This window comes from Antennarius striatus, chromosome 13 (genome assembly GCF_040054535.1).
Source record: "Antennarius striatus isolate MH-2024 chromosome 13, ASM4005453v1, whole genome shotgun sequence".
NCBI lineage: Eukaryota > Metazoa > Chordata > Actinopteri > Lophiiformes > Antennariidae > Antennarius > Antennarius striatus.
Window position 1 is genome coordinate 19653347 of NC_090788.1, and position 60948 is coordinate 19714294.

Sequence of the window (60948 nt, forward strand, 5' to 3'; positions counted from 1 at the left end):
AAGAAACCTGATCACTAATATCACACAAGTTCTTACAGTTGGTTTCATACATGTAAACCTGCAGAATATGTACAGAACAGATTTAATCTAGTGAAATACAATCAATACAAAGATTAGGATGAGGATTATTTGTATTGATTAGAGATGGTGTGAATGACCCATAGGTGTGTAGACTAGCCTAGCCTGGCTGAGCTGCTGCAGACCAACATTCCGCTGGAACAGAGCACAGCAGATTTTTATGGATCTCTTGCCGGTGACGGACTGAAGGGGAAGAAGTGGGTGGACAGTTTTTCCTGATGAGCCGGAGACGGGATTGAAATCGGGGAAGTGAGGGAGGAGAGAGAGCAGGGCAACGCTACCCCAAACACAGCAGAGTGCTCTAAGCCCCCTCCATAAATCTCCCGGCTCGTTCAGCGCTGGTGCTGCTCCAGAGGCCAGGATCCAGATGTTGGAGGGACGGTAAATAAAACAAGCTATCAAAGCCCAGGAACAAAAGGAAAATAATAAAGGAGCTTTTTCAAGACTAATTTTTTTTGCATCTGATATTAGGAATAAATATGATCAGATAAATATAATGCAACCCCAGCCGATTGCACGGTATCTAGCAGAAACTCTGAAATCAGTATTTTAATCCCGTTTGGGACGACACAGATTTTGCAGCACCGTGCCTCCATGTAGCTCAGGGTGTTTCTGAATACAAAGCAGGCCCGTTGCCCCGGATTAGCTCTGATCACATATAGATGCGGGTGGATTGAAGGGATAAACAGATATGGAGCCTTCATTGTGGAATAAATATCCGTGGCTTACTGTTCAGAGCAGAGAGAAGGGTTACCGTTAAAGACCTCCGAACTCCTGAGGGGCTTTCTTTGCTTTCAGTTTACTCGATAAACAGAACGAGACACACTTTTCAAGACACTGTCATTATTAGGAGACAGGACATCTTACTGTATAGAGGATTCAAATCCTTTTTATTTTTAGAACAGAACACTTGTCTTATCTCGATTCGGGATTCCCTCCCTACAGAACCTGACTGGATTAACTTCTGGTGGGTTTTTAAGATGAAAGACATCACAGAAGTGTTCCTCTGCTCAGTCATCACCTCAGTGTTCACTGATCTCACTGTGGATGAAACTTGTCCTACAACTGTTACCTCCTGCTGCCATTAGGAGGCGCCACTGAGCTCAGAGTCTGCTTCAGCTTCAGCTGCAGGTCAGCAGTGAGTGGAGGATTATTCTTAGGGGTCAAACTCTCAGGGAAATCCTCCTCCTGTGTGTTTACTATATTATAAACTGCATATTATTATAGTTTATGTTCAATTACACGCAAAATCTGCACAAAAAAAAGTAAATTTCCAATAACTTTGTTGTCAAAATCAAGGTATTATAACATTAAGTGGAGATAAATGAAATATAACATGATTATGTCATCAACTGGTGAATATCTGTCGTAATGGGGGGGTGTTAAACTCAAACCAGGATGGACTCCAGTTACAAACAACCCATTAACACTGAATCAGTGATCATTTAGGATTAGTTGAGTTAAATTTGTGCATCATTCAAAATAATAGAATCATTTTGGCAAAGCTGAGACCATATTTTTGCAACTTTCTTATTTTTAATTTATTGTGGAAGTGACGTAAAAAAGATATGTTTGTGTGCCCTCGTGCCTCGCGGTTAATGCGTTCCAGGAACCACACGCGATTAATGAATTTCGCGATCGAGCGACAAACCACTTATCTTATTATTTACGGTAATTTAAACGTTTATGAACCCTCAACATTCTGATATTAAACCACCTCTTTACTCTGATAGACTGTTTACAGCAGTTTTGTGTCTCACGGAAGTCCGAGACTGACGGAACGGAGCGTACTTCCGGATGCCGTCAGCCAATAGAATTGCGCGTACGGTATCACGTGACTGCCTACCAAAAATCGCCGATGAATTTAGGTCTTTGGTGTCATTTAAAAGTTCGACCAAAAGAAGCATCGGTGCCACCAGCATCAGCCTGATGCTCAGATGAAAAACTGGAAGCTGGACATCCTCTTCTCATCAGCGCTAAAGCCAAAGAGGCCCGCCGAGTTGGAATCAAGTGGGAAAAAAACAAAAAAAAAGGACGACGGCTCCTCTTGAAACGATGAACTCTGCACCAGATCTGTTTACGCGGGTAATCTCCGAGAACCCGTGCAATCAAAACATCACTAATTTCACTGCCGATTGGAAACTGTGACATCCGTAGTCTTGATGCACTTCAAGGGGGATTGTTGCAAAGCACAAAAAAAATAAAAATTTAAAAAAAAAACAAATTGGGAAGCATCCATCCCTCATAATCGCCCCAGTGATGAGAAGGTGACTTCATCCCATGTCCGTTCACGTGTTTTTGAAGTGGATGCACGTCTATCGTCGTGGAAACGCTTTGCAGTAAATATCACGGATTGCTGGTCGGATGTCTGACGGGCTGCTGGTGGACTTCTCCTGGTGGGGGCGGGGAGCTTGTTTTTCCACCTCAGCCCTTCTGTTATTTAGGAATCACTATTTACGCTGCGGGGGTGACCATTAGACAGGCCCTGACCAGACACACACACACACACACGCACACACACACACACACACACACACACACACACACACACAAACCACCAGCTTAAATAATCCCTCCACCTATTTACACAGGAGAGATGAGGCCATGGCCCCACCTTCAGGGCTCTACTTAACTCCTCCAGTCACTCGTTTAGTAATCACAGCATTCTCCTGCCTGTCTGTCTAATTAGACCAATGTGGGGGGGGGGGTTGAGGTGGGGTGGGGGTGCTCCTTATTTGGCAGGCCTCACAAGGAGAAAGGCTAACATTACCTCATATTCAGGATACAGTTGCATTATAAGGAGCTGGGGGTCAGTGTGGAGCCCAACAGGAGCCACCAGGATGCTGATCCATCAAGACACACACACACACACACACACACACACACACACACACACACACACACACACACACACACACACACACTTTCTTTGGTGACTTTCTGTCCGGTTCACCCTTCAGGTGTTCACCAGGGGCGGTGCTAGACAGACGGCCCTGCTGGGGCCGGTGAAGGCCCCCCATTATTTAAATGACACCTCTATCTCTGGATTGTCTGCTGGGAACCAAAAGTGTTGAAAAATTAACCCCTGCCTAACCAGTCCTGGTGCCACTGAGCTGAATGTTATAAACCTTTATGAAACCACATGTCTCAGCCATCACAAATGATTTGAGGATTAAAGAGACACCTGTACTTCATATAAAGAAAAAAAAACGGACTCAGATTGTTAATCCATGAATTCCACAATGATTATAATTAATATAAAACAATATCCAATAACTGTTTCATGATTTAAATCAAGTCTTTTAAGTAAAGCTTGAGTATGAGATTGTGTCCACGGGGAGTTGGATCATTATATGAGTTAGACTGCTTCCACTTGTATTTTATTACTGATTTGAATTAATTACTTATATTGTATTGGAACTGCTCCAAAGTGGAGCAGCGCGTTGGTTTCAGCTCATTCTTCTGCTCCTGTTTGGTGACTTCAATCTGGATCTTACTATAAAATAATGTTCTTTCATTCCGTTTTTGTTCATTCCATGCTGCTCCTCACTAACCCTCCGTTAGGATAATCAAAGATCAGTCAAACTGCATGTCTGATCTTAGTCGAATCACTGCGTCTCACCTGTATGTGCTGCTCAAATATTGACACGTCCATTTTGTAACCTGGTTTGTACCCGACAGAAAAACGGCTGAGGTGAGGATAGACGCCTTCTGTGTCTCTGACAGGAGCCACGGGATTGGAGGTCTGTCCGGGTCCTGCAGGGAGGCCCGCAGCTCCCCTGTAATCCTTTCCAGGATCCCTCTCTCTGAGCGGGATCCGCTTGGTGCGCAGCTTTTGGCTGGCTTTTAAAAGTAAATTGTAAGGGTGGGACAAATTTTACACTTTCTCCCGTGTCTCCGGCCAAAGGAAGGAGCTTGAAATCCAAGTGAGTGGATCTAGGAATATCCTCCGCCTCTCAGACGTTGCGGTGAATCACCAGTGGGACTAACGGGGATGCACATCATGACTGTTAGAAGTGTTTTTGTCTCGATTCGTCACTGGTCAGGCCAGGAAGGACGTGATAAGTGCGTGCGTAAAACGCGCGCAATGATTTTTATTCTACTGGGTCTACGCGAAATTATGTTTAATAACTTTTTGTGTTGTGAGACCCCCATCAGAGAAGTTAGAATTATGTTAATATTAGGATTTATTTACTTAGGTTGAACGTGTAATTGTATTTTATTTCCGTATTTTTCGTTGTTTTTTTTGTCCGTTATTCTCTCCGCCTCTCCGCCACAGCAGGTTCCAGCTTCTCCTTAAATCCTCAGAGAAAAACATGAATCTACTAATTATTTTAAAATTGAAATATTAAAAAAAAAAACCTCCAATTTTACACATTTCCTTGTCGATCAGGATAGATATCAGCGCAATTATTTGTTTTAAATCTAATAAAACTGAGCTCAGAATAAAAAGATAGCCTCATCCAAATATGAACAAGCGGTTGTTTATAGATAATCGTTTGTCAGTCAAGTTTGTTTAATTCAATTAATTACAGGGAGGACAAACCCAAACACACAAACAGATTGTGAAGGTCTGATGAAAATTAGAGCGTTTATGAAAACGAGCTGCTGCAAAATAACAAGTTTTAAAAAATGAGGTTTTCCTGTGCGAGAGGGGAAAAAACGAAATATTCAACAGGAGGCCTCGGACGCAGTGTTAGAATTAAAGATCTGATCTTTGGTCAATAACTAAAACTGGAGGAGCAACATTAAAATAGCTTCATTTCTTCACGATACGGTGGTGCAGAAGAACTTAATGTTTTATTTTTAAGCTTTTTTATTTTTTTAAAAAAAAGAAGACTTTTTTGGGGCGAATTTCAGTGGAATAACAGATAAATCAAAAGCATCAAAACTTCATCTTTTCTAACTGAAACACTTCTTCTCAGTTGCTGCCACAAAAAGGGAAAAGTGTGACTATAAACTGAAATTACAATGAAATAATTTAATCAAGGTTTATCTGTTGATGTATTTTTGAATGACTATCACTATCAGTGAATATTTAAATCGTTGTTAAACTATCGTCTCCCTCCTTGTTGTTTCCTTATTTAGGTCAGGAAATGAGGATTTCAATCAAATTTAGGGGACAGAGCAGAAATTGAAAACTGCTCTTTATTAAAAGAATGGATAATGAGGATGAAGATGAGGATGAGGATAACAAAGCTGTGTAATGCGATGAGAATTTAGAACTGATGATGATGAGGTTGAAGGTAGAGAAGGATAAGGAGGATGAAACCAGGGGAGGTGGAATATGGTGCTTGTGCGTGTGTGTGTTTGGGGGGGGGGTTGCTGTGTAATGACGTCATCTCGAGGCGTGCTGCAGATCACTGGCAAAAGAAAAGCAAGGCAGCGCCGCAGAGACTCAACCAAAGCGCTGATTACTGCGGACGCAGCGTTTACCCGCAGCCAACGAATAAAGTGGATTTACTGGACACCTGCATGGGGAAACTCTGAGGGCTTTACTCCTTTTTCTGTCGTCTGCCTCTGCTGGGAACTAACTGGTGAGTAAAACACACGACCTGCATGTCTGGGCGATGACTTTTAGATCAGGGAATCGATCAGACGTCATGTCGTCCTGTTTTTGGAATTTTTACGCGCCAGATGCTGTGTGATTTGACTCATATCCGAGCCTTGGGTGAACGAATTAGCCAAATAGAATGTCAAATAGAGTGTGTGTTGGCGTATAGAGTGTGTGTTGTCGACATGTTGGGAGCAGAGAAGCTATCTTGGGAGGATAGAGGTTTACGCACCACCGACAGCCGCCTGCGCAGAGCATCTCTAGCCGAGCGGCTAACAGTCTGCTGTGTGTGTGTGTGTGTGTGTGTGTGTGTGTGCGCGTGTGCGTGTGTGCGTGCGTGCGTGTGTGCGTGTGTGCGTGTGTGCGTGTGTGCGTGTGTGCGTGTGTGCGTGTGTGCGTGTGTGCGTGTGTGCGTGTGTGCGTGTGTGTGTGTGTGTGTGTGTGTGTGTGTGTGTGTGTGTGTGTGTGTGTGTGTGTGTCAATACGTCAAATGTAAATTTTCCCATATTGGGTTGATGATGTCACTCAGGACGCAAAATGCAGAGAAACTTTCTGAAGTTTGCTTTAGTTTCATTTGACTTCTATTAGTTCTGTTTGTTATGTTAGAATTTTTTATCAATTTAAAAAAATAATTAAAATAATTATTCTATTTTTTAGCAAACAAACATGAACTCAATAATAAAGTCCCGTGAATATAAAGTGTGATAGCAAATATCATAAATAATAAATCCAAAATGATTTAGTTAATACAGAGGAACAAACATCATTTGACTTGTTTTTAAATCTTTTTCACTTTTGGATCTTTTTCACTTTTCTTTACAAACATCTTTCTTCTGCTTTTCAGGCAACTGGAATGGAACTCAATCTGTCCAAGAATGGGATTTCTTGTGGGGACCCAGGTAAGACTCGTTCTCTAAAGTGTTAAATAACTAATTCAGATCAAACACACCTTGTCACACACACTGGTAAAGTTTGGTAAAGGACAGAAGAGGATCTGCCGCAGACGCGCGGACTTTCTGTACCTCTCGATTTGGCGCAAAGTCAGAACTTAATTGGTAAAATTCGCAGCACAAAGGCTCTGCGTGTTCCCGGACATCTGCTCCACGTTTTTAGGCGCAATGCGTTTCCTATGTGGAGCATTAATGCATATGGCATTCAGTCTTAATATATGAGATAATGAGACGAAAATGAAGTCGTGCGAAAATTAAATGAAAGCAGACTGGAAGAACAATTTCAACAATGCAGCCGAGCTTTGCTTCCAAATCATTTGTGCGCCTGTTTTCCTGATGCTTTCCCGCTGAGATGTCTCGCATGTGGAAAAAGTAAATGGAAAACTATTAAGCCATATGTACTACAAGAAATAAAAGGCTCTATTCATAAAGGATAAAAGTTTCCAAAAGAAGAAATGCAACTTTAAAATTCCTTATTAAACAAATATTTTCTTTTTTTAATTGGATTTAATCTCAGAAATAGAGTAAAATAGAGACGTGAACATGAAAATATTCTGCACTGCATGGCAAAAACTGCTTTACTTCAGTTTGTTACTTTAAGGAAATAATTTATATTAATAGGTCAGATGCTAAAAAGTAGCACATAGATAAGAGAAGAGATGGAGGGAAGAGTTTTGAACCTTTATTAGATCTGAGTAATTTGTGCGTGATTCATGTTTGTCAAGAAACTCCTGACAAATATATTTGAGGAATAACCCCGCTTCAACTCCAGTGGTCAGCATTTTATATTTTCTTAGAAAGCCTAGTAAATAGCTGCGGGGCTGAGTCAACATGAGGGGACGCGGCCCGCAATAATTTACAGGGACTATAAATTGCTATAATATAGGCAAAAATCCCGCATTTTGAAAAACACTTTTTTCCCCCCCTGTCTGGTGGAGGATGTGGGAGGTTTGTGTTTCCACCTGCGCCCCTCTTGTCAGGCTGCAGACTGGTTGTCAGGCTGCCGGGGGTCAAGCAGGCCTTCAGCCCAAACAGGGGAACCATCACCAAGGAAATAATCAGCTCCGTCTCCTTCAGTTACCCACCGGCTCCGGTTTCCAGCTTCTCAATCTGCTTGAATTTTCTTGTTTTTTAAGCTCTATGGTTTCCTTATACAGTGAAGCAGAGCAGGGAGGTTTTTTTTTGGGGGGGGGGGGGTATGGTTGGTTGTGTGTGTGATTAACGGAGTTCGCCGAGTTTATTTTCACCCCCTTTGGTGGAAAAATATGAGTGTTTGCATTTTCAGTGGCCTTTAACCTGTCCTGCCGGATGGAAAGGCTTTTTAACTCATCCGTCACACGCAAGTGCCCCCCAGAGCAGGGGAAGGGCAGGGCGCAGGCAGAGGAGGCTCGGTATTTAGATTACCCCCATCTATCAGCCTGGAATATCTGAAGGTGAGATCACAGCAACCCCTCTGTGGACGAGCTCCATGTGCTGGAAATCCTTTAAATATTCCACTGGGGGACTCAGGGGGGGTCAGTGGGGTTGTTGGGATTTTAGATACAGTAGCGCTGCTGTAACAGACATATAAAATTAGGAAAGGAATTTTAGGATAGTCTCCGCGTTAACCGAACCTGCAATTGGAACGACCCCCCCACCCCCCACCCCCCGGGAGCAACACAACCAGCCTACAACACCACCTGCTGCTCCAGGTCCTGGTCACCTCTGCACACACACCCCTCTGCAGTTGAATCCCTTCTGCTTCTTGTAATCAGAACCATTGTGCGCTCTGGGATGCAGCCGGTCGGCGGTTCCTGCGTGCGCAGCGCCCGGAACTGGTTCCAGTCCCGCCGGTAAGAGTCCATGACTGGACCCGTTGGACCCACGAACTCCTTCAAACATATAATTCTGTTCAGAAATATAAGATTCGGTCTTTGATTGGTTGATTCTGCTTGAGCCAGTCTTTCCATACACCATGAATGGAAAAGGGGGGGGGGGGGTCAGCGCTCACGACAGTTTGCGTAACTGTCCCTCTGAGGGGCCTCCAGGTGAGCTTTCCGGTCGGACTGGGATCTCACGTCAGAAGCTGCTGACACACAAAGGAAGGAGGCTGGCGCCGCTGACGTCCCGTTTCAAAAGGGGGGGAGGCCTGAGGCCGTACGAGACGTATGGAGGGCTATGTAGGGCTATGTAGGGCTATGTAGGGCTATGTAGGCCGGGTTAAATAAAGGAAATTTCTATGTAAGTGCAAATATGTGTGTGTGTGTGTGTGTGTGTGTGTGTGTGTGTGTGTGCGTGTGTGTGCGCGCGCACACAGACAAACCCTTCATTCCATCACTCCAGGAGCACTGAGTCCATCCTCTGTCCCTTAGATTCACCTCAAGGATTATTTTGCCAAAATTCAACCGTTGCTGCTCCATTAAAACAGTGAATCCCTAAAGAAACACCAGGTCTGACCACCTTGAACAAATAAAATAAAATCGAAAAGGTTTGATCTTTAGTAACTGGTTCTATTTCTTCTCGTTTGAGTTGCGCACAAACCGGCGGAGGTTTAACTGAGTGAAAGCAGGTAAATCACATTCGGCCATTGTAGAAAAAAACGTAATCTGCATATATAATCTGCATATATAATCTATCATTTGAATTTGTAAAATCACTCACATCACTTTTGGGCACCGTGTGACCTGAATTTTATTTTATCCTCCGCGCTGCGCCTGCAGACGGACCTCTGGCTGCCACTTGTGCGCAACAAGGCAAACAGGCGCAATCAGCTGCCACATTTCATGTGATATGAAATCAGATTATATTAAAAGGATGTGAGATTAAAGGTTGGGAACCAGCGGTGTTGTCCCGTCCGCTGAGTGCATTTAGTTGATTCTAAAATTGTACCAATATTTAACAAGCATCAACAGATGATTAATCACACACGGTGGCTGTCCATCACGCACTGACATGAATTCTCATTTAGCCGCTTTTTATTAGACCTGATTGTTTATTTGCGGTTGAAACAATGAGCTGATAGAGTGACGCTCCTCATTCAGACGCACAAAAGCCTCCATATCATCGGGCACTTTTCATGCTGGGGGAAACAGTAACTGGGCAGGCCGGGTTAGATGGCAAATGTTTATTCAGCTCAGTACATATCCGAGGTGTGTATTGTGTGGAGAGTGTGTGTATAAGCGCACCCAGCTGCGCTACGCTGGACACATTTCAAACATGCCTCCGCGAATGAAAGGGAGCATTTTATTCGTGAGGAGCGACGCGCTGCGCTGCGCTGCGCTGCGCGCTCCCGACAAAACGGAACGAGAAGCAAAGGAACGCTGCAAAAAATGCGTCGGTGTGGCGGCGGGTCTCACGGTGACCTCCATCAGGAACACGAACCGAGATGAAAACACACGCGTAAAACTTCTCTTTGCGCGGGATTTTGCTTTTTATGTCATCTAGAACTTTAAATTGACATGATGCGTGCGCCAAAAACGAACATCTCATTAAGTACACTCACCGTTTGCGTCCTGACTGAAAATGTCTTTCGGGGATGGTTGGTTTTTTGTTTTTTTTTGTAGCGGACTGGATCAGTGGGTGGGACTCGTTTGGTTTGGGGAGGTTGAACACAAATGGGTGGGTCTCTGCTGTGGGTTGGAGAACCGGAGCTTCCTTTCAGTCACAGCGGGCTGAAGCTATTCCTTGCAGCGTAAAGACGGAGAGCGCACTGGGGTGTCACTGCGGAAGGGAAAAGGGTGCTGACTGATTTTTTTTTTTTCCTCAACGCATTTTTTTAAAACTTGGAGCTCTGGTTTGGAAATTCTCCCTGCGTGATTCATCCACTCATGTCGTGGTGTGTGTCTGACAGCGACTGGATTCTTATCTGCTGAGGAAAAGCTCTGTGCGCGCCATAGGATTCACCACATTTCCCTCTTTTGTTACGCATCCTTCTCTTCAAGGTGGGATGAATTTGGACAGAATCGCAGAGGCAGCGAGAGCCCCGCCGCCCCGCGACGTGGCCCCCGCGTTTCATTTACCCAGAACTTCAGACAGCAGTCGAGAAACTTTAGAGAACTCAAGCAGCGAGTCTTCAGACACAGAGCTGGCAGGTACACTGTTAGAGTGCTTTTAACAACCCGATCCTTTTACTGAGTGTAATGACATTTATTTTACGTCTTCACAAGCACGTACACACTGGATTGCATCCCGGCACTTTAACGCAACAGTAAAATGGGTCATTTTAGTTGACTGCTTTGTTTGCTCAGCGTCACTGCGGCGACGGTGTGTTCCTGTGCTTTACGGTGCAGCGTGCGCATACAAGACATCCAAAGTATTTACAGTAAATATTAGTTCTCTCTCTTTCTGTTCTCTAGATTAATGCGCATGAACGATAACAAAGAAAAACAGATCCTTTTCGGTGGAGTTACAGCCCCGTTTCTCTTTTTACGCGCCGGACGAGCCAAACATTTGGCAGAACTCAGAGGTCTGTCAAGGAAAAATGTGCAGAACAGCCTGGCCTCTGCTCTGTAGATGCATTAAAACAATCTATAAATACTGGAGCCGTCTGCAGTCAACAAAGACTGAAGGTCTGGAGTCACAAAACGAGGAGAATTTGTTCTAGGGCTTTGCCACAATCGTAGAAAAAATATTCCTTTTTTAAATGTCATTTATTTGTCATCAATGAATTTATTCATCGGGTTTAGGCTTTATATGTGTGCGTAAGTTACTTTTTCTTTTTTAGCAAACATTCAAGAGTCTGTATTTCGTCTTTGTCATTAACCTTTACACGTGTTGACCCTTCAGTTTAATGGGGCAATCTTGTAAGGACACGAATACCAGATAGCACTAAGGAGATAAGAGCGAGCAGACCTCGTCGTAAAGACAGGAATATTGATCTATTAACGCAAAAACGAGGGGCAGCTGAGTGTGTTTCAAATAATCTTGTATAGATCGTGTGTGTAAATGTTTGGTTTTAATACATCACTGGTCTTATGGGGATTATTTCCAGTGACAAATGAATGTGTAATTTATTTGTGGTCTTCCGGGAGGCCTTTTCTGTTTTACTCCAAGTTTTAGTTTGTGTGTGTTTTATTTTCTTACTGCTCATAACTTTAGTTTGAAATGTTCCACTGCAAAGAAAAGTCTTTGGTGTCTGTATTTGATGGTTTTGTGAGTACACAACCGAGCTTTCACATGGATTTATGATCCACAGAGAAGGAAAGGAGCACTGAGCAGAGGAGCGATGACGGCAACGCGGACGACCCCAAGAAGAAGAAGCAGCGGCGGCAGCGGACTCACTTCACCAGCCAGCAGCTGCAGGAGCTGGAGGCCACCTTCCAGAGGAACCGATACCCGGACATGAGCACCAGGGAGGAGATCGCCGTGTGGACCAACCTGACCGAGGCCAGAGTCCGGGTAAGAAGTCTGTGGGCATGGCGATCGCCCGTGCGTAAAGTGTGCGTAATTCTCTCTAAATGATTCCTGTTCAAATGAAAAACAAACACACGTCAAGCGAATGAATAATTATAAAAGGGAAATGAACATATCATATTCATTAAGTCATAGATCATCGTATTCCCACAATCTTTGATTCATTCACTGCAGTCAAAACTCACATGACAAAAATTCCATCTGGCACGGAAGAGTGAAGATTAAGCATTTGAAAGCAAAGTCGCCGCAATTAAGAATAAATATGTGACGTGAAGGAACCGGCACGACGGAGCCGCCAGCCCCGACCGGCAGCTCCTGAACGGAGGGGGAATTTCCGAGTTCGCTTTTCCGGATGAACGGATTATTTTTAATGATCGTTTATTTTTCTTGGTTCAGTTTGCAGAATTGAGATACGTCTTTGTCTATTCAGATCTATTTTAATGTGACAGTGAAGAATTATGTTTGTTTACGTCATCACCGGTGTGGACATCATATAAAAGACGTATTTAATCGCAGCTTATTTTGATTTATTCTACTTTTATGTGGGAGTAATTTTATGGCACGTTTAACACATGAATATGTTAACATTATTATTGTCAAACAAAATCGATTTTTAATATGTGAACCTTTTAAAAGAGATATTAGGTAACGCAGGCCTGCGCATTCATGCTGCTTGATCTTTTCCTTTAAAAAAATTTGCAGATGCATGAACACAAAACAACTGCAGTTGGTTTTCTCTTCCAGCATCAGTGCGCACGACGAGCCACCGTCTCAAAAGGAATTTAAAAAAAAATTGGGGGGAGAAAAGTTCAAGAAAGACCCCCAAACGCGTTTGGGTCGCGGGAGGTTCGTTCCTGTGGTGACAGTTTGTAAAATGAGGAATTTTATTCTAGTGGAATAAAGAAAAGGGGCAACAGTCTGATCATTCTGATCAATCTGATCAGTCAGAGGTTGTAAATATTGTGAGGCTGACGTCACGTTAATTACCATGAATTATGTTTTCGGGCGTTTTAAACGACAGTTTAATTCTCTTGAATGTGTTTTATTTTCTTGTTGGCACGACTTTCGGCCCTGAAGTCTTCTACGCGCGGTGACCAGGGGTCCAGGCGGAGCCGCGGAGCTCCTCCAGCGCGTTTCCTGCGCTTCTTTCTGTCACATCATTCACGTCTTTGTGGACAATTTGTCCGCAGCGCCCTGTCCCCCGAGCGGCTATGAATAGCCTCGGCCCGGCCCGTCTGAAGGCTCCACTTGTAAACTGTTTCTACTATGAATTAAAAATGACGCGCAGAGCGGACGTTTTGTCAGCTTTCGATAAGGCGTGAGGATTTCCAGAGGCGCGTCTTCTGATGCATTTACAGTCGTGTGTTTGATTCATGCTGTAAACTGGTTTGATTTTTGCCATTCTGGCACCCCCCCATCGCCCCCCCCTCACCACCCCCCTTCCCCTTACATTCTCCCTCTTCAACATATAAACACACGACGAGTTAAATTTAACTGTATGCAGGGCGGGAAGACGGTGAACGTATATTTAGAAATGAAATTTAAAAAAGTTGACTCCGTGCCCGAAGTTTAAAATAAGTTTTTACTGTTTTATTTTTGTTTTAATTTAAATCAACAGCATTTCAAATATACGTTAACCCCTGCACATTGATTTTAATTTACTTAATTATTTGAATGGTTTTTACTATATCATAAATAAATTTCACCATTTGGTGATCCTGACGCTCTTTTTTAATCTGCAGGATTACAATTAATTAAAACGTCGTATCAAAAAACAAGAAGAAACTAATCCAAAGTGGGCAGATGCACACACAAAATAAAACACAACAACAACAACAACAACAACAAAAAAAACCCCAAACGATGTCGAATCAGACAGATCTGATGCTGAGTAAAGCAAAAAATAAGATAAATAAATTTCATTTTGATTTAATTTTAATCATTCTTGAAAAAAATAGTTTCATTCCAAACTAAGGTTTTTTTAACGTTGAATTTGCCTCTGACTATTTAGTTTAAAATAATTAACGTGTCAGTCCTGTTCAAAAGTTTGTCGTTTATGTTCTCACCTTTTTTATTAAACACGACTCAGAACCTGAATTATCTGACAGCTTTAAAGCGTCCATGAGTTGTTTCTAAGGATTCTAACCAAGGAGCAGCATCAAACCTGGTTGATGGAGGATTCTAAAACAGTTAGACTTTTAAAAAAAAGACACAACACAAACTCCTGTTTGAGGTGACGTGCACATAAAAATGATTATATTACACGCATTTTGAGAATTGCGTTTTTCTTTTGATACACTTTACAGGATTTTCCTTCTGCTACATCAAAAGGTTTATTTCTTCTTTTACTATCAAACACTTTTCCATTTTTGCGCGCACAAAAATTCCGAATGTGGCAAAAATTATACAAATACATAAAATACATATTAAATTTCGTTTTTACACATTTTTGTCTTAAGGTTAAAAAAATCAATTTTTTAAAAAAGTAAATTTTTTTGACAATAATTTCATGCTCCAGGTTTTACGGGATTAAATTGAGGCAGACGAGAATTTGCCTTAAAAGAATCGAACAAAGCCTCTGTGGGTCTTTTTGCCCCGTTTTCTGACTGCGAGGACATTAAACCGACGTCTCCTGCTAAGGAAAAGTAAAGATGTGGTTGCAGCATTCAGTTTTAATGTTTTTTTTAAATATCGTATTCCATTATATTCTATTACCTGATGGCACTTTAATCCATAAAAATATTTTTACACCTTAACCCTTAATCGGATGTGTGACATTAGTGAAAGATAAATAGTGTATCTGCGTTTATTTGTGAAGTAAATATATTTTATGAATTTTAATGAAACAAAACAATCTTTTAGTGTCGTGTGTGTCTAGTCTAGACGTTTTTCGCCGTGCTTACCTGTGCGCCTCCTCCAGGTGTGGTTCAAGAACCGTCGGGCCAAGTGGAGGAAGCGGGAGCGGAACCAGCAGATGGACCTGTGTAAGAACAGCTACCTGCCCCAGTTCAGCGGCCTCATGCAGCCCTACGACGACATGTACCCGGCCTACACCTACAACAACTGGACGAACAAGGGCCTCACCCCTGCGCCTCTATCCACCAAGAACTTCACCTTCTTCAACTCCATGAGTCCCCTCACCTCGCAGTCCATGTTCTCTGCGCCCAACTCCATCTCCTCCATGTCCATGGCCTCCGGGATGGGCCACTCCGGGGTGCCGGGCATGCCCGCCCCGGGTCTCAACAACATCAGCAACCTGAACGGGATCGGCACGTCCGGCATCAACTCGGCCATGTCGTCGCCGGCGTGTCCGTACGCGCCCCCGGGGTCCCCGTACAGCGTTTACCGGGACACTTGCAACTCCAGCCTGGCCACCCTCAGACTCAAATCCAAACAGCACCCCACTTTTGGATACAGCGGCCTGCAGAGCCCCGGATCCAGCCTGAACGCCTGTCAGTACAACAGCTGACGGGTCGGTATAGATCAACGTGAGACAAACGGACCCCCGCGTCAGGACGCACCGACCACCGGGAAAAATAAAATAAAATAAAATAACAAACACAGACTAAACTAAACTGGATGAGCTGCAGTCATTTTTTTTTTCAAAAAAAGAAAAAGAAAAATATGGATTATGCGGGTTTTATGTGTTTACCAGTGAACTTGCACAGCAAATGAAAAATGTCTGGTTTTTAGATTTTTTTTTTCTTTTTAAATGATGAAGACGTGTTACATTACTGCATTGTACATATATAAATGTAAATATATACAGGTTTAACATGTAAAACAGATGGTGGGATTGGTTTTTTTTTTGTGCTTGTTTGATTTTGAAGATTGGAAAATTGCGAATATTGGAAGGGATTTCGACCAAAAAAAAAAAATTAATGTGCAAGAAAATAAACCTAAAGAGTGGACTGATCAGGCAGCAGAGAGGTCACCACCTCCTGTAGATATTTTTTGTGCTTTTTATTTTACCACCCATGCATCCGTCTGGCTCCTTCAGTGACTCCCAAATGTTGTTTTTTTATTCTGTTTGTTTGAAACCCAAATCCGCATGTTTAATGAGTGCAACGTGTTTTTGTACCATAATGTAAGAGTTTGCAGAAGTTCATTAGCCTAATCTGTATACAAAAAGGTGATTTAAAGTCACTCATGTCTTTATGGTTACATGTTTGTTTGAATAAACTCCACGAAAAGCGAGGCTTTACTTCAAGTTATGTTTCAGGAGGTAACAGTTAAATTAAAGTGGTGATATAACCCACTGGCTCAGATCAGAGGGATGATGGAGGCGGGATTAATGTGACCACACAGATGTTATCTGGATCGACACGTTTAGTTTGAAACGTTTTATTGTAGTTTTATTTTAGTTTTTTGTTTTTTTTGCTTTCTTGCACATCAGATTTCCCTTTCTCTATGTGGCGAAATGATTCCAGAATTCAAGAACTTAATTCCTGAAATTGTAGCATCATTTTCTCAAACCCTATAGTTAACATGACGGAATACTTTCATTTTGTGTGGGTAGAAAAAAGAAAGCATTTTCCAAATCGAGCTGTATGCGGATTTTTTTTTTTTAAAGCCACAGAAAATTAAATTTGGAGCCACTCTCTCTGAGGATCGTCGTTATGTAATTCCAACCTTTGTTTTCTGTGCTCTTACATTTGATTTTAAACGTGTGTGTGTGTGTGTGTGTGTGTGTGTGTGTGTGTGTGTGTGTGTGTGTGTGTGTGTGTGTGTGTGTGTGTGTGTGTGTGTGTGTGTGTGTGTGTGTGTTTGTGCATGCGTAAAGCTTCTCCGGACCTGCAGACTTGATGAAAAATGGACCAAACATTTCTAAACGTTCTTCTTTCTCCTCCTTTCGGACTCGATGCCGAGCGCGTCTGACCGCGTGGAGGAGAATTCAATCAATGCCCAATCTGTTTCCTGACACCTCCAGAACCCCCCCGTATCTCTGTTACTCACCTTTAGACTGATATTAGCGCACAGCGCAAATGGAGCGGAGCAGATTGTGCGCGTTAACTGATAGAGATCAGCGGGGATTAGAAGACTTTAATAAAGCAGCTTCTGATGGCTAATAAACATTTAAAATACCTGAAGAATTGTCCCACGACTTTTTTTAGACCTGATGTGTAAAGCAGAGGAGAGCTTTGTGTTAATACCGCTGTTTATAATCCAGAGTTATTTTCTGCGTTAATATTACTGCCCCATAAAAATTAGATTATTTATCACATCACGAAAAAGTTCTAAAATTTAATTTATGGCTTGATCTTAGTTTTTAAATGTTAGATTATATTTTAATTTAACTTTCAAAGGTGACTTTAATTTATTTTATGATTTAAAAAAAATCCTATAACGGCTGAGCTGTCGTTCAACGATTTTTATAACTGTGGATCTGAGTGACTCTCTAATAAGGGAACTTTTCGATGGGGGCTCGTTGCTCAGTCATAATTCAGATTTGTTGTGTCTTGGAGGGTCCTGGGGCCCTCCTAAAACCTGCGTAGAGCCAACATTCAGGTCAGAGTTTGTCTTGGCCCCTGGGTTATTATGGTGAATTTATAGCTGCTCTATAATAAAAACCACTTTTTCAAAAATTACTTATGAGTTTATAACATAAAATAATTTTGATGAGTTTGCATCATGTTTTCTCTCCATCCTTGTCCTCTGTAATGCTTGACCCTCCGATGTTGTTTTATCCTCTCACGTTTCCTCTGCTTTTAACTCCAGTCAGTTTTTCCACATTCAGATGGTTTTTATTAATTAAATGATCTCCTGTAATGATCCTAAAATATCTACCTCGTTTGATTGGGGTCTAATGAACGCGCTATAACGTTCCTATTTCTCTGTGCGTTCACGTTTCCTGATCCCCACCATTCACTGCAAGTCACAACAGTCTCCGCGTGCGCGCGGCGCCACATTCTTTCCTTAGGCGCGCCCGCGTGCACGAGGAAGGGGGGCAGAGCGTTGCCTCCTGGCGGGCATGCGCACTGCCTGTCTCTCTCAATATTCCTCTTGATTTGCAGATGTTTGACGTGAGAAGGAATCTCATGGTGATTGGTAACCAAAAACAAAGCACGCCCTCTGTGGCAACCCGTAATGTGTGTTTTCCAGTTATTAATGAGAGCACGTGACACCACGTGCACGAGCCTGAACCTGGAGGGCAAAGTTCAACATGGATAAAGGAGGAAATGATTGAAAACATGGCGAAGGAGAAGAAGACAGAGCAGAGAAGGAAGAGGACACATGGGTTCTAGAGGGTAAGGAGAGATTACTTTTCTCATATAGGAAAGTGTGTGTGTGTGCGTGGGTGTGTGTGTGTGTATGTGTGTGTGTGTGTGTGTGTGTGTGTGTGTGTGTGTGTGTGTGTGAGAGAGAGAGCTGAACTTCACAGAAACATAATTAGGCTGATCTGAGTGTAGTATTACCAGGACAGATGAAAACAAGTCGGACAAGAAAAAAAAACCGAAGCAGTTATTTTAATAACCAAATAAACACGAAAGACAAGCTGCAAAAAATCGGTTTCAACGTGTTAATCCTGAGTCCTGCTTTTATTTTCTCAACTCCAGGGCCCAACGTGGAGCAGATAAATCACCCTGATCCAGAATCCACAAGCGCCACCAGGAAATCTAAAGTCAGCTACTGTAAACAGGCAACAAATGAAGTCCATGGATCCACGTCTTAATCCGGTTCCACTCTGTTGTTCCTCGCTACTCTTCTGAGTTTGATTAAAAAAAGTCTCCACCAGTTTATGCCTGGCAGAAAGAAATGTTAAAAAAAACAACAACAACAAAAAACTCCATCTGGCTTTGTTAAAGACAACTAAAAAAGAAATCCTGCAATTGCTCCTTTTACAGGCTCCAGTCCAGAGTCTGAGGGATTCTCTGACGGCCCCTCCCAGAAAGATGGAAATCCATCGTGTACTTTCTGATGTGACCTTAAGGGACAGACAGACAGACAAAGACACACTAGTAATGGAGGTAAAGACAAGTGTTGCCCAAGGGGGGGGGGCAAAGACGGGTTCTTTGAGTTTGGATTCATGGCAAGAAGTTCAAGAGTCTCCATTGAATATCAGGTTGTGTGTGATGATGTCATCGCCCCTCCCTCTGTGAAGCCTTTAAAATTAAGGGTCGGCGCAGCAGTGATGTATGTGAACGTGAAAATACATACAAAAAATACATACAAAACATCTAACTGTATAAATGAGATGACGATTGACAGGAGCTTCCATTGTGTGTCTGGAACACCGCCCGCCTGCTGTGCCCTCATGACGAGAGCGAGCGCTGCTAAACGGAGGCCTTCCCTCGCAGCGTCGGGCTTCTGTTGGTTCCTCTCTGCAGCTGCACCGCAGCTGCTGCATCCCATAAACACACCGGGTCGCGTTCAGAAGCACCACCTCCTGCACGTAATGGATTCACTCTGACCCTGTGATCAATTAATGGCAGCAGGCACTTATTAGGAGGTGGAAACCACGGCCTTCATGTCTCTGGACCCGGCAGTCAGTTTGTGGAGATCTGCTTCTCTTCACGGCAGGAACACGAGACGTCTGACGTGTTCCCAGCAGGTTTTTGTGTCGTGGTCTCTTTGCTGATAAAACAAGACGTACCTCCAGAGCCGTTTTCCAACTGAAATCCGAAGTATCGTCTTCTGGAGGGTAAGTGTGGCATCATGGGATGCTTTTGCACGGATCTCTGCAGACGGCTCTTTTATCGTTTCTAATTTTCACTCTTTCCATGTGTTTGTGTGCCGTTGCCTTCATAACTCAACACTAGAGCTACAGAACACGTTCCTGCGTCATGATCATCATTTTTTTCTTCCATCAATCTCATGTCTATCTTGCATCAGAAGTCATTCACTCATTCAAACATTCATTCATTCACTCATTCATTTTCCATACCTCTTCTTCTGCATTCGTGGGTCACGGGGGTTGCTGGAGCCTCTCCCAGTGAACTTACGTTTCACTCCTGCACCATCATGACCAGGAAGGATGTCGGATGAAATGCAGCCACACACACACACACACACACACACACACACACACACACACACACACACACACACACACACACACACACACACACACACACACACACACACACACACACACACACACACACACACACACACACGCAAAAAATAGATTAACTATTGTGCTGCTGTTCAAGTAGCTGATGGAGGTAATTTCACACCTTTATTAGCCCAAGGCTACCGCAGCAACCGTGGCTACCAACACGTTTCTAGGTTGTGGGACGAGGAGCCGTGAGCCTCAGTTTGACTCAGCACTGACTCTAATCCCAAAATGATGGTTTCAGCGTTGTCAAAATGACTGTGGTGCAGAGACACAGCTTTGGTGGTAGCGACATCATCTTCTCAGGAGCACCTATAATTATAATAATTCACACTGTTGTATTCTGGTTGCTGTAGCATGCAGTTACTGGCCAACAGCTCCTGACTGGGATGCAACACTTAACCCTTCAGCTGCATCAACCAAACAGCAGCTGGTTGGAATCAAAATGTCGCACTCAGCTTTGGCTAATATCATCATCATCATCATCATCATCATCATCTTTATGTAAAACAGGTTTTGTGATGTGAAGTTTGGTCCTTTTCCTTCATTCGACCAATCAGAGAAGAGGCTCGGCCGACCTGGAGTTGTGGTTCTTGCCAGAGGTTTCTGCCTGTTAAAGGCGTTTTTCTCTCGTCTGGTTCTCCTCAACGTTGGGTCTCTGCGGAATAAACTAACAGTCTCGACGGACTTTCCTTTTCAAATCTTGAAATAACGTACGCTATTTAGCTCTGTGTAAATAAACTGAAAATATTTAAGCTAATCCTGAGCTGCCACCCCCTGTTGAACTACCATCAACCACCAGCAAACTGAAGCGTGACTGCAGCTTCACATTGGACGACACCTTGGTGTTGGTCAGAAGGATTCCTGCTTTTTCTGTTTTCTTTGTTTCCATAAGAGATTAAATTCATTGATACTATAAAATCAATAACTAACAAAATATGGATCTTTTTTCCTTAATCAAAACTACCAGAGTGGGTCTGTTCAGGAACACGGGCGCATCATCAGCGTAAAGAGTTCAGTGGAATCTTACTGGTCTTGTTACATCTTACTGCTTGGAGGAGAATCCCCAAGAATCTTGTGACCTGAACCACTTCCCTTCAAATGTTTGGTCACAAAGCTAAAAGCTGGTGCCTGATGCACGTCTGCACCAGGAGCCTCTCTGGTGCTAAATCAACACGACCATTACCGTCATCCTCGCACCACACAGGGAAGATGTTTTTGTTTTCCGTCGGTCTGTTAAATGTAAGACGACAGCATAAAACTACGTTTTTCAGCAAAACAGGCAACAAAGATGTTTCTGCTCACACAGATGAGAGCGGTTAGCGACTGTTAGCAGCGACCGCTGCACCACATGGGAACATACAGCTGGGATCTGATCAAATAAATGCTATACAAATGTCTCTGCAAATGTTAAGCTGCTGGTTTAAGCTCACACTGATTACTGTCAGCTCTGTCTACAGTGGATCCAGAAGACGGGGCCCCCAGACCTTACCGGTTTCCCCCAAACCAGGCCCTAGAAGCAGACCGCCTCTCCACGGCCTTATCTGTATTCAGCAGCTTCAGAGTGAACCTACAGGAGGAATCTGAGCCACTGGGAAGAGGCCCAGAAAGCCTCCCTCATCCGTCCCCTCCTGTCGCTCAGTCTCTCACTGGTTTATTCTGCTGAGAGGAATTATTTTTCCATCTCAAGGTCCACACAAAAACAGGCGAAAAGGTTTCCTCTCTGGTGCCACACATTTATTCTGTTCTCTACTCTGTTTGACTTCAGCTGCCCTTTTCTCCTCCTCATTGCTTCCAGTGTGTGTGTGTGTGTGTGTGTGTGTGTGTGTGTGTGTGTGTGTGTGTGTGTGTGTGTGTGTGTGTGTGTGAGAGAGAGAGAGAGAGGCTGTCCGGCTAGTATTAGAGAATTAGGAGGTGAAGCTGAGATTAAGGAGCCTGAATCCATGGAGTCCAATAATTATCTGACTGATAATTTTCACGCCACTAGAAATAAATTTCTTGGTTCAGTCCTGTATGGTTTGTTTGTTGTCACCATAGCAACATAACTAGGTTAAGATAGGTCTACAGTACGTACACTACTCCCTGACATTTGACTGTTAGCTGTCTTTTCACATGTGCTAGGCTCGCTGCAAATTGCTGAGACATTACTGTATGTAGATATTTTGTTGTACTGTGATGATCTTTTCATAGCTAACTATTAGGAAGTATTCATCTGAGGTTTTTTGGGGGATGTTGAAACTGATACAGAAATGGAAATATGGTCCATGATATTAATAATTTAGAGCACGTGTCAAACTCAAGGCCAAATGTGGCCCGCAAGAGCATAAAAGGTCAGAAGGTATAAAAATAGATTTTAAAAAGTGTGCTCTGACCAAAAACTACATTTCCCACAATGCAGTAATTCAGCCCATTTAAACTTTGACAAAACCGATTTGAACAAAGTTAATGTCTCAACTTGTGTTTGATGTTACTTTTCTTTATTCATTGATAGTTTGACCCTTGATTGATGGAGTTCTGTGGGTTTAAGAACCTGAGAAATTAAAAGGATTTATATTAGAAAAGAGCAACAAGTAAATATTTTTCTGTGTAACTATAATGTTTGTAACCTGAATAAGTAATAAATTCCAAGTTATTAAACATTAAGAAGTAGTTATTTATTTTGCATTACATTGAGTTACATTTAGTTACATTTATTAGTTACATCTGGCCCTTTGAGGTCAGCCATGATGCTGATGTGGCCCTCGGTGAAAATGAGTTTGACACCCTTAATGTAGGAGATGAGTTCACCTTAACATCTCAAGTGGAGACACTTGAGATGTCAAGGTGGATAAAACAAAGAGTTAAAACGTCTCATCTCATCTTCAGCACCAACATCTTTTCTGTTTCTGACGTCTAGTAAGAACAATGATTCTGAAAGGAAATCTCCTCAAAGATTCAAAGTTTTGCTCCACTTCAGCTGATGGTAACTACCAGGAAAGATTTCAAAAAGCTCTCACTCATTTATTAAAGCTGCACAGGATGAGAAATCTATGAATGCAAATGAGTATTTACATGGTTCGTCTGCTCACCTGCAGGCATCAGGAGCAGCAGCTGCTGCCAGAGGTGTCGTTGCTCCACTCAAACAAACTGAGATAACATCTAGAATCAAGACGGTCATGTCAGAAACAACAAACACTTGAACTTCAAATCATCTCCCTGAACTGAAAGCAGCACGAGCTGAAGTTAAATGTGGTTTAACACAAAGCAGATGCAAAGGTTCCTGTTTCTGGTCAGAACTCGACTGTTCGGGGGTTAAGGCCACCAGAATCATGCCAGCAACATGATCTCTCTTGAGCGGAGCTTTAGCCTCACCAACACCTGTGGGTTTGGACGGGCTCCACTGTAAAGAGGCAGAGACCCTGTGAATGTTTCACAAATCTAATGTAAATGGGAGCAGTTTATATCCCATCAGGTACCATGGAGATAAAGGTCTACATGTAACAGGAAAACTCTGGAGCGGTCCTCCACAGGTAACACGGATTTATGGGATTACTTATATCAGCATGATATTAGAAATGAGAATTAAGAAAAGCATGAAATCCTTATGATGGCTGGATTTAGATCCACTCCTGCAGAAAGGAGTGACACCTGGTGACATAATTTGTATATGTATACATACAGTATATATAACTATATGTGATTTGTATATAGATTTAAGCGTGTATATATCTACACATACATATGAATGCAGGTATATGTATATATATGCATATATGTATACAGTACATACATACTATACATATATACATATATCTACTGTATATATAACTATAGTTTGTACATATTTAGTTTTTACTTACAAACTATAGTTTGTATATATACAAACTACATATGTAATATGTATTTGTATGTATATACAAAACATTAATGTACAAATGTATACGTCTCTATATACTATATATGTATATATATAATACTGTATAAACATTATATACACACATATGTATGCTTATGTGTGCAAGTGAATGTTATATTCTTTCCTTGTGATTTTATCAGAACAGACTGAACAGATAATTGTTGAGTCATGAATTTTGGTTTTTCCCCGACATCACATCATCCTCTGATCAATATTGAGGGGAAGGGGCATCATTCAGTAACATCCAATCGCCAGGGTCAAAGTTCAAACCAACAGAGAGGCCTCAGAGGGGCTTTTAGCAGCAGCATCAACTCCGTACTACTGGCTTCATTTTTATTAAAGTTTCTTCTGGTGGCCGATTGCCTCCTGAGGCCATCCAGTGAGGAAAACAGCAGCTCTGCGTGACTCATCCCTCACCGAAACACTAAATCAAATAAATCTGCTTCCTACTGACTTTGACCCTTGCCTCATTGTTCTCCAGCCTCCGGGGGCCACAAGCAGAGCGGTTCAGAGGAGGACTGACCAGGAGAGGTCTTGGACGGAGAGCTGCAGTCATTACATTACAATCTGTTGTAATCCTGAGTGAAAACCAACACGCTGAAAACTAGAAGAAAACAAATGAAACTGAAGCCGTCAGAACCGTTTAGTTGAGGAACCCTGGATCTAAAGCACGGATCACACAGTTTATGTAATCCACCAGTTCAGGTCTTCATCAGGAAAAAAAATCACAGACAGAAGTTCACAAATTTAAGTTTTATTATTACAGAAAAATTGGACAAAATTAACCGCAAAGAAAACATCTAAATAAGTCTTTGTGATCGAAAGCAGAAGCAAAAAGAAAAAGTATTAAAAAAGAAAAAAGAAAAAGGCAAAAACATCACATTGAAAGTAGAACGTTGTCTATAAACTTGGCCAATTGGACGTCCCGCTTGGAGAGCCCCCCACAGTCATGTGTGGTCAGTGTGATCTGGACCTGTGGGCAAACAGAAACAGATCAGAGCAGAGATCCTCAGGGGGACGCCAGCGGTCTGAGTTCATCAGCGATGAAGCAGATCCTCGTCTCTTCTGGTGATTTACAGTCCTGTGTGTTTTACAGGCTTTTGTGGTTTGTTTGGTTGTTTGTTGTGCCTCTGATACTACTTATAAACAGCCGACTCAAGCGTTTCAGCTCCTGCTTTCAGCTCAGAAAATAAAACAGTATTTTCCGCACTATAAGGCGCACCTAAAAGAACTTTAATTTTCTCAAAAAACAAAAAATGCACCTTATAATCCAGTGCGCCTTACAGTGCAGAAAATACTGTAATACGTGTTTCACTAAACACTGAAGCCTCGATCAACAAGACCTGATGCTGTCTGAATGTATCAGGACTACTCTAACGGGAGAGTTGTGGCCACGCCTTCTGATTTGTGACTCCGCCTCCGGCAGAGCAGTCCCGCCCCCCCAGTACAATGTTAGTAAATTTAAGTTCTTATGAGGAGCCAAGAAATAAGAGCAGAACAGGGATGAATATTAATGTGATATCACAGGTAGCTCAGCAGACATTTTGTCCAGCTATCCCTCAGACAGAGGAGATTTATGTGTGAGTGCCTGGTGGAAAGTGCTTGGGGGGGTGGACCTGTGCCCCCCCGCCACCCCCTTCTGCAGCCACTTTAATAAAGAGTGGATTAGGAGCGGCCCGGTCGGCCACACAGTAACTCAGAGCTCCTGCCTGAAGCTGAGGGCTTTCAGGGACCTGGTTTGTCCCATCAGCCCCCACCAGGTATCACAGTGAGAGCGTTCACCAGTGCGGGGATGGTGGGGGCTTCAGGGGTGGGAGGTGGACATATTTGCAGAGCTTCTCACAAGAAAAACGACGGGATTATGCGATGAAGCTACCGTGTTTTCCTGACCAACACCGAGTGTTTCTAAAGAACCAGCAGGGACCGTTTGACAGGAAGTCGTCTGACCCGATCCGGGATGATTGATCTCAGGCTGATATCCATCATGAAGCAAAGAAAATATGGCAGAACTCAGACGTATAGCTGTGACGACCCAAAAATAACCCAGTCACAAACCTGAACGAACAACACGGAGCCCAGCCTCAGTCGGCAATACAAACTGATTGGTGACATCATGCAGGACGAGTCCTCACCTTGTTATAGACGTTGAACCATTCTGGGTGGTGGTTCAACCTCTCTGCCTGCAGAGCCACTCGGGACATGAAGCCAAAGGCCTGGAGACACATACAAAAAAAGACAAAACTTCAAGAAACACAAAGTTTAACAACTAAAATTCAGTTTTTCCTTCAAACACAAACTCCCAGCTGCCAGCAGGAGGAGGAGACATAAAGATCATGAACAGAACTGCAGGATTGGTAGGAAATAGTTTAGTAATAGTTTCAGAATGGTTTTTTTTATCACCTATTGAAATAAAATCTAAATTTTTACCCCGCCGTCATTTTTAAAGTCTGCTGCAGAAAACAAAATCTGTACCGTTCACCTATAATCCAGATGAGTCAGAATCATCAGGAAGGAAAACCATCAGACCACCCACAAAGACTACAGGTGTCGGTAACTGTACTGTAATCCAATGGTCGCCAACCTTTTTTGCTGCACGGAACAGTTTAACATAATATTTTCACAGACCAATTTTTAAAAGGTTGACAGATAAAAACAAAATAAAATGAAAGGACCAGCATAAAAACTGGTATTTCTACTAGTTCTTTTACTCTGCGCAAAGAAAAATCCCAAACATGAATATAATGTGAATCAACATCACGCCAACGTTTTGTTTCTTATTCTTTTTGCAAGCGTTGGGAGTTTCAGTTTAGCGGTAATGAATTCTGTGTTAGCCGTCGGAGCGGCCCCTTTAAAAGGGTAGTCATGTGACCGAGGCAAGCATCTCGACAAACATCATTAAATTTAACAATAAAGAAAGAATTTATTACACCAACACTGTGCAAAAGACAATCAATAAACTAATCGCTGATCATTCACCAAACGGAGTAAATGACAGTCCAGTCCTCACCCAAACTAAACATTTGGTTTTCTGGATTACTGACGCGTTTCTGGCTGTGGACGAATCACTGAAGAAACAAACTGGTGAACGTAAATTCTTCCACGCCGACAGAACGCAGACGCTCACAAACGCGCCGTTCATTTCAGTCCGGCATGTGGCTCCTACCAATCACAGCCATCCACACAGGGATTATGGTTATTCTAATTATCTACAAAGAGGAGAGTGAAATCCTCGCCCTGGCCACTGTGAAGAGAGGAAAAGAATCAGGTAGACCTATTTGAGAGTAATTTCCCACTGCAATCTCAATTAAGCCCCTAAATACTTCCTCCCTGTCTAATTAAATCGACTGAAACGCCTTTGTTTACGGGCCGGGCTGCGCCCCAACCACCACCTGATACCAAACAGAATTACTCTGACGGAACAAATTGCGTTTAGCCCTTTTTTTACTGCATTGTAGCCAATTTCTGAGACGTCTGTGCAGAAAAATGTTCGTAACACGATCGGCAGCTTGATCAAATTGCTTATCAAGGAAACCGCCTCCCGATCAATTTAAGTAATTGGCATATTCCTGCAACTTGACCCCACTGGCACCAATTTGAGAGAGCGAGGTGGCCTGCTTTTCCTCAGCCCTTATTGGCTCTAATAGAGACGGCTGAAGCAGGCCGTCATGTCAGGTGTTGTACAAACATGTCTCTCAGGGCTGAGCTCCGGCTAATGCGCAGCTGAGGAACGCTGAGCGACGGGTCAAAGGACGTCCACTTAAGGGTTCCTGCACACTGTCCCGCTTCAGAAAGCAGGCTCTTTCAAAAAGTCACTTTCCAGTCTGAAGGCATGAAAACGGCAGTCATGTTCTGACTGGAAACAGACCCCCGCTGCTGAGGTGGAGTGGACTTCAGATGTGCTTGTTCAGACAGAGAAATGCTAGAAACGTTTGTCTTGACCACCTGTGGTGTGAACATGTTCTAGACTGGATCTCTGAGCACTGCCAACTGGACCAGTAAACCCACAGGTCCTCAAACCTGAGCAGTTGAGTCCAGAACAGGTGACTGCCTATTTCCATAAAATCTACCTGACTGTGGAGGTGTGGGACGTGGGTCAGGATAAACGCTGCTGCAGTTCTGGATGGTGGACACGTTTCATTTCATTTGTCTTCTAAGATCGAGACAAAGTGTGAAACATCCAAAGCTGTTTAAATCAATCTACTGGACTTTAAGTTTCTTGAAGACTTTTCGCCTCTTATCCAAGAGGCTTCTTCACTTCTGGACTATATTAAGTGTGACACAGTTTTCCTAAATGCAATAAATCAAGAATCACATCTATGAAGATGATATTCAGTTCTTTAGTTGCTTGCGATGAGGTGATTGTTACAGCCTGGGCTGTGAGCGATACTCTACTGTTAGGGGCCTTAGACTAAAGAAAGGGAGAACCAGCTTCAGAGACACTGGTAGTCCAGAACCTGCAGGCTCCTGGTCTCAGTCAGTGTGAATAAGAGGTGAGCTGCTCCCAGCACATCATTCAATGTCCCCCAAACGGGTCTCACCACTTTAGAGCCAAAGAACCACAAGAACAGAGTCAGCGACAGCCCAACAGCGCTAGGAGGGGGGCGCTGTGGATCAGAAGACGGCGATTCGAGCCCGTCTCCAGGATGGACCTCAGGCAAACCAGCAGAAGAACGTAGGACCTGAGAGCATCCAGAGAAGCTGTGGCCCTCATAGGTGGCCCCCCAGGAGCCTGACAGGAGAGAAGCGATGCTATGCTGGTCAGTCACTTGTAGGTCAACCCAATACCAAACACCACCCCCCCGACAAGAGGTCAAGAGGTCAAGGACTCCTCCTCTTAAAGTGCTTTGTTTACCCTGCTCGTATTGTCCTGTGGGCCGTCAGTCCACCCAGCCCCCCCACCCCCCCCGGCCCGGTGGGGTACAGCCGTCAGGCGTGGGATAATTTGACGTGACATTACGCAGACCCCCCCCCACCAATCTCAAATAATCAGAAACACCCGCAGCTGGCCTTACCCCGTCCCCCCCCACGTTCCTGCGTTTGAGGAGCCGATCGGGGCGCTATTACAGCGTTGATTGTCACACAACACTGGACGAGACAATTTGACGTCGGAGCGGAGCGGCGTTCTCGCTCTCGCTGCGGCGGCGGGCTGGAAGACGGGCCTCGCTTTCAAACACATGTGTCTGTTATTTACAGATCGGTTTTCCACCGCCGTGCGGTCCGGGGGCTTAGAAACGCCTGCTCCGTCCTGCCAGGACTAAGTGCATGCAGATTGTGCCTTCTCTTCTCCAGCCTCTGACACACACACACACTCAAACACACACACACACACACATACGACAACGCTCTCCTCCATTACTCGCCGCCGTGAGTACACGATGATTAGACTGCAAGCCCCATCATCACCCGTGTCAGCGTCAGCCCCCTGGAAACCCTCGCTTCTCCGCCGTCAGAGACAGGAATGCTGTAAACTGCACAGCGGCGGCGTTGATGATGATGATGATGATGATGATGACCACACCTCTTATGTCTCATTTTTTCTATCCTAAGCAGCTCCCAGCTGGTCAAAAGAGCCGCTGACATCACAGCCCAACAAGAGGAGCTTCGCTCCGATAGGTGACGAAGGTCAACACTCATTTAGAAACACACACACACACACACACACACACGACTGAACTTTTTACATCATTTTAAACATTTCAGTGCAGTTTACTGCGCCTCCACCACAATTTTTCTTTTCGTCAGATGAAGGGTTCATCCAGAAACATTTTTAAACGCTCCTCCTGGTTGAGTTAAAGCCTAGTCAGCAATTCTGAATCAATAATACAAATGGGTTGTTATAAAAATATCCTTGGAAAAACACTCAGTAGAAAATATTATATGCAAATAAAACCTTCATAGGAGAGGAGAATTGGCTGCATCGGCAACAAACCAACAGCAAATTTCAGTTCAATGTAATATATGTGTGTGTGTGTGTGTGTGTGTGTCTCCCAGGAGGGGATGGCTTTATGAGTTTGTTTTACCCAGAGGCTCCTTTTAGTTGTAGAACAACTAATTCAACAGGAGGTAGGCGAGGCCCGCAGCGGGAGGCCGAGGCTCCGGGAGATTTGCAGAAAGAAGAATCTGACTGAATATTAAAAGATCAGCTTTAAGGAGCTGAGGAAGATGATGATGAGGAATATCAGGAGGAGGCTCCTTCGTCTCCACATCCAATGAATCGCTGTAACATGTTAGAAGACATCGGAGCGATGCCTTTTGCTCCTGGTCTGAGGCTCAAACAGGAGTCAACATGATTTAGAATCGTATTTCCAATTTAAAATTTTATGAAACAACCAAAATCAGCAGGAAAGCAATTTTAGTTGTTTTATTTAAACCGTGCATGTTCAACGTACGTCATCATCCAGGTATATTTTATAGCTCTACTCCACGATTAACCCAGAAATAAAAACCAGTTTCGCAAGGAGAGACTCACGACGGCGATGCGACGTCTTTCTACCCATAATGCATCCGTTTAGAGCTCCGATCACTGAGCAGCAGAATATTGTTAGGGAAAGACAAAGCCATCACGTGTTCATCGTGAGCGGCGCTGCACAAAGAAGCGTGTTAAGGCTTCTGTCGAATGAACGTTTCCTCTTCATCACTGAAATGTAAAGCAGATGGTCATCTGTAAACACGCAAAACAGCAGGTCTGGACGCGTAAACAATATCAGAGGCTACATCTTAGAAAATAAGCACAATTATGACCAAAATTTACAGTATTAAAAAGACACACAGATTTTTTCCACGTATAATTGCAGCGTTTGACCAAAAACGACTCCAGCGAGAGGATTTCAGCTCTCAAACCTGATTAAATATTAGCAGCCTTGATGGGGAGAATGAGCTGCAGTTACTCTTCAGACCTCTGCCACTAATAATGCTCTTTACCCACAAGTGGCGGATAAATTACGGGTGCTGGGCACAACAGCATCGATGCTCTCCATGCACTGTAATTAAATAAAAATAAAGCCAGAGGAGCCAGCACAGCTGTCCATTTCTGGATTCAAAACCACCTCATAGACACGTCTCTACTGACCCCTAGAGGCCACGAGAGGAAGCGCCTCAGCTCACTGGAGAGGAATTTTGTTATTCCCATTATAAACTCTCACAGATCCGATTTCTTGGAGTCCATCCCTGCAGATAAGTGGCGAATGGAAATCAGCCAGCACGTTGCTCCTCATCTCCATTCTCTCTCGGTTAAAAGCTCTTTTTAAAGAACAGTCGTAAAAAAAAAAAGGAGCTGGAGAGTTCGTTAAAAATGCATCTGAGTTATTGGCTTCAGAGTCGAGCAAAAAATCTGGAACAACATGAGCTCACCCCCACCCCCCACCCCTCCCTCTCCCAAGAAAACCGGGCAAGGCAAACGAAAAAATAGACAAAGATGGAGAGAGGGGTGGCAAATGAGCAGGAAAAAAAGAAAGCAAAGCTTCGACCAGAGAGAATGATGAGGCTGTTAGTGGTTTGTGAACCAGATGAAACATTTTAACCAATTTGATTGTTTGTGAAAGAAATCATTCTGATCGAAGCCCCAATTGCTGCCAACTGGCTGCCTGGTGCGTCTCAGGGTAATGCAGGCTGACGTGTCGTGGTAAGAGGAGAGGCTTTAGAGCCCCGAGGAGCAGATGGGGGAGGTCAGCGCCGCCACCTGACTTCAAACACGGGGAAGTGTAAGAACAGACTATTTTAGAGGCTAAAACAACTAACGGCTGGATTAGAGGAAGTCCGTTAAGTGGCCTTGAGATGTTGCAGTTTATTTTGCCCGATGTAGGGTTGAGGGAAAGAAGCAAGCGGCCTACCAGAAGTGAACCGGAGAATACAGCTTCGTGTTTCTTTTACCTCCCAGAAGAAGGACATGAACTGCAACGTGTAACACGAATGTGATGGTGTTGAAAAAGAAAACACTTCTCTTCACAACTCAATTTTCTTATTAATCTTCAGGAAAATTCTGACATAAACTCAAGGAGCTCTGAGGAGGGCGCTTCAGTCACCCCCCAGACTCATCACTGACGGGAACAACCGCACTCAAACCTGAGTGATCTTCATTGCACAGGAAGTCTTCAACCTGCAAACACAATTGGTTCTGAGAAGTTGTTGGTAGGTTGACTTGTTTGTAAGTCGTTATTCTTTAAATTTCCATCTATAATCACCATTTGAGGTCGTTTAAATGTCATTACTACTCTAAATGCTAAAGTACTATTCTCTAAGACTGATATTAAAACGACACACAATAAAATACAGGTCGTTTTGAGTTAAGTCGTTCGATTATATGTTGGTTTTAAAAAAAAAATAAAAAAATTGAAAAATAATTGAGTCATTTCATGTTTGTTCACCACAAATACTGCACCCTTAAAATCACTATAAAACTCTTAAAAGCACATGTTACTGGAGGAGACGAGTGTTGGACCTTCGTGAATGGTGTGGTGCTGCTCGGTGGGGGTTGTGGCAGGAAGGGGAACTGCAGGACAATAGTCGGATTTGGCGGCAAGCTTTTCTTCATATCTCAGAATGTTTGTATGTTGAGGACTACCTGGATTCGGATCTCATTGAATGACAAACACATCGATTCCAATCCCTAAATCCACAAGGTCAAATATTGTTCTCTAGTAAATTTACTCAAATCGTAGAGAGAGACGGAATCCTGCAGCCACCCTAAAATAAAAAGAGGGCTATTCTGACCCCATCGACACAGAAACAAATGGAAAAGTGAGACAGAAGCTCTGATCACATAGAACACTCCAGGTTCACTTTCTGGAACTTTCCATCATATTCCATGTTTTTAATGATGGATATCAAGGAAGTAAGGGTCCAGAATGCTGAAGCAGAGTGAAAGTCCCTCCAGAAAATAATCCAGAAGAAACCATTTGGACCCTTCTGAGGCCTCGTCAACACGTGAGTTTCATACAGTTTGTCCAGTGAGTTCCGAGGGGATGTGAACCGAACGCTCTGGGTCATAGACGCAGATAGGGGTAACTTTATCTGAGGTGGAGGCCGGAGCAGGATGGTTTGGTCAGAACAACTCCGCCGTGGTAGAAGAATAACACACTGAAAGTATCGTTAGAGCTTTTGGTGTTTTTCTTTTTGCAATATAAACCACCAAAAAATAAGACCACAAAGTCTGTTTATTTATTTTCAGATGTCATGGATCCTTGCTTGTTCCAGCATGACAGGAAACAGCAAACCAGATACACCAGACTGTAACCTAACTACACCGGACATCTACCCACCCGCTCCAACTGAAAAAAGGAAGAAAGGAAAACACCCTGACATCTCCAACACAAGAACACACAGTAACACACACCTGATTGAAGGATTTAAAGTGCAGCTCTTTGAAGATGGCGTCACGGCCGTCCACTGTCACCCATCCTGTGATGTTGAGCTCCATCACCGCCTGCTCCCGGTCCGCAGCGGAGAGCCAGTGGGAGTCTGTAGCCTGGAGACACGCAGCAGTCAGGATGCGTACAAAGACATTTAGTCCAAACTAGTTTAAACTTCTGTTTGTTTCAAACACTCAAGGGAAAGTTCATCACTCCTTTTTCAGCTCAATTTGAATCTCTAGTTTAAAACTGACTTATGTTTGGCAGGTTTTGTGATAATAGTCAATCATGTAATTATTGATTGGGTACAATGCTGCTCACTCCGGCTAAGAAATACCTACAACTTTGGTGTTTTCTATTTAAACAGGCAAAGTAAATACAGTACTGTACACTGGGTTTTTGAGGGGTCCTATTCTTGGAGAGTGCTGTCAGTACTGCGTCCACAAGAGGGCGCCCTAGCGCAAATAATGATAAAAGACCATCTAGTTTCTTCATTCACTTGTTCCACCTTGCAGGTCTGTGAAGCCTATCCCAGCTGATTACAGGCGAGAGGCGGGGTACACCCCAGATAGGTTGCCAGCTCATGACAGGGCCACATGAAAGACAACCACTCAGGCACACACACCTTAGAATTAATTTCCCTGATGGAACCTCCTGAAGGGATGAATCAAGTCCTACTCTACTCCGATGGTAATTCACCTCAACTGGAGGAGAGAGGAACCCACGATAAATTACCACCAAGTTGATTTTTATGTCCAACATTTTTAAATCGACAATGCTTAAATGAGAATTGTACACATTTGTATTTCTAAAAATTATAACAATATTTATAACTCAGAATTTCTTGAAGGCCCACAGTAAGAAATACAAAAAATAAGTTGTTGTGACGCTCAATTTTGCATTATTAATATTATTATTATATTAATAATAATAATATGCACACGTCACAGCTTCATGTTGGAATAATTAACGTTCTAAAACGCGCAGTCCTGAATCCTGATGGAGACGCTCAGTCACACACGTCAAATAGTAACAGTTTATATTCATGAAAACATTTACACTGGAAATTTATGACGTAGTTCACCAACGTCACAGGAACGTCTCCACGCAGCGTGGGCTTTGGGCTAAACGTTCAATTCAGTGTTTCTGTTTTACATTTGTGTTGAATAGGAGCCAGAACACACGTCTGTTCTCGTCTCAGCAGGTTCCTCAACAGGTTCCTCAGGTGGATCTACTCACGTGAGAAACCTACAAGTGCTAATGCTAGCAGCGGGTAGCCGGTAGGACTCACCATTTTACACGAGTGGGGTGTAGCGCGTGGGAACAGCCGCAGGCCTCCGTGGAGCCGCCTGCAGCCCGTCCTCAGGGTATATATTAACACCGACATGACCGCGAACTGCCCGCTGGGCCTCCGATGGGTACCTGGATGTCTGCCTGCTCCGGTCCGCTGACGCCTCCAGGTAGCTGTCCAGCTCACTGCCTGATTACAAATACAGCATTCCTCACGGGAGTCCGCCACACAGCGTGAACACAGGGTCGTACACGTGGTTTTCTTTAACTTTAAACTTCTGACTGAAAATAGTTTTATTAAATCTGGGAGGGGGTGGGAAAAAGTAACTGTTCTGGGAATTCTGATTTCAGACAATGTTATAAAATAAATACATTAATTTGCCACAAATCCACTCCCACATAAACTAAATGTGTTTCAAGGGCTTTTGACAAAAATGGCATATTTTTAACTTTTTAATTTGTTGCTCCTGAGCACTGCTGAGGTGCCTTTGAGCAAAACACTTAACCCCACAAGCTGCTCCTAAACTCACATCTACTTTACTTGCATGTTTACAGGCCGTGTGTGTGTGTGTGTGTGTGTGTGTGTGTGTGAATTCAATACAAGTGAACCTCAGCATATCAAGTTACGCCGTTCTCGATTATACTTCGGTTTAAAAAAAATACTGAATAGAAAAATAAAAATTAAATTATGTACAGTACGTCGTTTTACTCTGCTTTATATCTGTCCATCACAGATGTTGGAATCACAAAATCACTAGTCAACTGTTAAAAGCATGTTACTGTAAGATTAATAAGAATTAAAACATATTAGTCTGTAGCAACCCCCGTGACCCGCAATGAGGAAGAAGCAGCTGAAGATGAGGTGATTTTTCTGTACTATATTAAAAAGTAATTCTAAGATTAAAATGGATTCATATTAACCAAATGTTATTGAAAATGCATTCATTAGTAAAGTTCAATACAGCACTGAGAATGGTTATCTTCAGTTTAGCCTGAAGACAATTCAATTTACATTGCTTTTCGACTTGTCGTGTCTCCTGGAACCCACCAAGGACTTAAGCTGAGGTTTGTGTATACTGTATACAGTACTGAGTACTGAGTACCTTAAGATCCTCATCCTTACTCACATCAGTCAAGTTTTTCACTTTATTATGGCTGAGAGGAACAATTGTATGAAAATAGAGGAAAATAGCCCTGCTATAATATTAACTCATTATTTATTATAAAGCTCACATAAATTAATGTCATTCATCAAATATGACAAGTATACACAAATAAGCAATTGTTGATTTTTAATGAGAAACTAACATGTTTATTAAATAATTTACACCCATTGACACTGAATCCAAGTTTTCAGTCCTGATGTTCGTGCTCCTGTCCTGGGATGAGCCAGCGGATGCTGTCCGTCCTCAGGATGGCGTACACTGTGAAGCCAGTGATGAAGAGGATGGAGAAGACCAGCAGCCAGTCGATGCTCTTCACGGGGACACTGGGGAGGGGCCCCTCATGGTCGGCTTCCAAAACCTCCCTGTGAGAAGCGGCATCAAACCCTGAAACAGTTGGTCAGAGAACAGAGGGGGTTTCATGTGTGACCATGGAAACCATCAACTCACTGGACAGAAGGTTTCAGGAGGGCTGATGTTCTTTATTCATCACTGCACAGAATGCGGTCAGTGCTGGAGGGTGACTCCAGATCGCCTCCTCTCTTGTCGTACCTGTCTGGTTGGTGATGAAGGAGGCTAGCGTCTCCAGCGTTCTGTCGGTGTGGTTGTAGCGAGCCATCGGTTTGGCTCCCTGGAACAGCAGGATGTTTGGTACCGCCACCGTCCCGAACCTCGTGGAGAGGCTGGAGGACATGGAGACAGACGAGACATGAAGGGTTAAAGGACAGTTTTAGATGCTGATCTGGTCTGAACACAAACAGTTTGAGACACTTTCAAAGAGGTGTTGTTAGAACTGGTGCGAGCTCAGGAGGAATCATGTTCCTGTGTGATTTTACCCCCAGCCCTCCCCGTTGAAAAACATGATTGACATCTACAAACGTCAACGGCAACCAATGAGTTAACACAAATCCGTGTGATGGTTCAACCAGAGGCTGATACCTGAGCTACAGACCAACAAGGAAATAACATCAGTTAATATCCTGTAAAATGATCTTACCACCAGAAAGACGGCCGTTACCTGCTGTGCTGTGAGGCGTCTAATGCCAGGAAGTGCATGCTGGGAAAGACTCTGGGCAGGGCGTTGAAGTGAGGGGCCAGGCTGGCTGAGAACTGGCACCAGGCTGTGAAGAACAGCACCACGGAGCACTCTGTGCTGTTAGCGTTCAGGAACTCCATCAGGTCCTGACAGGAAGGAGAACAAGAACTGAGCGATGCCGTCGTCTCCTCCCCCTTCGTGTTTGAAGAACCCACAACAATTGTATTTCATTTTATGTTTTCATTGAGTTAGTCAGCTCTGGTCCGATAGCATTAATCACTGCACACAGACACAGAACAATGTACCATTTGCTTGATTTCCCTGCTGTGTGTTTGGTAATAAAGCCCCACAGGGTTGACGTTGGTACAGCTCACCTCTACTCCCACTTTAATAGCAGTCAGGATTATCCAGAGCACATGTACCCAAGCCATGAGAATTATTCAGTTACAAAAAGAAACCTGTTTGTGTGTGAAAACATTCCGGGTGTAGCATCCTGACATTAGGAGCGTTTATGATGACACACCTGAACCAGAGGGTTTATACCTGTGAGGCGTTCAGGACCAGCACTGTGAAATTGTCCATTCCTGTGATGTTCCTCTTGTCACAGTTCACCTTATATGTCTTAGCCGTCTCTGTGGTGTTCTGCTCCTCAGCTGGGGTGTCGTCAGCACGGACCAGGTCCAGAGAGACCTGGAGGTAAACAATTGAAGAGAAGTCAGCCTCTAACGCTGCACCACACATCCACCTGTTTAACAAATCTGATCTCAGCTGAGATCTAAATGACCAGACATCAAACTACAAACCCTGAACTAGGGCTAAAACAAACCGATTGATGAATAATTTCAAATGTATTACGAAGGACATTTTTCAATTTTCAAGGTTATTTTTTTCAAAATGTTTTGTTCTTTCCCCAACTACAAAGAGAAAAAGACATTCAGTTCTCTGCCACATGGGTGAAACTGTAATGAGAGACTAGAAACTGATGTAACTGAAAAGTAACTCACATTTTATATTGATTATCATTTTTGTTACAGACTAACTTCCTGTTGGTGAGGTCAAAGTCAGTTTATTTGCCTGACTTCACCTTCTGGCTGTGAATGTCTTTGAGGCAGGTTTAACTGGTTTAATGTGTTATCAGAGGATGTCAAAAGGCTTCAGGTAAATATTAATGAAAAAAACCAATTAAATGTCCAAAATATTTCTCAGTCACCCACATATAAACCTATGCATTGATCAACTGCTTGGTAATTCTGCTGCCGCTGTGCTGCTTGACTTGTAAGATCTTTTTGAAATCCAATTTGCATTTCTCCAATTTCAATAATTCTTGGGCCGTTAATTTAAGAGAGAAGCTTTGACACAAGAACTTCAATGACTATTTATCAATTGAAGAAATGCTAACATTTTTGTGTTGGTGTGCAATTCTACCAAGGATTCCCAGGAACTCATATTAACCCTCCTGTTCTCTTTTAGTAATGTAAAGCTCCAAATTCTGGGATACAGCTTCTAGTTAGTGACCTGCTGTGACGACTCAGAGCTCTTGTCTTCCAGTGATTCTTCTACAGGGGCCGGAACAGATGAACCACACTCAGGACTGTTCTCATCACAAGGGGGAGAGAAGCCTGGATGGAAGTCCTTCACATTCTTGGGGAAGAGGGACTCGATGTCAGATGGATCAATGGGGGCTTCACACCCCATCACAGCATCTGCAATTTCAGCTGTCATGAACTGTCTTTTTGGCAGAGGATCCAGGTCCTCTGACTCCACAAACTTTGGGCTGTTCTCCAGGTCGGACCCGATGTCCTCCGACGGCTTGAGCTCAAGTGACCCGTCATTCCCTGAAAATAAAGTCCACTCTTCATTACGATCAGTGACTAAGGGTCAAAGCTTTCCTTCCTAATCAATTCTGATAATGCAAGCCACAGTGAAGTGGATGTAGTTCCAGATATAGATACTAAATATTTCACTTTTACAATTAGAATTTCAACAAAAATGTAATTCAAATCAGTGTTACAATCAGGCTTAAATCCAATCTGTTTTACATAATTCCAGGTTGGTAGTTAATCTCACATCCTTGCTGAAAAGATCAGAAGCCCTACACTAAAATTTACCATCATGAAGATCAATGTCATCTATCGTTTTGAGTTTTTGCTGTGAAACCTAACATGTTCTCGCCTTATAAAATTCAAAGTCTTGGAATATTGTCACCTAATTGTTCTCAGTTACATTTTGTTTAACATGTCAAACTTGACGTGACTATTCTCAGTGACTGCAGGAACAGCTTTTCAACGAACAGTCGTTAACATGTTCCTCTAACCGTGAGACATTCATTGCAGCGTTACTTAAAAATTAATTTACAGCTGTTTGGATTTTAACCGATATTGCTAAAAACGTGAACACAATACTAAGATAACTAGAAAAATTCTAAATAAAAAAACATTTTTTTCAAGTTGGCTACTGGTAATTTATCAGTAATATTACATTACACTTACATGAAGCTAACAGTGTTATGCTAGGTCTGCTTAATTTTTAAATTGTTAGCAAACTGCCTTACCTTCTGCCGACACAGAAGAAACATTAAAAACATACAAAAGACAGAATAAAACATAAAGGATGTGAAGATTCCTCCAAATCACCGTCATGTTCTATTAATTTAGCCTCTAACCAATTTGAACGCTGATTATGACATGTTGAAGCAGGAGGTGCTCGTTTCCAATTAATAAGAGAAGACTGCAGCGGCGGAAGAAGATAAATGTTACACCACCCGATTTACTTCCGCACACCAAACCGACTTCCGGAAACAAGTTTAATAATCCCACTATTGCAGCGTCAGGACCCGCCCTAGCCTTTCTCTAATTGGTTTGTTCGCATATTTACCGAACGATGACACCAGTTGACTCCATTTACTAACCAATGACAGGCACAGTACGATGGCCTATGTCTTCACCATAGTAGGATCGCATACCGGAAATTTGGATTGAAAGGCTGCCCTGATGAAAATAAAGATGAAAATAAAACACATCTCCCTCTTAGTCCCACTAAAATGAAAGATAATCATTTCATCACTTCAAATAACATTTATCCAAAGATTAAATAATGAAAAATAAAATAAGCCTGACTTTGAAACTCTTGAGCACGACCTTTGCAGTTGTGTTTGGGGAATGTGATATAATTGACTCTCAGATAAGGGTTATGATGATGATGATGATGATGATGATGATGATGATGATGATTATTATTATTATTATTATTATTATTAATAAGGGTTAAGATAAGGTTGGAGTTTTAATGCAGGACAAAAAACAAATGTTTTATAATAAATTCAAGATTAAAAAAAACACTCAACATTCAAACTTGCTTGGTTTTAAACAATGTTTGTAAGATAGTGCTTGTTGGAAATTTTAATGCTGGATTTTATTGTTTATATAAAGATGAAAAATATTGTTGGACAGGATCATTTGTGTTGCATTTTGTGATGAGAAGATTCCTAAATGATGCATGTTTCAGTATCACATACAAGGGGAAAAAAATCCTAATAAACAAAATACATCTCTTTGGCGCTCATTCAACGTAGGACAAGCTACTTGTACTTTCTGTGTTTGTACTCACACCTGCTGTACAGTGCCTTATTTGATCTGCATATATTTTGGTGACAAACTGGGCAATTATTGAAGGCAATCTATCAACCTTTATTTTCCGGTGGTGGTGACACGTGACGTCAAGGAGGTGAAATGTTTGTTCTTCTGCAAAGGACAGTGTTTGAAGACACGATCTGATCAGAATATGTTACTTTTGGGTTTATTACACAACTTTTGAACATTCCACAACAATCATGCAGGAATAAAATGAGAATAATACAAAGCTTTACAGGCTTCTCCAATCACACTTTAGAAATAACTGAGCTTCATGTCTTCTCAAAATGTGAGGTAATATTTTTCAGTCACATACAGACAACAGAAAGTGTGTTAGATGAACGCTGGAGGTGGTGAGATTCTCAAATAAAGATAACGAAAAAGAAAACTGAACGTCAAAAAAACGACTCCCTTCTTCCGTCAGCTCCTGTTTGACTTGAATTAAATTAAATGAATCATCAATCGTCTCTTATGTTCTCCACTGAACGTCAGAGTCCAGGTTGTCTGCGTCTTCCACCGGTAAGAAAAGTAAAAAATAAGGTTTTAGGAGTCGTACAACTTGTCCATACACTGAAGAAAATATTTTACATAAGTTCTTAAAGCTAAATAGTGAACTAGATGAACAACAGATGAACACAGAACATCAGGATGCGATGAGATTTGAACCCATGTGATGACTTTAACCACCTTTCAAGTGTTCCAGTGAGCCAGGAGGATGTGACAGAGAACTAAAGCAGCTAAATGGAATGCATCCCATCAGACTCCACTTCACCATGAGGTACCGACCCAACAATCTTCATCGTGTCAGCAGACCTCAACACAGCGTCATCAGAGCAAACATGGCTACATAGGAGCAACATACAAAAAAATAATAAAAAGGAACCATGACAAACAACGTTAACGTGATCAATGTAGAGCAATTTACAATGAGGTTTTAAAAAATGATCTTCAACATTAATCCCAACAGTGATAATATTTTTATGGTGCAGTGGTCTCAAGTGCTTCTTCAGCTTTTTACAGTATCCTTCATGCTAAGCTTATTTTACGACGTGTTATGAATATTTTTTTTAAATCAAAGAGCATAAATGTCTGCAGTAAAACATCATCAGGTTCTTTGGCAAAGGAGGGTGGAGAGGATGTTGGTCAGACTCTTCAGAATGGATCAACCAAATAAGGAACAGAGGGCGTTGTACACAAGTATAAAAATACGACAATAAAAAGCGATGCTGTCAAAGTTCTCTCAACACAAACGACAGATTATTATTGCACCGAATTTAGCTTTCAAAATTTGTCATGAGCAATGAAAGAATTTCGAATAATAAAGAGTTAAATAGGATCAGGGGTTCTTCTGGTGGCTCTCACAGCTGTATTCTGTAGGAACAGCGCCACCTATCTGCAGACTGACAATCACAACAGAAGAGGACCAGCAGACATCGAATAAAAAAAAACAAATGAGGGTATTTTTTTTTATCTTTGAGCAAAACTCAAATATTTGGGAGCCACATGAAACAGGTGCTGAAAAACGACATCGTCAACTGTCATACTAATTATTTTTGCAAACTGATACCGATGTAATGTGCTTCTGTTTTCAGGACAAAGAGATTTAGAAACTGGTTTTTCTAATCTGTGTTTTCGTTTTTCTCAGTATGCATCCTTACTGTGACCAGTAATAAGATGTATAATGATTACTGATGGAAGTCTTTGTTATGAAGTCTATGTGTGTGTGTGTGTGTGTGTGTGTGTGTGTGTGTGTGTGTGTGTGTGTGAGTTACAACAGTCACAAAAGTACAAAGTTGACCTCTTTAAATTAAATTAAAATCAAAACCCAAAATATTTGGACATATTTATGTTATACAAACGCAAAGTGCAGTATCTGCAGATTTGACCCCATTCAGTCGTGAAATATTTCCTCTTGGTGTGACGATGTGTTGTTGTTATTGTTGTTTACTGCTCTGTTTATCTGATCTGTGTTTTACATCTTGTTTTGATGCTGATTCAGTCAAACACAAAAATCCGTTTGGCATGTTTGCAAATACTGCGATTTGGCTTTGTAGGGCCGATCTGGTGGAGAATCATTTCCTGAATATTAAAGTACAGTATTCTGGTATTACAAACAAACAAACAAACAAACAACATTAAAAAAAAAAAGGAGTAATGGGAACCAGAAACATTGATTGAGGGTCAAATGAGGCAACAGTCAAGCCATAGCTGGTTAATGAGAGCAGATAATCTGGGTTATGAATAATGTGGATTATTTGTGGAGTATTTGTTTCTGTTTTCTTCTTTAAGCACAATAACACTTCATTTTGCTGTGATGACCTCCACATGTAAAGAACATGCAGGCGTTTAGAGGTCAACAGGAATCTGGAGTGTTTTTAGTCTGCAGAGGAAACATTTGGGCTGTTGTTCAATTTTGAAGTGCCGTTGAGCAAAGCATTTAACCTCCACTGACTCTTCTAAAAAGGAAAGGTTTTAAACAAAAATGCAATCCCTCCTGCTTTAAAAATGACACTTTATAGATGCTACATATAGACTTTAGCTTTTTGAATATTCTTTGCGAAGTCGATGTCGTCCCCCTTTTGTTTGAAACAAAAACAACAATAAAAACAAACAAAAAACCCCCCCAACAGGTAGCAGACATCCAGCGTTAGCTCATGTGAAATTGAAAATGTCAACACGATGAACACAAAAGTACATTTTCCTTGTTTCGTTCCGTGAAAGCTGCCAAACGGACCTCACTTCCCGTCAAATCTCCTCACAATCGTCGCCTGTTTAACGTAATAAAACATTATTTAAAAAAAAAAGAAAGAATGTTTTTGATTCAACACTGTCAAAATGCTACATAAAGCACACGATTAACTACCACTATAAGTTGTTAGTAAAAGAAGATCCCTTTAACTCGACGGACATCTGGTACTATTTTTTTTTCCAAGAAAAAAACTGACTGGAAACAGTCTCCTATCCAGCGGCAGGCACACCGATGACACGACACCGTTAAGAATAGAAAACCTCCTCCTGTCGGCTCCCAGCAGGCCGGGACGGGGCCCCAATCAGCTCAGTATTTGGCAGGAAGCCTGTGTCTCGTGGAGCCGATTGGGGGGGGTCAGTAGAAACAGGGCGGAGCCTTCACTCATTGGCCGTCTTCTCTTTGCAGGAAGGTTCGCAGAGGATCTCCTTGTGGGGCAGCGGGTAGGGGAACGCCGCCCCGCTGCAGGTGCTACCGTAAGCCAGTTTGTTGAGGCGGGAGAGGCCCTTGATGCTCCCGGGGGGCCGACCGGGACTCACTTTGTACCCGGCCGCCCTGGTGGTGCCCAGCGGTCGCCCCGGGCTGGTCTTGAAGCCGGCGGCTCTGGTGGTCCCCAGGGGCCGCCCGGTGCTGGTTCTGTACCCGGCCAGCTTGGTGGTCCCCAGGGGCCGCCCGCGCCGCCCCGTCTTCCCCGCTGCCTTCGTCTTCTTCTTGCCCTCCTCCCCCGTCTGATCGGTGCTTTTAATGCTGGGTAGTTTTCCAGGGGTGCGGAGGTCACCCCCCAGGACTTCCTGTCTCTGGCAGCCCATGGTCTTGTGGCTCGGGGTGGGTAGGGCCATGGGGGCCAGCGTCATCTGCAAGGACGGAGGGGGAGGGGGGTAGAACTTGCTGGACTGGGAGGTGCAGAGCTGGAAGTGGGGGGTGGGGTGGTGGGCGTCCTCCGCCAGGCAGGACGGCCGGCTGTTCATGCAGAAGTCAGTGGTGGTCACCTGACGCATCATCTTCTCTGGGGGGGGACAGGAGGGGGGGACGGTCAGGACACACAGACCAATGCACCGCTAGTCAAGCCTAAAGAAAAGCATGGAGTAGTCTAAGTCTAGTCTAAAAGTCTAGTCTAAATAATGTACATGGGCTAGACTAAAGTCTAGTCTGAACAAAACCATGGGCTAGACTACACCTTGGTCTAAATAATACTAAGAGCTAGACTAAAGCTCAGTCTAAAGAAAAGCACGGGCTAGACTAAAGTCTAAAGAAAAGCATGGGCTAGACTAAAACCTAGTCTAAACAATACTATGGGTTAGACTTAAGCCTAGTCTAAATACAACCCGGGGTTAGACTTAAATCTAGTCTAAACACAACCCAGGGTTAACTTGAGCCTAGTCTGAACAAAACCCAGAGGTAGACTTAAGGCTAGTCTAAACACACCCCACAGATAGACTAAAGCCTGGTCTAATCTCAGCCCAGGACTAGGCTGGTCAGGGGTGGTTTGAGGTTTTAACCATTTAAGGAACAAAAAGCAGCAGTTTTTATTTATTTATTCATTTTACAGACGATTTATGAACTTTTCAAAAACTACATCAAACGCTCTCTCATCTCCATGGTAACCAGGACCTTTCAGTGAGACTACGTTCACACAACATGGGGGGGGGGGGGGCTTGGATCCATTTAGGATCATTAGAGGTCTTGATACTGAACCGAGACAAAACCCTGGAGAACACACACACACACACACACACACACACACACACACACACACACACACACACACACACACACACACACACACACACACACACACACACACACACACCGTTCATCACTGAGGTAGCGGATGAGACTTGATCTAATGACCCTTCCAGAGGACGGCCGACCAGCTGATGAGGACGCGGCCCCTCCGGACTCAACTCCTGCGGGAGGATGGGACTCGATCACAACACTCATTCACAAAAACACACACACACACACACACACACACACACACACACACACACACACACGCACACACACGCACACACACACACACACACACTGACTCCTCGTCTTCACGACAAACCTCCCGTGTCCCGTTAATGTTCGAGGCTATCGGGCTAAATATAGCCTCGGTCCGGCCCTCTGACCGGGAGGCGCTCGGATGTGTCGGGCCGGAGCGGAGCGCACCGTTAGGCGGCGGAGGCTGACATCGAAGCCCGTTACCGGGATCCGATCGCCAACAGCGTTACCCCCCCCCCAAAGGTTACTGTACCTCGATTGTTCACGGATGTCGGAGCAGAAAGGGTTAAGGACAAAAAACGATCCTTCACAACGCGATTCGGTCCATTTTTTCCCCCCCGAATATGTTCCGATCTGTGGATCCGAGGCTCGGCCGCAGCTACCGCCTGGCTCCGGTCGGCACCGCCCGGCTTGCTCAGGTGGATGGACTGGATCTCCCAGCTCCAGGGGTTCGGATTAGAAACGCAGCCATTTTCCATTAAAAATTAATAAGAGCAGAGAACAGTCGGAGCATGCGCAGAAGGGCGAGCAGGAGAAGAGGGGTTCTTCTTCCTCCTGAACCGACTTAACGGACACCGACGGTGGATCCACTTTAAAACCACCAAGTCTTTGTTTGGGTCCAGTTAAAGGAGGGAATAAATCTGTGAAATAAATGCATCTGAGCCCCAATCCGGTTTTAAAACCCGAAAACAGCAGCAGGAGAATGACTGATGAATAATAAAGAAAGATTTCTGAATTATTTAAAACATCTTTCTGAGGCTGCACAGCATCAAGCGGATGTGAGGAAGCAGAAGCAGTCCACCAGCAGCAGGTTGTGTTGTGTTGTAAGGACACACTGGAGAAACAATAGAACCAATGAACACATGGCTTTTATTGAAAGCAGGGTTGAGGGTTCGAATCCATCAGAGGTAATACAGCATCACACAGTTTGAGCATTTTTATTCGCATATAAAATTACTGGAGACTCAACTGAAGCATATAAGACAAAACAAAAGCGTACACTTAAATTTGGGTGATTGAAGGAAAACACTTTTTAAAAAATATAGACAAAATATTTTTCCAGCACTTTAATGAAACTGGAGAGATGACGGGAGCGAGCCTTGTTTCCTCCTTTACAAAACTTTGTATCGGCCTTTGCTCGTCGGCTGGTAGGAATTTTGCTGCAAAACAGAAAAAAAATAACTCTTAGATGTTTGCAGTGTGAATAACTTCACCTTATAATCCAGTGCGCCTTATATGTGGAGTTTTTAAAAAAGGCTATTCATTGAAGAAAATAAAAATAGGCTAAAATAGCCTAAAATAAAAATAAATAAATAAAAATAAATAAATGATAAAGTAATACAAATATATAAAATATAAATAAAAATAATAATTTAATAATAAAAATAATATATAATATATAATAATATAAATTGTAAAACTAATATAATAATAATAATAAATAAAAAAATACTTAAATAAAGTAAAATAGCCTAAAATACGCTATTCATTGCCTTATAATCCAGTGAGCTTTATAGTACGAAAAATACTATTTGAATTTTTGTTTTTAAATACAACCAACTAAAATTTTCATCTTTTCTGTCAAAAAGGATGGCTGGAAATTTAGAAAATGCAATTTCAAATACAACTTCGGTTTTGAAAAGGTTACAAATGCGACAAAAAGTGATGGAAAATACTCACTAATCTGATGAGCTCCTCCTTGATGAGCCGTGTGATCTCCGTCTTGGCTTTTTGCACAGCCAGTTCATTTGCACCTTGAAAACAAAATGAACACACATTAAGATCAGCAAGGAGGTTCATGGTTGTAGTCAAGGAGGACATGCAGGCGATTGGTGAGAGGAGGACATAGAGCGAATAAGAAGATAATCCCATGTATAAAAATGAAAGAACAAAAAGGGAAACTATTAGAAGCCAGAGTTTGGTGAAGGGAGACTTTTTTAATATAAATTTACAAATTAAAAATGAGATCTTACTTTCAATGGCCAGGTAGATCTTGCGTTCTCCCTCCTTGGGTTCTTTCCCTGGAGGGAAATACGTTCCTCTGATGGTGATGGCAGCTTCGGAGTATTCACCGATCCTCTGCAGAGCTTCTTTGGACGTCACCTTCCACCTGGCCGTCTAGGGGTGGGGGGGGGCAGAAGTGTGAAAATTTCATACGACTTTCTGCCGCTGATGTTTGATTCTTCAGAAAGGACACTTCAAATGAACTCTGGTCCCGCTGTGCATTCTGGGACAGCCCCGTTGTTGCGTGCTGCTCACCTGGGGGAAGTCGTTGATCTCCAGCTCCTCCTCGTATCTCTTGACGGTTTCGGCCTGCTCTGCCGCCTGCCGCTCCTCCTCCAGCTTCTCCACAGGCGTGTAGTTCAGCTTGGCATTGATCTTCTCCGCCAGCTGCTCTGCGATGGTCTTGGCGGACACAGAGGGGGTCATGATGGTGCCACCCCGCAGGATGGCGTTGGTGGCCTGCTGCATCACGTCCTGCGCGTGAAGGAAGAGAAATTGTTTGACCTGATCCACGAGAATAAAAAGAAACAACAAGAAACATCTCGAATTAATCTCCGAGCGTCACACCTGAGCCTCGGCGCCCAGGTTCTTCTGCGCGTTGATCCTTAGCGCCAGCCTCTTCGCCATCTCCAGTTTTTGAATGTTTCCAGCCGACGTGGGTCCGAGGCCTGGCAGCCCCCCAGGAGAGGCGGCCGCCGTTGTGACGCCTCCCGCCGAACCGGCGGCCGCTCCGGTGGCACACAGATCCTTCACCCTCTTCTTCGAGTTGAACATGCTCTCGATTTGCTCCTCGATCTGAGGGAGGGAGGTGATCAGGAGGAGGGCAAAAAGATCATTTTCAAGCATCACATGGAATACCTAACATTTTTACTGATGATTTAACTTTAAGCGGTAACTTCAAATTCACGCCAGACGTGGTGACTCACGTCCAGAGCTCCGTCCTCATCGTCAGAGTCTTGCAGTCCCAGAGCGGCTTTCTGTAACTTCTTCCTCTCGTTGGCCAGGGCGTGTTCCGTCTCGTCAAACTTGAAGCCCTTTCCTGAGAAGCCGCTGCTGCTCTTAATGATCTTACCCTCCTGCGAGGAGGAGGAAGAGGAGCAAACATAGAAAAAAAAACTATCTATATTTGATTTTACACCAATTTTTCATTGTTTATTAATGGATTTCCCAGTTGTAACTAACTGATGTTCAGTCTTCTTAAGTTAAGAGTGAGAGAAAATCACAACATGGATGTAGAAAATCTGGTGATTTGAATTCTTATAAAAAAAAGTCTGGTGATGACGGTCTCTTTCAATATGACTAAAGGTAGTCCTCAACATACAAACACAATTAGTTCTGAGAGAATGTTCATAAGTTGAATTGTTATTTATTAAATTTCAATCCATAATCATCATTTGAGGTCATTTAAATCTCATTACTACTCTAAATACTAAAGTAATGTCATTACTACTCTAAATACTAAAGTAATGTCATTACTACTCTAAATACTAAAGTTCTATTCCCTCAGACTGACCAGAAGCAAGAACAGGACATTAAAACAACACATAATAAATAAAATCTTGTAGTACAGTAATGTAACTTTAAAGTCAGATGTTCGTATCTTGAGGACTACTTCTATAATTAAATTTAGTTTCGTTGCATACACCCCCCCCATCTTACCGCCTTCTGCTGATCTTTGAATGAGGCCCAGAGCTGCTCCAGCTCCGGTGGGACAGGCGAGCCGGACAGCTCCAGAGCTTTGATGATGTCACCGGCGTAGCGGACCTGCTCGTCTGTGATGAAGGTGTAGGCGTAGCCCTGGAAGAAGGAAGGAAGCGTGAATGTGAAGACCAGCATGCATAAAATATCAGCCACAAACCCTTTCAGGACAGGTGTTCCCTTCAGAACCGCACCTTGTTGCCTGCTCGGCCCGTGCGTCCGGCCCGGTGCACGTAGTCCTCGTAGTGGTTCGGACAGCTGTAGTTCACCACCAGGATCAGCTGCTTGACGTCCAGGCCTCTGGCCGCCACAGACGTGGCCACCATCAGGCGACACGCCCCGTTCTTAAAGTCGTTGATGATGCTGTCTCTGTCGTACTGGTCAATACCTGAGAAGAAGAGAGGTTTTAAAACCACCTCCTCCTGTTTTTGGATCATCTAAATGAAACAAGACATCGCCCAGCGAATGATACCTCCGTGCAGCGACATGCAGGGGTAGGAGGCCTTCATCAGGTCCTTCAGCAGGCCGTCAGCGTGCTCCTGTTTGTCCACGAAGATGATGACGGAACCCTTCTCCTGGTAGTGACCCAGAAGCTCCAGCAGCTTCAGGAACTTCTTGTCCTCATCGATCACCAGCTGAAGTAAAAATAGAGAAGGAAACGATGAGAGACGAGAGTCTGGCGACTAATACGAATTTAAAAAAGACGACAGGATTAAAGCTCAGTTACAACACTAATAAATAACACAAAAATATGTACATGTACAGAAACAAGTGACTTAATGCGGCACATGAATACAGTAATTTCCATACTATAAGGCGCACTGGATTATAAGGCACACCGTCAATGAATGGCCAAATCCCAAATAACTAAATAAACAAATAAAAAATAGATAAATTAGTATATAAGGCACACTGGCCTATAAGGCACACTTTCAACAAATGACCTATTCAAAAAGGTTTTTTCATATAAGGTGCACTGGATTAGATAGATAGATACTTTATTAATCCCAGAGGAAATTGCACATATCCGCTGCTCAGGCATTACATAATGAATAAATACAGGGGAAAAAGAAACACTGACATCACAGGACATACCACAAGACATACACTACACTAACAGACACATACAGCATGAACAGGACATATACTAAACTGTAACTAAAATATAAACAGTATAAAATTAAATTAAATACATTCAACTGTGTGCTGACCTCTCCGGATTATAAGGCGCACCTTCAACGAATGGGCTTTTGTAAATAAAATATAATAAATAAATTAAATATTAAAAAAAGACATTTCATAGATAGGGCGCACAAAAAAATTACTTAAATAAATTTAAAAAATTGGATTATAAGACACACTGTTGGTTTTTGAGAAAATGAAAGGCTTTTAGGTGCGCCTTGTAGTGCGGAAAATATTGTAAGTTGTGAAAACTCACCACGTGCTGCTCCACGTCCGAGCAGACGACGCTGCGACCCCCCACCTGGACCTCGATGGGCTTGGCCAGGATCCTACGGGCCAGCGCCTCCATGGCTCTGGGGAAGGTAGCTGAAAACATGACCGTCTGACGGTCGGGCCGCACGTTGTCCACAATACGCATCACCTGACGGACGAAACACACACACACACACACACCTCCTCATCAACCTTAACGTGTTTTTTTTCAGTATTTTTACCCTGGCAACAGTTCAAATGAAATGGATTAAACTTCCTGTTTGGACCTGAACTGATGACTTTAATGCTGGTCGACGGGCGACACCCACCTGCGGCTCGAAGCCCATGTCGAACATCCTGTCCGCTTCGTCCAACACCACGTAGGTCACTCTGCGCAGGTTGGTGACGCGACCTACACACAACAGGTCAGAGGGCGTGACTCACTTCACTTCCTTCTTTATAACACAGTAAAACACAAACTGACAGACTACTGACAGTAAAAAAAACAAAAAACAGACGTCCTAACTTCAACACATTCTAATGAGGAGTAGATTCACGTGGCCAGGCTTCATTTTATCTATGCCTATTTGGTTTTGTGGGTTGACTCTGGTCTTGCGTACCATCTCAGGCGCATGAGGGACCTGCAAAAGAGACTATACAAGAGACGGAGCCACATCAAGCATTATCTGACCGCGTGCCTTGCTCACCTACAAGGGAAACATATTACAGATTACATCGCATGTGTGGAAACCATGTCAAAAATTATTCTGATGCAGAATAAAGAAGGTCAAGAAATCTAACAGGACAGTAGATTCACACTTAGAGCCTTGGAGTTACTCTCAGTTCATCTGACTGATCACAACTTCTGATGCATCCACATCAAATATTTGTCTTTCTGCATGTTGGAGCTGGAACAACCTCAGAGTCGGCACCTGGTCCACCTACCTGCACTCGCCCCGGTCTTCAGGAACCCACCTCTGTCAGGCAGACATGACTGATCCCAACGGTGGTCAAATCATTTCAACAGTTTAGTCAGGGGTACTGAATTGGGTTCATGATGAGCTTTATCAGAATGATGTAACGTTCAGTCCATGCAAAGTTAACACAAAGCATCAGAAACCAGCTGGTGTGTGTGTGTGTGTGTGTGTGTGTGTGAACTCACCGCTGTTGGCCCCCAGCATGTCGATCATTCTCCCCGGCGTGCAGACGATGATCTCAGCTCCTCTCTTCAACTCAGCAATCTGATGAGCACAAAGACGAGTGAGGAAGACGCCCCTGATTGGTCAATACAGTCGGGACAGTGACCTTCATTTGACTCGGACGAAGCAGTCGCTAGACATGATTAAAAACTACAGTCTCACTCCTACATTACCCATGATGCAATTCCACCAGCAAAATGTTCAACATTTTGGTGGCATCTGAATGAATGCTGACCTTCACAACAGATTGTTGTTGTTACTATGGAAGCTTGTTTTCTAAATGCAAACTTGTCATCTCAGTGTGGCGCTCCGTGATGCAGGAGAAATCAGTTTCAGCCTCATGTCTGGAAATTTCCACACTGGGAAATAATCCAGTTTGTTGTTTTTATGCTGATTTTTGGACAGATCAATTATAAAAACAAACATAAAACCAAAAACCAAACCAAATTCAGCACAATGAAGTGGTTGGATTATCACCAAAGTCCCTTAGTTTTCTGTAGAACAGGTAGAATAGACGAAAACGTACATGAACCCTTTGCAATTTCTTCAATTCCTGCATTAACTGGTCGTAAAATGTGTTCTGATCATATGAAATAACAAGAATACAATCTTCTTAGACGAATACCATCAAACATTAAATTACATCATTTCATTAAAGGAGGCGTCAGTGTTTGTGTGTTTACCTGCTCGCTGATGCCCGTGCCTCCGTAAACACACACCACCCTGAGTCCCAGCGGTTTAGAGAACTTCTTACACTCCTTGGTGATCTGCAGAGCCAGCTCTCTGGTGGGGGTCATGATTACAGCTGAGAGAAACAGAATGACACGTGAGGATACGTTCGTCTTCTTATTCCTAGTGATCATGTCATTTCTTCCTCTTCTGTTCTGAGCCAGAGGAAGAGATTCCTTACAGATCGGTCCCTCGGACTCCTCCAGGGGCCTCTGGTCCATGATGTGTCGGAACATGGGTAGCAGGAAGGCGATGGTTTTCCCGCTGCCTGTCTTTGCGATGCCAATGAGATCTCGACCTGACATGATGGCGGGGATGGCCTGGGCCTGGATGGGGGTGGGCTTCTCGTAGCTGTGCCTGGCAAAAACCATAAAGTCAAACGGGTCAATGTAACATAGATTTTATTCCTGCTTTTGTTACGACACACGCTGGACTTGTTTGTTCCAGCGGAATCTGAAATCAATCCATTCATCTCTTTAAACAAGAGCGTACACTGACTGACAAACTCACTTCTTCAGGGCGCTGAGGATCTTCATAGAAACCCCACACTGCACCCAGGTCTTGATGGGTTTGGGACAACCCTTTCCTTTGACGATGATCCCTTCCAGTTCCAGTCGGTATGCAGTAACATCTGTGGATTAACACCAAAGCGGAGTGAGATAAGAGGCCAGAGGTCATGTTTAACAAAGACACTTTGAATAATACAAGGCAGCAATAGAGGTTGGATCAGCATCATGACGGTGTCTTCGTACACCCACGTGTGAGAATGTGGCTGTTTTTGGATTAAATATATCTGTAGTGGGAGAGAATTGAACATATTTGAAAACTCAGCGTTGTGTGTTCGGTTTATTGACCTTCTGGACTCATCCTGGCGAGTTCAGGGACCTCCACGTAGAAGTTTTTGCGATACGATTCGTACTGAATCTTCCCGTGGTCGACGGGTTCCAAGACCTTCCTCTGTTTGGTCTGGAAGCCGGTCAGAGCCGTCTGCAGATCCACCTCCTCTTCCTCTGAGGAATACTGTCGAACAGAACGGTTATTCGAAGCGAGTCCTTCAGCAGGAACTACTCAGAGCCTCGATCGTGGACTCACTTCCATGGCGTCCTGGTCGTTCTCCATCAGCTCACCCTTCTTCTTGTGAGTGTGGGGTCCCTTCTTGGTTTTAACAACTGTCACCACTTTGGTGACCATCATGGCTCCTTTCTGCCAAAGTGGGAAAAAAAAAATCTGTCTACAACTAACACAAACTGATGCTGAAAGCTGACACGACAACATGTCACCTCGAAAATAAATTAATGTAATCCCAACACAGGTCAGTACATCTCTGATGGTGCGCTATCACACTCACCTTATCGTTTCCTTTCACGCCTCCCATGTTAAACTTCTTCACCTCCTGCTTCACCTCCTCCATGTAGGCGTCCAGAGGATCCACGTCATCCTCCTCAGTCTGCTGCTCCATGGCTGTCTCCTTCTCCTTTTCACCCTCCTCTTTCTCCTCCTCCTCCTTCACATCCTCCTTATTGTCCCCCTTCCCCTCTCCGTCCTCATCATCATCGTCGCCTTCCATCGGAGCTGAGATATCCTCATCATCGTCTAAAATGAAAACACATTTGCGATCAAACTCAAAACTTGATGGTGAGACAATAATTTTTTTCAACTGGATAAAACCGTCATCTAAATTTCTCTCCTTACAGGTTGGTCACTGCAGAAAAATTCAAGTGTTTTTGGTTATTTGTGAACGGTGCTTACTCACCATCGTCATCCTCAAGACTCCACTTCTTGCCCTGCTTCATCTCCTCCAGTTCTTTCTTGATCTCACCAATGTTTTCAATAGCTTTCTTCCTCTGCTCCTCCCTCCACTTCTCCACCCGTTCCTTCCTCTTCCTCATCTCCTCCTCCAGCTTGTTCTGGTCAAAATCTTGCTGTATGGACAGAATAAATATCAGAGACCATCCCTCACCCTCTGCAAAACGTTTAACACTCGGTGGAACTTACATCCTCAACCTTTTCATCCTCTTTCTCCTCTTTAATCTTTTTCTTTTCGGTTACAGGATCGACATTGTCCTTGTCTTTCTCTCTGCTCCTTGACCTGAATACAGGACATCGAAGAAGATGATGAGCGGAGTGCAGTTGGTTTGACAAACCTGGATCATCTAATGTTCATTAAACATGCACAAGTTTAACAGTTACGTGATGATATGTTAGATATTATTGTAATGGACCCACTTTTCATCTCTCTTGCTCTTGCTGGGGCTACCGGATCGGGACCTTCGGGTTCGGGTTCTGCTGCCTGACCTCCTTTTTTCTCTGCTCCTGGACCTCCTCCTGTCTCTGCTCCTGGAGCGCCTGGTCGATGAGGATTAAAACGTAAAAGATGACAACATAGAAACTCGTGAGTCCTTTCTCCAATTTTTGATATCATCTATCTGCAAACAAAGTGACTATTTTGAAATTTAATCCAGTTTTATCTTTGTTTGCTATTGATTTAGATTGATTCAGCATGATTAGACATGAATCCACATGCAGGAGGTTTGTTGGGTTCCTGAATGTATAAACAGTGGTAGCTTTTCTATGTATAAATATTAGTATAAATATAGAATAACACCGACCGGGCTCGTTTTCTGTCCCTGGAGCGGGACCTGCGGCGGTCCCGGCTTCGGGATCGCTCCCTGCGGCTTCGGTCTCTGTCTCGGTCGTCTTTCTTCGATCGTTTGTCCGGGGATCGACTCTTGGATCGGCTGCCCGATCGACCCCGAGACGCGGACCGCTTCCTGTAATGTCTGAGGACCGAACAGTGAAGCAACACGTCAACACAAAATACCATTTGCAAGTTTACATTCATATTCGACGATTATACGACATGAACTAACGTGGCTAATGTGTATTATCAATTAGCCGTAGCTAGCATGCTAATCGAAATTAGCTATTTAAATCAAAACAGCTAAAAGTTAAGCGCTGGATGATTCGTTCATAATTAATTAAGTTGAAAGTAGAAAAATGGCATTAACCTGATCGTTCCTCCGTACCTCGATTCACGTCCCATGGCTATTTTAGGACTTTAATTTTACTAAATTATCTAGCTCATGCGCACGGACGTAAATACGTCGTCCCGGCTTTACGTAAGAAAACTGCGACAGTCATCGATTGAGCTGCGTGGAGCGCCTCCTGGCGGTAGGATGATCACATAGCGAACTGAAAAAATATACAGCCATCTGTGGAGCTGCGTGGAGCGCCTCCTGGCGGTAGGAGGATCACATAGCGAACTGAAAAAATATACAGCCATCTGTGGAGCTGCGTGAAGCGCCACCTGGCGGTTGGAGGTTCCCACAGCAACTAAGATGATGGAGGAGCAAAGAAAGGATTCATCTGGTTGCTGGAGACTCACTCTCTCCTTCCCTTCTGTTTAAGTCAAGCAGGCATTTCTTCTTATAGAGCAGCTGAGTTCTGTTTGGAGGTCCAGCCATATCTGAGTCCTTAGTTTACAGCTACAGCAGAAGAGAATATAACCAGCATAAATATGATAATGTTAACATATATAATGTCACATTTAGGGGGAAAAATGTTTCTCAGGTGCTGAGAGCTGGTCAGTGATTGTCTGACAGAATGTTAAAACAAACCACTGATTTTATTTAAAGAGAAAACCATTTCTCCCGATTTAAACGTTATTGTACGTCTGCATGAAAGACATTTAAAAATAAATTCTCACCAAAATCCCAGCAAGCTCATTAAATTAGTTCTGGTTATCTTTGATCAACATATAATCCAAGATGTGTTCTAGCCATGTTACCTAATTAAAGATTGAAGTTCACAATGATGTCACACAAAGAGTTTTTATTTGGTCTGATTATTTTCAGATATTCATTCCTGCATTAGTTTGAGAAACTGAAACTGTTTACATCACATCAACATAAAATCTGTTCCTCAGGTTGAGCTATGTAGATACCACAGGGGCAGCACAAACAGGTCGTATGTAAACGCGATCAGAAGCAGTCGGGTGGGTCAGACCATCAGGGATAAGTTAGACTGATGCATTTACAATAAATATATTTACACTAAAACTCAAAAGCACTGCAGGGAAAACATGTCAGAAATAAGAATAAAGGGAATAAGGCTTGAGCAAAGAGCAGGAAGCATCATCTGATCACAACCCACACCTGAAGTCACATTCTTCTGCCGTGACAGCGACTCCAATGGAACCCACACGTCTCCGTCGTTCTGCTGTTCCAAACTAACTAATGTTCTACAAAGAGCACAAAATAACACGTCACGTCTGAGGACTAAAAGTTTCTTCAGGCTTCAGGACCCAGAGGAGTGAAGAAAACTAGTTCATGACATGAAGTGCATGTTGGATGAGATATCGCTGTGGGAAATGTAAAAAGAGGCAGTGATGGAGCGATTTAGTCCGTTTAACAGAAAGACGTTATTTGATACACTGGCTGCAGATTTGGGAGGAAGATTATTTTCAATCAGCTTTGAAGGAATGGTGTCTTGACAGTATAATGTTATATTTTTAATCAAGTTAGGATCACATGTAATATTTCTCAAAGCTCCAGTCTAGTAGTCCAGTCTGGTGGTGACGTTCCTGTGGCCTCCAGTCCATGGAAACCAGCTGAACGACGGAACAGCTGTTATTTAACATTGTGGCGTTGCCGTGGCGATGCACAGGTGAACTACAGGAGGTGTCGGTACTTCAGAAGGGGGCAGCAGCCCGGTGTTAGTTCTGATGAAACTCACTGGACCCGGTTGTGAGATTCAGAATCGCTTCTGTGGTTTAGTCAGGATTTATAAATTGATGATTATGTAAGTAAGCCTTTATAGAAAGGCAGCGAGGGTGTGTTTCCAGTCTGTCCATAACGAACCACGCCCCGTTTTTAACAGGAGACACTGGGAGGGGACGCGGGGAATCAGGGGGCGGAGTTACTGAGATCCCCGCGGTTTCGTCAGGGAGTCTCTGAACCAACGAGCTGCAGGATCTCATGCGAGAGGATGAAGGTGAAGAAGTAAACGCAGAGGTCGGAGAAGACGTCGCCCATCCTCCGGTAGGTGTCCATGGAGCGGTTGATGACCTCAGCGGGGATGCCGGACAGCAGCAGAGCGGCGGTCAGCATCGTGGTCTGGGACTTCTTCTCCACCTGGAGACGGGAGGGAAAAGACGGCGTGAGGCGGCATGTCGAGGGTCGTGTCGAGTGAAAACCAGGCTTCTAGTCATGGAATTTAGCGTCATGACGACTGATCCAGTCACAGAACAGAGGATGGAGAATCAGAGGAAGACGGAGAGGAATCAGTCGATTGTAGATGCATTACAACCATATTCTTTGGTGAGATCAACCAAACGCATCCCTTTTTCAGGCTTTTCTATCATCTCTTGCTTTGTTTGTACAGACAAAAAAACTCTTTTCTTCGTCTTTTCTTTTCCTCTTTTCTCCGTCACTTTCTTGGGGTCCATAGTGAATACTCTAAAAGTTAATATATTTATGTAAAACTATCAGAACACCTCACGGGTCGAGGGCCGAATGACGAGGTCTCTGCATAGACACCGATCTAGCTCCACACAGAGGTCCCTCTGAGCCAATGGGATGCCAGGATGCTAGGTAATAGCCAATGGCAGAGCAGCTATGAGAATGTTGCATTCAGGAACCTGTGGGAGCTTCGAGTATCAGCCCATACTGTATTTTTACCTTTCGTAACTCGAAATTTCTTTCGTAAGTAGAGGTAATATTTTCCTGTTGAGGCGATTCGTAAGTAGAAAATTTTGTATGTAGACATTCTTAAGTAGAGGAACCACTGTATAAGGCGCACTGGGTTATAAGGCGCACTGTCGGTTTTTGAGAAAATGAAAGGCTTTTAGGTGCACCTCATAGTGCAGAAAATACTCTAATTGATACAAAGCGCTGGCAGCCAGTTAATGTAACTCCTTGGAGGTCAGGGTTTCAAAAATCTACCTGCAAACATTTTTATATCAAAAGTATAGAGATCAGAACGAATCAAAGACTTACTCACCTTTGGAAAATATTTGGACAAACCCATGTAGGCCAGCTCAAGGGTCAGAAATGGAGCAAATATCGACTGCAATGAGACACACGAGTCAAGTTAACACAATAGTATTATTTCTGACAGTCAGATGCTGTTAGAGTCTTTCTTATAGGTGGAAATGACAGATTATTAAACTACTTAAATCACCATAAACTATAATGTTTAGTTTCAGTAAAATCCCAAAGATTAAATGAGGCTGAGTGAAAATGCGGTTCTGATTGACTGATCAATTGCAGGCTGGTTGAATCTCGTCTGTGTGCCTCCTGATCAGTGTGTAACAGATCAATAAGTCTCAGCAGAGGCAGCGATCACACTCACCAGATACGTGCAGACAAACAGCCGGACAAACACTGCGAGGAGGACGCTGCCGCTCAGCCTGAAGACTCTGAACGGATCAAACTCCTCCGAGTCCGACGCGCCGTCCTGCGCCGGCTTCTCATTGGCCAGCTGACCCCTCAGCTTCATGGCATCATCAAAACGGGACAGGTACTTCTGGAGGCCCCGGCGAGGAGAACCGCCGAGCTCTTCGGGAACCCGCTCCCCCCTCGGTCTTTGTCGGATCCCTCCGATGTCGTCCTCCAGAGAACCTCCGTGATGCTCCAGGAAGCCCTTCAGGGGGGAGGCCCGTCTCTCCGGGGTGGAGTTGTGGGACCGGCTGCCGTGACCCGTGGCCTCTGGCAGGAAGGGAGACGGTCTAGAAGAAGAGGACGAGCGCGGCTCCATCCGGTCCAGATCCAGGTGGAAGTGGGGTTCTGTGGGGCGCCGAGACGCTCCAGCTGCAGGTAAGTGTCATCAGATTAGATTACTGTTGAAATGTTTGTTTTAAATTTCCTGAATTCTCTGATTTTATGTTTCGTTTTCACAATAAACACAATACAGCCGGTCCTCAAGATACGAACATTCAACTTACAACATCTGTAGTTTCGATCAACCGTTTCTGACTACTGTAGTTCCCCTTTCTGCCACAACCCCCTCCGAGCAGCGTAACATTAACACCCCATAGATTCAGATTTCACATGTCATGTCAACATGACTCAACAAAAGTCAGACGCGATGAAGTTTTCTCTGATGTCACTTCCTGTGGTCTTTTCTTATTTCCTGTTGTCGTCATCTGCAGCGTTTCTTCCTTCTTTTCTCCACATCTCTGTGAACTTCTGAGCAGGAAACGAACCCACAATGCATTTCTGTCACATGGAATCATTAACTGACGCCAACGATGAACCCTGAACGTTTTGCTATTTGATGTTAACTATTGGTGGACTTAACTGAGACTTAATGAAATAAAACAGTCATCAACATAAAGGGGCGTGTCTGACTTTTGATGAGCAGGAAGTGACATCATCAGCGCGTCATTCACGTCAGCGTGGTGGAACACCTCAGTGGATTAAAGCTGGGTTTAGGGTTACTGATGGATGCTGATGGGGACTCATTGATTATTGATTTGGTCAAATGTTGTCCCCTCTAGTTGAGCCACGTGATGCTTTGCATTCAGTACATTTCCTACTACTATGACTAAACGGATTGTTGCTCTCTGGTTTGTTATTGGTCTCCGTTCATGTTAAATCTACAGCGGTTGTAATTCTCAGGGCATACCGTTTTCAGAGCCGTTCTTGGCGAAGCCAACGATCCTGTTCATCCTGTCCTCTGAATTCAGCAGCAGCTTCCTCCTCCGGATCTCGGCTCTCCTCTGCGCCGCCGTCAGGGCTCCGGTCGTGTCGTCTGCGCCCCGCCCGGCCTCCATGTTTAACAATTATTACGTTAAATGAGCTCCAGCACAAATTAACCACCAACACGGAGGATAAGAACGACTGTTCAGCGCCGAGGCGACGACATGAAAGCACAAACGGCGACGAGAGAGACGACCAAGCGCCGCCAGAAGAAAGGACGCACACTGATGACGTCACCAGCCCTATTTATCTATTTATTTATTTATTTACACGCACGTATTAAAAAAAAGCTTAATTTATAAGAAACGGTGAAAAATGTTTTATGGGTGAAATTATCATCGTTTCTTATAATTTATAATTTGTTATAATCTATTGTTTAGATTATGACACGATCCGGCACCGTTTATGTGAAATTACACACTAGAACGAACACAAACAACTGAAATAATAAACCAAAGAACAGGACAAACAAGCGCTTCAGAGCAATAATGTGAATATATATGAATAGAATATAATGAGCCCAGAATTTTTTAATTTTTTTTTTAAATTTTACAAGTATGCAAATACGCCCTGTGGTTTTCATCTGTGTTGACTCAATAATAGGTATCAGTGATCGTATGAAGATGGAATTCTGCACATAAATATCTACAGGATACAAGGCCAAATTAGTTTATTCCCGGTAATATAGGAAGCCTATCGTGTCATTAGCACATGATTGTTAATCAGTTATGTTCAATCGTTTATTTTTTTATGATACAGTCAGTAGTTCAGTGATAGCAGGAGAGAAATGAGGTGAAAGCCACATTCCTGTCTCCTACTGAATCCACTGTAATAAGCTCAATGTCACATCAACCGTGTTCACGCACCCGTTACCGAATCCAGTGTTTACTGCTCAATTGTGGAAATCCAAGAATCACATAAAATCGTCACTGATTAAGAGTTGATAATCAATAAGGTCCAGGCCTTGTAAATCACATAATCCATATTTGGGTCTTAACTAGTTCAAATTTCTCCTGTTTTTTTGAGTCACCAGTTTGAAAAAGCTTAATTCATACCTGAA

General features: G+C 43.3%; 6 protein-coding genes across 8 annotated transcripts; 1 reads left to right on the forward strand and 5 right to left on the reverse strand.

Moving 5' to 3' along the window:
• The first annotated feature begins 5475 nt into the window (after positions 1-5475).
• pitx1 (paired-like homeodomain 1) lies at positions 5476-17062 on the forward strand. Of its 3 annotated transcripts, XM_068331160.1 has the most exons (5): positions 5476-5615; positions 6477-6531; positions 10503-10652; positions 11756-11958; positions 14894-17062. In XM_068331160.1, exons 2-5 carry the CDS (start codon positions 6486-6488, stop codon positions 15440-15442), a joined length of 948 nt encoding a protein of 315 aa, XP_068187261.1. In that variant the 5' UTR covers positions 5476-5615; positions 6477-6485; the 3' UTR covers positions 15443-17062. The 3 variants fall into 3 exon arrangements, with proteins under 3 accessions (XP_068187261.1, XP_068187263.1, XP_068187262.1); XM_068331162.1 differs by lacking the exon at positions 10503-10652; XM_068331161.1 differs by lacking the exons at positions 5476-5615; positions 6477-6531 and adding an exon at positions 10107-10396.
• A 7616-nt stretch (positions 17063-24678) lies between these two features.
• Positions 24679-34802, reverse strand: LOC137606249 (pterin-4-alpha-carbinolamine dehydratase 2-like). Its single transcript, XM_068331423.1, has 4 exons — positions 34563-34802; positions 33256-33387; positions 26057-26137; positions 24679-24897 (listed from the first exon to the last, which is right to left on the reverse strand). Exons 1-4 carry the CDS (start codon positions 34656-34658, stop codon positions 24802-24804), a joined length of 405 nt encoding a protein of 134 aa, XP_068187524.1. The 5' UTR covers positions 34659-34802; the 3' UTR covers positions 24679-24801.
• Positions 34803-35761: 959 nt separating this feature from the next.
• txndc15 (thioredoxin domain containing 15) lies at positions 35762-39487 on the reverse strand. The gene is made up of 6 exons (XM_068331459.1): positions 39312-39487; positions 38276-38595; positions 37304-37450; positions 36743-36906; positions 36277-36407; positions 35762-36111 (listed from the first exon to the last, which is right to left on the reverse strand). The coding sequence occupies exons 1-6, from the start codon at positions 39397-39399 to the stop codon at positions 35915-35917; spliced, it is 1047 nt and encodes a 348-aa protein (XP_068187560.1). The 5' UTR covers positions 39400-39487; the 3' UTR covers positions 35762-35914.
• Positions 39488-40467: 980 nt separating this feature from the next.
• Positions 40468-45641, reverse strand: c13h5orf24 (chromosome 13 C5orf24 homolog). Its single transcript, XM_068331480.1, has 2 exons — positions 45378-45641; positions 40468-44141 (listed from the first exon to the last, which is right to left on the reverse strand). Exons 1-2 carry the CDS (start codon positions 45601-45603, stop codon positions 43516-43518), a joined length of 852 nt encoding a protein of 283 aa, XP_068187581.1. The 5' UTR covers positions 45604-45641; the 3' UTR covers positions 40468-43515.
• A 334-nt stretch (positions 45642-45975) lies between these two features.
• ddx46 (DEAD (Asp-Glu-Ala-Asp) box polypeptide 46) lies at positions 45976-55321 on the reverse strand. Its single transcript, XM_068330799.1, has 23 exons — positions 55197-55321; positions 54798-54968; positions 54415-54534; positions 54184-54277; positions 53942-54110; positions 53537-53781; positions 53281-53391; positions 53043-53208; positions 52699-52819; positions 52370-52545; positions 52143-52264; positions 51423-51501; positions 50590-50672; positions 50265-50429; positions 49299-49461; positions 49021-49214; positions 48788-48925; positions 48055-48204; positions 47696-47923; positions 47384-47602; positions 47098-47242; positions 46805-46878; positions 45976-46284 (listed from the first exon to the last, which is right to left on the reverse strand). The coding sequence occupies exons 1-23, from the start codon at positions 55229-55231 to the stop codon at positions 46237-46239; spliced, it is 3216 nt and encodes a 1071-aa protein (XP_068186900.1). The 5' UTR covers positions 55232-55321; the 3' UTR covers positions 45976-46236.
• Positions 55322-56009: 688 nt separating this feature from the next.
• camlg (calcium modulating ligand) lies at positions 56010-60099 on the reverse strand. The gene is made up of 4 exons (XM_068331425.1): positions 59815-60099; positions 58540-58997; positions 58189-58254; positions 56010-57320 (listed from the first exon to the last, which is right to left on the reverse strand). The coding sequence occupies exons 1-4, from the start codon at positions 59960-59962 to the stop codon at positions 57129-57131; spliced, it is 864 nt and encodes a 287-aa protein (XP_068187526.1). The 5' UTR covers positions 59963-60099; the 3' UTR covers positions 56010-57128.
• Between the last annotated feature and the right edge of the window lie 849 nt (positions 60100-60948).

Excerpts from the sequence above, each read along its gene's own strand:
- pitx1 (XM_068331160.1), top strand. The coding sequence starts at position 6,486 with ATGGAACTCAATCTGTCCAAGAATGGGATTTCTTGTGGGGACCCAG. Across the intron at positions 6,532-10,502 it reads GATTTCTTGTGGGGACCCAG|GTGGGATGAATTTGGACAGA; the intron begins GTAAGACTCGTT and ends CTTCTCTTCAAG. Across the intron at positions 10,653-11,755 it reads TTCAGACACAGAGCTGGCAG|AGAAGGAAAGGAGCACTGAG; the intron begins GTACACTGTTAG and ends TATGATCCACAG.
- LOC137606249 (XM_068331423.1), bottom strand. The coding sequence starts at position 34,658 with ATGTCGGTGTTAATATATACCCTGAGGACGGGCTGCAGGCGGCTCCAC. Across the intron at positions 33,388-34,562 it reads CACCCCACTCGTGTAAAATG|GCTACAGACTCCCACTGGCT; the intron begins GTGAGTCCTACC and ends GCGTGTCTCCAG. Across the intron at positions 26,138-33,255 it reads ACTTTAAATCCTTCAATCAG|GCCTTTGGCTTCATGTCCCG; the intron begins GTGTGTGTTACT and ends ATGTGTCTCCAG.
- txndc15 (XM_068331459.1), bottom strand. The coding sequence starts at position 39,399 with ATGACGGTGATTTGGAGGAATCTTCACATCCTTTATGTTTTATTCTGT. Across the intron at positions 36,907-37,303 it reads TGGTCCTGAACGCCTCACAG|GACCTGATGGAGTTCCTGAA; the intron begins GTATAAACCCTC and ends CCTTCCTGTCAG. Across the intron at positions 36,408-36,742 it reads GACGCCTCACAGCACAGCAG|CCTCTCCACGAGGTTCGGGA; the intron begins GTAACGGCCGTC and ends CATGTCCTCCAG.
- c13h5orf24 (XM_068331480.1), bottom strand. The coding sequence starts at position 45,603 with ATGGAAAATGGCTGCGTTTCTAATCCGAACCCCTGGAGCTGGGAGATC. Across the intron at positions 44,142-45,377 it reads GACATCCGTGAACAATCGAG|AGAAGATGATGCGTCAGGTG; the intron begins GTACAGTAACCT and ends GTCCCCCCCCAG.
- ddx46 (XM_068330799.1), bottom strand. The coding sequence starts at position 55,231 with ATGGGACGTGAATCGAGGTACGGAGGAACGATCAG. Across the intron at positions 53,209-53,280 it reads ACGACCAGGACGCCATGGAA|TATTCCTCAGAGGAAGAGGA; the intron begins GTGAGTCCACGA and ends TCTGTTCGACAG. Across the intron at positions 50,430-50,589 it reads ACATGGGCTTCGAGCCGCAG|GTGATGCGTATTGTGGACAA; the intron begins GTGGGTGTCGCC and ends TTCGTCCGTCAG.
- camlg (XM_068331425.1), bottom strand. The coding sequence starts at position 59,962 with ATGGAGGCCGGGCGGGGCGCAGACGACACGACCGGAGCCCTGACGGCG. Across the intron at positions 58,998-59,814 it reads CAAGAACGGCTCTGAAAACG|CTGGAGCGTCTCGGCGCCCC; the intron begins GTATGCCCTGAG and ends ACTTACCTGCAG. Across the intron at positions 57,321-58,188 it reads TGTCCAAATATTTTCCAAAG|GTGGAGAAGAAGTCCCAGAC; the intron begins GTGAGTAAGTCT and ends TCCCGTCTCCAG.